Below are 60,948 nucleotides of genomic sequence, written 5' to 3'. Positions count from 1 at the left end.
CAGGGATTGAACCTGTGTTCCCTGCACCGGCAGGCGGATTCCTATCCACTGCACCATCAGGAATCCCTTGTGGATTCTTAATCCTTAATATGTCTCAGTTTTTCTTCTTCCCCATTCCCAATCTGCAACCTTAGTCCAAGACATTATATTTCTGCTAAAGTCTAATACAAGTCTCTGCTCCCCAAATCAAAACATGCACTACTGTGGATATCTTAAGTAATTACTCTAATAAGAATATCTAATATGTCACTCCTTTGCTCTAATTCCTTTAAAGGCTCCCCCAACACTTTCATAAAACATTTTTTAGCGTGCAATATTGTGCGTTATTTCTTCTTTACCTATCCATGCAATCACATCTGTAGCCATCCTCTCTCATGTAATCTACTACTACTACTACTAAGTCGCTTCAGTCGTGTCCGACTCTGCGTGACCCCATAGACGGCAGCCCAACAGGCTCCCCCGTCCCTGGGACTCTCCAGGCAAGAACACTGGAGTGGGTTGCCATTTCCTTCTCCAATGCATGAAAGTGAAAAGTGAAAGTGAAGTCGCTCAGTCGTCTCCGACTCCTAGCGACCCCATGGACTGCAGCCCACCAGGCTCCTCCATCCATGGGGTTTTCCAGGAAAGAGTACTGGAGTGGGGTGCCATTGCCTTCTCCGCATGTAATCTAAGCTCCAGGTAAAGTAAATGACTTTTAGTTTTCAGATCTTTGGAATGTGATGACCCAGGCTGCCAGTCCCACATATCTCTTTGGTCAAAAATTTTTATACACCCTTTAAGTACCAAGTTAATTGTTACCTCCTGTGAGAAATTTTTCAGTATTTCCTTTTACACATTAATGGCCATAACTTCCCATTGCTCTACTGCTGATCTATCATTTATCTCTCTCAAACTCTGTCCTCATTATACCCTCAAAACTTCTCTCAAAAATTGGACATCACATTAATGCGGCTTGAATAGAGTGCCTGAAGAACAATGGAGAGAGATTTTGTAACATTGTACAGGAGGCAGTGACCAAAACCACCTCAAAGAAAAAGAAAGGCAGAAAGGCAAAATGGTTATCAGAGGAGGTCTTACAAATAGCTGAGAAAAGAAGAGAAGTGAAAAGCAAAGGAGAGAGAGAAAGATATACCCAACTGAATGCAGGCTTCCAGAGATTAGAAAGGAGAGATAAGAAGCCCTTCTTAAAAAACAGTGCAAAGAAATAGGGGTAAACAACAGAGTGGGAAAGACCACAGATTCCTTCAAGAAAATTGGAGATATCAAGGAAACGGAGATATCAAGGAAACATTTCCTACAAAGATGAGCACGATAAAGGAGAGAAATGGCAAGGATCTAACAGAAGCAGAAGAGATTAAGAAGAGCTAGCAAGAATATACAGAAGAACTGTACAAAAAAGATCTTCATGACCCAGATAATCACGATGGTGTGACACTCACCTAGAGCCAGACATCCTGGAGTGTGAAGTCAAGTGGGCCTTAGGAAGCATTACTACAAACAAGACTAGTGGAGGTGATGAAATTCCAGCTGAGCTATTTCAAATCCTAAAAGATGATGCTGTGAAAGTGCTGCACTCAAAATGCCACCAAATTTGGAAAATTCAGCAATGGCACAGGACTGGAAAAGGTCCATTTTCATTCCAATCACAAAGAAAGGAAATGCCAAAGAGTGTTCAAGCTACAATTCCACTCATTTCACATGCTGACAAGGTAATGCTCAAAATCCTTCAAGCTTGGCTTCATCAGTACGTGAACCAAGAACTTCCAGATGTACAAGCTGGATTTAGAAAAGGCAGAAGAACCAGAAATCAAATTGCCAACATCTGTTGGATCATACAAAAAGCAAGAGAATTCCAGAAAAACACCTACTACCGCTTCATTGGCTATGCTAAAGTCTTTGTGTGGATCACAACAAACTGTGGAAAATTCTTAAGAGATGGGAATACCAGACCACCTGACCTGCCTCCTGAGAAACCTGTATGCAGGTCAAGAACCAACAGTTAAAACCAGACATGGAACAATGAACTGGTTCAATATTGGGAATGGAGTACATCACAGCTGTATAGTATTACCCTGCTTATTTAACTTATATGCAGGGTACATCATGCAAAACGCCAGTCTGGATGACTCACAAGCTTGAATCAAGATTGCCAGGAGCGATATCAACAACCTCAGATATGCAGATGACACCACCCTTATGGCAGAAAGTGAAGAGAAACTAAAGATCCTCTTGACGAAGATGAAAGAGGAAAGTGAAAAAGCTGGATTAAAATCCAACATTCAAAAAACAAAGATCATGGTATCTGGTTCCATCACTTCATGGCAAATAGATGAGGAAAAAGTGGAAGCAGATTTTATTTTCTTCAGTTCAGTTCAGTTCATTTCAGTTGCTCAGTCGTGTCTGACTCTTTGTGACCCCATGAACTGCAGCACGCCAGACTTCCCTGTCCATCACCAACTCCCAGAGCTTGCTCAAACTCATGTCCATCGAGTCGGTGATGCCATTCAACCATCTCATCCTCTGTCATCCCCTTCTCCTGCTGCCTTCAATCTTTCCATCAGGGTCTTTTCTAATGAGTCAGTTCTTCGCATCAGGTGGCCAAAGTATTGGAGTTTTCTTGGGCTCCAAAATTACTGTAGACAGTGACTGCAGCCACAAAATAAAAAGACACTTGCTCCTTGGAAGAAAAGCTATGACAAACCTAGACAGTATATTAAAAAGCAGAGACATCACTTTGCTGACAAAGGTCTATATAGTCAAAGCTATGGTTTTTCCAGAAGTCATGTACGGACTTGAGAGTTGGACCATAAAGAAGGCTGAGACCAAAGAATTGATGCTTTTGAACTGTGGTGCTGCAGAACTCTTGAGCGTCCCTTGGACAGCAAGATCAAACCAGTCAAGCCTAAAAGAAGTCAACCCTAAATATTCACTGGAAGGACTGATGCTGAAGCTCCAATACCTAGCCACCTGATGGGAAGAGCAGACTCATTGGAAAAGACCCTGATGCTGAGAAAGACTGAAGGCACAAAGTGAAAGGGGTGGCAGAGAATGAGATAGTTAGACACATCATGGACTCAATGCACATGAATCTGAGCAAACTCTGGGAGATAGTGAAGAACAGGGGAGCCTGGCCATGCTGCAATTCATGGGGTTTTAAAGAGTTGGGCATGACTTAGCAACTGAACAAGTTTATCAGCAGAGAGGACCTTGTGAAAACAGCACTGGACTAGAATTCAGAAGATTTAGGTGTTCTTCTAATTGTGCTCTTCCTTATGGATGGCATCACCAACTCGATGGACATGGGTTTGGGTGGACTTAGGGAGTTAGTCATGGACAGGGAGGCCTGGCATGCTGCGGTTCATGGGGTCGCAAAGAGTCGGACACAACTGAGCGACTGAACTGAACTGAACTTACCTTTTCAGGCTGCAATTGCCTCACTCACTGAGGAATGTGGTAGACAAAAGCCCTAATGTTTGAGTGAAAATTTATAGCTTTTTTTTTTTTTTAAGTATCCAATCCAGCCCTTCATTTCACAGGTGAGAAAAGTAAGTCGTAGGGACCATGTACAATTTAAATCAAGATTTCGCGGGAGAATGGCTACATGTATGTGTATGGTTGAGTCCCTCTGTTGTTCGCCTGAAACTACCACAACACTGTTAACTGGCTATACCGCAATATAAAATTAAAACGTTAAAAAAAGAAGAGAGGGAGATACAATTAATGACTAAAGGAAACGGAATCTAGGGATATTCCAGGGCTGACCTGTAAAAATACCCCCAATTCTCAAAATTTTTACCCCGCCCAGTTAACAAAAGTAAAGAACATAAAGAAAAGCCAGAAGGCAGAAGACATGACGGAAACAAATGAAAAAAGTAAGACGCCGGAGTTTTCCACAAATTACAAATGAACTTCCCGTCCTGGGTAAACTTCCGGAATCAACAAGAGGGAGAGCCAATCAGAACCTTTCTCCGGGAGCCAATGGAAGAGCAGATTACAAAGAGCCAATCACAGCGGCGCTGTCACTGTTATGGTCCTGTCAGGGCGCCCGTGTCGTGGTTCCTGGGCGGTCGCCACCGAGGGCACTTCGGTGGGGACCTTTGGGGATAGCTTCGTGGCTAGCTGCGTTCGTCTCCGGCCTTGCTCCCAGCCTGCATCTCCCGGTTCTCGGGTCCCACCGTAGGGCGCAGGTGCGGGTCGGCGCCGCGGCCACCTTGGGGCCTGGGCCCAGCCGCAGCCTCCTCCTCCGCCGCGGGCTCGGAGGGGCCGCGAGATGCAGCCGCCGGGCCCGCCCCCGGCGTATACCCCCACTAACGGGGACTTCACCTTTGTCTCCTCAGCAGACGCGGAAGGTGAGACTGGGCCCCCGAAGGGCCCGTCACCCCGGGGGACGCCGCTCGGACCCGGCAGGGTCTTTCTGATGCTGAGGTGATTTTGGCCTGGTGGGTACGGACAGGAAGCTGACCTACGGGTGACTCGAGCCTCTGCGTTCGCCGGGCCTTCCGAGAGGGCCGAGTGGCCGAGGGTGGGGCGTGGGGAGCTTTCCAAGTGACTCGGTCAGCTTCTGGCTTTCCCCACACCATGTGGTGTCAAGTTTATCTGACGGACTCACCCACCTCGAGTGCACCCACGGGACCCAAGATTTTATTTCTAAAATGACTTGCTATAGCTCAGAAACGGATGGTTAGATTGGCCGGGATCGGTGTCAAAGAATGAGAATGAGGAAGGAGGGCTGTGTTACTCTGTTGTTTATCAGTACATAACTTTTGCGTAGATTCGTCGCTACAAATACTAACCTCCCTCGAGGAGTTCGTGGTTTTTATGGAATCTGGTATTTTGCCTACGTCCCTAGTTTTCCTCCTAGTTCATGGTATTTGACAGTGTTCAGAGAAGTAAACCCAGATGTGTTTGAAACTTCTTGTAATCCAGCCTAGTGTTCCCAGTAGGTTCTCCAGATTTTCTCCAGATACTGTTTTGAGGAAGCTAGAGAGATTTTTCTACAGTAGGTGAGAATTTGTTTTCCTCCTTTTTTGTGTACTTTACCAAACTCTTTGTAACAGAAATCTTTCTCTGCTCCTTTCGTTAGACTTGGTTAACCAGTAATTTTCCAGTGACGAGACTTAACCTGCTCAATATGAAAAAAATAAAATTTTCTAATTGTAGAAATTTCATCCTCGAGAAGGACATAGTGTGTTTCCTGAGAAGACTAGTTTTGTAATATTTAGTTAATACAACTTGCTTTCCCTTTTTCTGTTTTGCTTTCCTAGTTTTTGTTTTTTGAGTCGCATTATTTTTTTTAAGAAATACTGTAACTTTGGCTATAATTTAAAATGTAAAACAAAAATTTTATCATAGAGAACATAGCTGATACATTTAAATGTAATATGGAAATTTGGTGAAATATGGCCACCCAAAATATTTCAATTTGTTACATCTACATTTGGTAGCCTAGTGCTTGGGGAGGAATAAGCGCCCTTGATTTCCCAGACTTTAAGAAAAAATTATGTCATTTAGTGTCACAGCCTGTTTGTTCAAACTCATGTATCTGTGTTTATAGTTTGCATATCCTCCCTTCCCCCAGGAATTACCTTTCTTAAATACACTGAAGAAATCTGATAATAATATAGCCAACTAATCCATTGACTCCATACATAAAACCAAGAAACCTGGGATAAGTAAAATCTATAAGGTTTATTCAAACTTGTCCACATACCCTCCAAGATTGTATAGACTCCCTATATATCCAGGGAAATATAGACAAAGATAGATGTGTGTATAATAATATTCTCAACTGTATAACCTTATACAGTTGGAATATGCAGACTATTTTAAGCAAACGACTTGTTTGATCTTTTTAAGAATCTTGCTGGGCTTCCTGGTGGCTTAGTGGTGAAGAATCCGCTTGCCAAAGCAGGACACATAGGTTCAATCCCTGGTCCAGGAAGATCCCACATGCCGTGGAGCAACTAAGCCCATGCACCACAACTACTGATCCCATGCTCTAGAGCCTGGAAGCCACAACTACTGAGCGCATTTGCTACAACTACTGAAGCCCGCGCTCCACAACAAGAGAAGCCACTGCAGTGAGAAGCCTACGCATTGCAACTAGAGACTAGCTTCCACTCACTGCAGCTAGAGAAAAAGCCAGTGCAGGAATGAAGACCCAGCATAGCCAAAAATAAATAAATAAATAAATAAAATTATTTAAAAAAAAAAAAAAAAGAATCTTGCTGAGCTTTATTCCTGAGTTTTAGTGAACCTGAGGCTTAGAAAAGTTCAATAACCTCCACATAAAGGATCTGGAATTAAGAGCTAGTGTCTGTCTCCTCAGATTTCTTTACACTAAATCATGATGCAGCTTTCATATATTTTTGTAAACTGGATAGTGTATATAAAGTATAAAATCCTGAATTTCCATTGTGTCTTTACCAGTTACTATCTATGTGATATTGGGCAAATTACTCAATCTCTCTTAACCTCAGCTTTCGTATACTTAAAATGAGAATGATAGTACCCAAGAGCTCAAACATTTTGCAGATGCAAAGCACTTAGTACATCTGGCAGGGTTAAATGCTCAGTACTTGTTAGCAGTGTTGTTGCTGCTTGGAGTTTCATTATCAACTGGCCCCACAATTATTTTTTATTGTTCTCTAACATAAACATTCACTCTGTGACACCAGGTCTCTTCTCTGGTTCCTAAGCATGCCATGTAAATTCTTGCTTTTCTGTTTTTATGTTTTTTCTCTAAACGTGAATGTTTTCAGCTTATAGATGGTTTCATGTATACTGTCCTAGATTCTGCTCAGGTCTCTTAACACTTATCGTTACTAATTATACATGTTCTTTGTTGTAAAATGTGTCTTGGTGTTTGTATCCATATATGTGTGTATCCTAGTCCTCACGCTTGGAATGCAGTTTCTCTTCCTTACACCAGGATGAAATCAAATACTCCTTCCTTGCTGAAACTTTGCCTAACTGTTAACTCAGAAACTTCCCTAATCTTTTCTGTATCCGGTACTTAGCACAGAACCCAGAATATAAGCATTACAACATGATTGTTTGTTGAAGGAATAAATGATTTCTGCTTTCTTTTATCTCATATGACATTGACATTTTTGACTACAAAACTTAGCACATCTGGATGGTATAACTAAAAAATTACTGGATTTAGAACCGGAAGACTTCAGTTAAAGTTCTGACTCTGACAGTAGCCGTGTGATATTGGCCAAATTACATAGCTCCTATAAACTTACATTAAATAAGTAAAATGAAAGAATATTGTGAAAACTACTTAAGATAATGTGTATAAAAGCAGGGTCTGTAAGTACAAGTTAAAAGAACATAGGCTATGTATGACCAGTAAATGGATAAATAAGTGAATAATGAAATCCAGACTGAATATTCAAGTCTGTGGTGTAAACCTACATCCAAAAGCAGTAATGAAATGCATGTGTATAAATGCAAGAATGTAGAGGAGCCTGGCAGGGTCCACGGGGTCACAAAATGGTCAGAAACGACTTAGCAAGTGAACAACAACAATGATACTGTTATGCATATGTAAAATATTATATAGAAGTCTTTAAAGCAACCCTTTGACTTTATTTTTTATCACACAAATAAATGATTTTTTGCATGTTTCATTTCCACAGACCAGCAGCATTGGCATTGCTGGGCGCTACTAATGCAGAATAATCTGCTTAATTGTAATATACAGTTTGACAAGATTATCCTTCAGTGATTCTTGTAGCACATTAAAGCTTGAGAAGCTCTGATTTAGAATATTATGAAAGATCATCAGGAGAGGAGGACATTTTTTATAGCTGAAAGATCAGGGACAATTTAATAGAGGTAATATTTTGCTAAATTTTGAAAGATAAGTGATGTTTTTTTTATGTAGAATGAAGGGAGTATGTCCATATGTGAGGGACTGCATATGAGGAAGTCCCTAACACCAAAAAATGGCTTAATAAGAAAGGGATTTTTAAAAACTCTTCATACATAATAAACACTATAAAAAGGAGGTTGAAAGGTAGAAATGGTTAAGTGCAGGAAGGGGTCAAGGAGGTCTTCAGAGAAAGATGAGGTACAGTTTAAAGGAAAAGTTCTTCATGTTGAAAAGAGGGAAGAACATTCTTTAAAAACTATGTTGTTCAGTCACTAAGTTGTGTCCGACTCTCTGAGGCCTCCCTGCAGCACACCAGGCTTCTCTGTCTTTCACTATCCCCTGGAGTTTTCTCAGATTCATGTCCATTGAGTCGGTGATGCCATCCAACCATCTTACCCTCTGTTGCCGTCTTCTCCTCTTGCCCTCAATCTTTCCCAGCATCAGGGTCTTTTTCAGTGAGTAGGATCTTTGTATTAGGTGGCCAAAGTATTGAAGCTTCAGCTTCGGCATCAATCCTTCAAGTGAAAATTCAGAGTTGATTTCCTTCAGGCTTGACTGGTGTTGATCTCCTTGCTGTCTAAGGGGCTTTCAAGAGGCTTCTCCAGCACCACGGTTTAAAAGCATCAATTCTTTGGCATTCAGCCTTCTTTATGATCCATCTCTTACGTCCGTACATGACTTCTGGAAAAACCATAGCTTTGATTATATAGACCTTTGTCAGTAAAGTGATGTCTCTGCTTTTTAATATGCTAAGTTTGTCATAGCTTTTCTCCACGGAGCAAGTGTCTTTTAATTTCACGGCTACATTCACCATCCACAGTGATTGTGGAGCCCAAGAAAATAAAGTCTTTCACTGTTTCCATTTTTTTCTCCACCTATTTGCCATGAAGTGATGGGACCAGATGCCATGATCTTCGTTTTTTGAATGTTGAATTTTAATCCAGCCTTTTCACTCTCCTCTTTCACTTTGATCGAGGCTCTTTAATTCCTCTTCCCTTTCTGCCAGTAGGATGGTGTCATCTGCATATCTGAAGTTATTGATATTTCTCCCAGCAGTCTTGATCCAGGCTTGTGATTCATCCACCCTGGTGTTTCAAATTATGCACTCTGCATATAAGTTAAATAAGCAAGGTGACAATATATAGCCTTGACATACTGCTTTCCCAATTTTGAACCAGTTTGTTGTTCCATGTCCAATTCTAACTGTTGCTTCTTGACTTGCATACAGGTTTCTCAGGAGGCAGATAAGGTGGTCTGGTATTCCCACCTCTAAGAATTTTCCAGTTTGTTGTGATCCACACAAAGACTTTATTATAGTTAATGAAGCAGAAGTAGATGTTTTTCTGGAATTCCCTTGCTTTTTTAATGATCCAAGGGATGTTGGCAATTTGATCTCTGGTTCCTTTGCCTTTTCTAAATCCAGTTTGTACATCTGGAAGTTCTCAGTTCATGTACTGCTGAAGCCTAGCTTGAATGATTTGGAGTATAACCTTACTAGCATGTGAAATGAGCGCAATTATCTGGTAGTTTGTACATTATTTGACACTGCCCTTCTTTGGGATTGGAATGAAAACTGACCTTTTCTAGTCCTGTGCCATTGCTGAATTTTCCAAATTTACTAGCATATCGAATGCAGCACTTAAACAGTGTCATCTTTTAGGATTTTTAAATAGCTTAGCTGGAATTCCGTCACTTCCACTAGCTTTGTTTGTAGTAATGGTACCTAAGGGCTACTTGACTTCTGACTCCTAGATATCAGGGTCTAAGTACATGATCACACCATCGTGTTATCTGGGTCATTAAGACCTTTTTGTATAGTTTTTCTGTGTATTCTTGTCACTTCTTTTCAATGTCTTCTGCTTCTGTTAGGTTGTTACCATTTCTGTCCTTTATCATGCCCACCCCTGTATGAAATGTTTCCTTGGTATCTCCAGTTTTCTTGAAGAGATCTGTAGTCTTTCCCATTCTGTTGTTTTCTCTATTTCTTTGCATTGTTCATTTAAGAAGGCCTTCTTATCTCTCCTTGCTATTCTCTGGAACTCTGCATTCAGTTGGGTATATCTTTCCATCTGTCCCTTGCTTTTTGCTCCTCTTCTTTCCTCAGCTATGTGTAAAGCCTCCTCAGACAACCACTTTGCCTTCTTGGATTTATTTTTGTTTGGGATGGTTTTGGTCACTGCCTCCTGTACAGTGTAACGAACCTCTGTCCATAGTTCTTCAGGCACTCTGTCTCTCAAATCTCATCCCTTGAATCTGTTAATCACTTCCACTTTATAATCATAAGGGATTTGATTTAGGTCATATCTGATTGGCCTAGTGGTCTTCCCTACTTTCTTCAGTTTAAGCCTGGGCTTTTTTTTCAATTTTAACCTCTTCATTGATCACAGCTTTGTGATTATTGCAAAGGCAATAATTGGCTGAGGCAGTCCGTGTATATTGCTTCCCAGGTGGCTCAGTGGTAAAGAATCTGCCTGCCAGTGAAGGAGATGCGAGAGTTTGATCCCTGGGTTGAGAACATCCCCTGGAGTAGGAAATGGCAACCCACTCCAGTATTCTAGCCTGGAAAATTCCATGGACAGAGAAGTCTGACAGGCTACAAGTCCATTAGGCCACAAAGAGTCAGACATGACTGAGCACAAGAGTCCCTGTATTTTATACTTCCCAATCTTCACAGACCTAAAACAATGCTGATTTATAGCTTGAGCTCCTTGGAGTTAGAAGCTGTGTTTTACCAGTATCATACCCACTGCCTAGCACAGCGCCTGGTTCATAGCAGGAACTTAATAAATGTTTGATGACTACTTGATACTTTTTGATTAAGATAAGGCTGTTGTGCTACTAGAACTGAAGCCAACACAAACTGAACAGAAGTCCAACAGGTGGTTGGAAAGGGGATGAACAGAGATAGCTTAGCAAGAAAGATGGTCTAAACCACCAGTAACCGTTTTCCTGCCCTCATATTTTTATACCCCTAAATATCTTTGTATCTATATCAAAACATCCATCTTTCTTCCAAATCTTAAAGGAAAAGTTTCTTCCTTTCCTAGGATAAGCCTCTATATGCTTTTATTCCCATATCTTGTTGCCTATTTTGGAGCTTTTCTTGCTCTTTGTTTTTCTCTCTAGCATTTTTTTTATTAATATTTCTCCTCTTGTTTCTTCCATCTCTGTCATCACTCACAGGTCCCCTCCTAATTGACAGAATTTTTAATTAACTCTACTACTCCTGCCTTTCATTACTTTCACAGCTAAATTGTCTCTGTTACTTCCTATTTCCTCAGCATCCAGTAGTCCTTACCACTTTGCTGGACCTGTACTTGTTTCCTGTCATCTACAGGTAGATCCTCAGCAGTGTTTCCCAAAGGGGAAAGATATTTCCCAGAGTCTTTAATATGACAGTATTAGTTCTGAAAATCTGAGTGGAGTTGTATGTAGGGTTTTACAAACTTAGTAAATGTCAAAAGCTTTTTGTAGAGGGCATGTTATAGGATCCAGATTTCACAGAGCATGCATAAAGAAACACCCATAAAATAAAGACAAGTTTTTCAAAATTGTTTTTTTGGTTTTTTTACCTGATACTTATTTTCTTAACACTTTGTCTCCAGTTTACCTTCCACAGTTTTAAAACTCTGTGCCTTTCATTAGCCTTGGGTGTCCATGCCTTTGTCTCTGCCCTTTCTTTTCCTTGGAATGATTTCTTTTTTTAATTTTATTTTTTTTATGGAAGTATAGTTTGTTCTACAGTGTTCTGCCAATCTCTCTTGTACAGCACAGTGACTCAGTTATACACATACAGACATTCTTTTTTAAATATTCTTTTCCATTATGGTTTATCACAGAATATTGAATATAGTTCCCTATGCTATACATGGGACCTTGTTGCTGATCCATCCTATATATAATAGGTTATATTTGCTGATCCCAAACTCCCAGTCCTTCCCTCTCTTACTACTGCCTTCTTGGCAACTGAGTCTGTTCTCTATGTCTGTGAGTCAGTTTCTGTTCTGCAAATAGGTTCATTTGTGCCATATTTTAGATCACATGTAAGTGATAATGTATGGTATTTGTCTTTCTGACTTACTTCATTTAGTATTATAATCTCTAGTTGCATCCATGTTGCTGCAAATGGCGTTATTGCATTCTTTTTTATGGTTATGTGGTATTCCATTTTATATATATACCACTTCTTTATCCATTCTTCTGTTGGTGGATGTTTCGGTCGTTACCATGTTTTGGCTATTGTGAATAGTGCTGCTATGACATAGGGGTGCATGAATCTTCTTGAATTATAGTTTTGTCCGCTACGTGCCCAGGAATGAGATTGCTGGATCATATAGTAATTCTATTTTTAGTTTTCTGAGGAAGCTTCACGTAGTAGCTGCACCAGGTTACATTCCTACAAACAGTATAGGAGGGTAACCTTTTCTCCACACCCTCCCCAACATTTGTTATTTGTGGACTTTTTAATGATGGCCATTCTGACCAGTGTGAAGTGGTACGTCATTGTAGTTTTGATTTGTATTTCTCTAATAATTGAGCATCTTTTCATGTGCCTGCTGGCCATCTGTATGTCTTCTTTGGAGAAATGTCTGTTAAGGTCTTCTGCCCATTTTTCAGTTGGGTTGTTTGTTTTTTTGTTGTTGAGTTGTGTGAGATGTTTGTATGTTTTGGAGATTAAGCCACTGTCAGTCACATCACCTGGAAATATTTTCTCCCATCTTTGGAATGATTTCTTATTCCTTCTCTGCTCATCCACTTACCTCTCATGCCAGATTCAGGGTCTGCTTCCACATAGCCCTCCTGACCCCCTCTTTGATAACTTAGGCCTCTTTACTCCTCTGGCACCTATGATCTGTTGGCAATAGGCATTGTCTTTTACCTAGGGAAGAGTGTGTTTCACAGTGCTAGTAGGATTTTCTATCATATTCAGCACTCTAAAAAGAAACCCTGTACTCATTTTCAGTTACTGTCCTTTCCCTCCCTGCGTTCCAGTCCCTGGCAACCACTAATCTACTTTCCTTTTTTTTTTTTGCTCCTAATCTACTTTCTGACTCTAGAGATTTGCCTATTGTTATTTCATGTAAATAGAATAATACAATATGTGACCTTTTGTGTCTTTTTTTTTTTCATTCAGCATAATGCTTTCAAGGTTTGTTCATGTTACAGTATGTATCAGTAACTCATTCCTTTTCTGGCTGAATAGTAGTCCATTGTTTGGGTATAGGATCAATTGGATTTTAAACTCTTTGAAGTGTCTTCTTTATATCACTCTCAGGGCTAATAGAAATAAGTAAGCCATAAATAGTTATTGGTGGATTACTTAACCAGTGTTGAAAATGAAGCAAGTACTAAAGAGAAAATGACTTAATGTTTGTGATATAGTTCCTCTTGCCAAAGTCCAGAAACTTGTCTCTAGTCTCTCTTTCACCTTCTCATGGTCAGTTGATCATCCAGTTTTTTCAGAATAGCTCCATTGCCTTAGTTCAAGTCCTTTCCGTTCCTCTTCTCTATTCTTCACTGACAATACTTCCTCCTCAACCTCTCCCCACTTAAATCAGTCCTCCATAGTGCAGCTAAGATTAGTTTACTATTGTTTAGTCGCTAAGTCATGTCCGACTCTGTGTGACCCCATGGACTGTAGCCTGCCAGGCTCCTCTGTTCATGGAACTTCCCAGACAAGAATACTGGAGTAAGTTGCCATTTCCTTCTCCAAGGACTGTTTACAGAGTGCAAATATAATTTTGATTATCTGCTTTATTAAAAGCCTCTAATGTCTCTTCCTTTTGTAAAAAAAATTTTATTTTTTTTGCCTGTGCTGGGTCTTTGTTGCTACAGGGGCTTTAGTTGCAGTGAGCGGAGGCTACTCTCTGGTTATGGTGCATGGGCTTCTCGTTGCAGTGGCTTCTCTTGGTGGGGCATGGGCTCAAGGGCACACGAGCTTCAGTAGTTGCTGCAAGTGGGCTCAGTAGTTGTGGCACATGGGCTTAGTTGCTCCACAGCATGTGGGATCTTCTTGGACCAGGGATCAAACCCATTTCCTGCTTTGGCAGGCGGATTCTTTACCACTGAGCCACCAGGAAAGCCCTAATGTCTTTTCTTGATATAGCTTCTTTTTTTTTTTTATTTAATACATTCCAGTTCATTAGATACATATTTTATTTTTCATGTTATTGCAGGTTACAGTGTTACCAAAATACACCGCAGAATTACAAAGGTCTTTCCTCCAGCTTTCAGTTTACATTCTTATTACTTTCTTTCAAGCTCTGTGCAGCTGTTTGCCCTTCCATTAATTAATTCATCCAACCTGCACACATTTGTTGGCTGCCTACTATGGACCAGGCACTGTAACAGGTATTGGAGTTAACGTGTTCAAAACAAAAGGACAACAAACACACTTAGCTTCTCCCATCAGAGAACTTAGAGACATTAACCAAATAATCACACAAATATATTATTGTAAACAATAAGTGCTGTGAAGGAAAAGCCAAGGGGACTATGAAAGGAATGTTATCTAGTCAGGGAAATCATGGAAAATTTCTTAAATAAGTATGCCTAAGAACTGAAGAATGGGTGGCATTTAATTATCTGAAGTTGGAGGAAACAACCAGGTACAAAGTCCCTAAGGTTAAAGGGATCTTGGTTCATTCACAAAACTGAGTGGCTTAATATGACTGGAGCATAGGGTCACGGTGGGGAGGGAGATAGGAAATTGTTCTGAAGAAGTAAATAGGGTGTGTGGAGATTATTAGATTTAGCTGAAAAAGCAATGGGAGGCCACTGAAGGATTTTAGACAGACAGTGAAAGATTTGCATTTAAGAAAGATTGTTCTGGCTATAGGTAATAATGGATTGAACGAAGAATAGGGAGACCAGTTAGCAGACCATTATAGTCACGTTGGCAGGAGATGATAGTTTGTACTAAATTGGTGCTGGTGGTAGAAATGGAGAAAAGTGGGCAGGTTCAAAAAATATTTAGAGATAAAAGTGATAGAATTTAGTGGTGGTTGAGTGGTATGGGAAGCATGTGAATGAAGGAAACTGTCAAGGATAAGCAGACTTCTTTCTGGTTTGCAATGCTGGATAGGATAGTGGTACTATTCACTGAAGTAAGAAGCTAGAGGAAGACTTTTTGGAATATTGAGTTTTAGATGCTTTTGAAATAGCTACAGTGTTAAGCTGACAATTGATTAAAGTCTACAGAAGAGAACTGGGCTCAGTATATTGCCTTTTGAGCTCAACTTCCTCAGTGTTTCTACCCCGTTATGGTCTGAATAGTTGTGTCCCCCAAAATTCATATGTTTAAATTCTAATGCCCAGTGATGATGTTAGGAAGTGCAGCCTTTGGGAGGTACTGAGATAATGAGGATGGAGCTCTCCTGAATGAGATTTGTGCTCTTGTAAAAAAGATTCTAGAGCTCCCTACCCGCTTCTGCCATGTGGATGCACAAGGAGAAGTCAGCCAGCTAAAAGAGAGCCCTTATCTGAACATGCTGACACCTTGACTTTAGACTTCCAACCTGCAGGATTGTGAGAAACAAATTTCTATTGTTTACAAACCACAGTCTATGGTATTTTGTTATAGCAGCCTAAACAGACTAAGACAGTCCTATATAAAAACAATACAACTCTTAGGACATGATTGTGATCAGTAATTTGCAGACATAATGATGCAGTAATTTTTGTATTAATATGCTCTTTTTGAGTAAACAGTAATTTTCTGTTAATCTATTAAGGTAACTATTTAGCCTACTTTGTGTGATATTCTCCCTCTCCAGAAAAGATATCACCTCTAATACAATTTAGTAGTGTTGATAGAGGAATCTTTAGTTTTTCTTTTTTGAAAATTTCTTACTTGATTTTTAAAAACATTATATCTATGTAGGTATTATCACAAACATCATTTATACAATATGCTCATGAAACACAGTATATGATATATAATGGGTGCAAGAATTAGCTTTTTTTTCTTGTTTGAAAATTGAAAATGACTTTTTAGTCAACCTTTCTTGGAGAGGAAAAAAAGGTAGTTATGCAAGATTTACCTTTTTAAAAAATTGACATTTACTTTCTTAAATTTTAAATTTGTAAGGTATCAGACAAATCTAAAATGTGGTAAAATTACATAGAACTGTATGCACATATAGGGCTTCCCTGGTGCCTCAGTGGTAAAGGATCTGCCTGCCAGTGCTGATGATGTGGGTTTGATCCCTGGGTCAGGAAGATCCCCTGGAGAAGAAAATGGCAACCCACTCTAGTATTCTTTCCTGGGAAATCCCATGGACAGAGGAGCCTAGTGGCAAAAGTCCGACTTGCAAAAAAGTTGGCCATGACTTATCAACTAAACAGCAACAATAAATAAACACATATACAAACACAAATAAGTGTGCTTTAAACTGGTAAAATCTGAATAAGTTCTATTGACTGTATCAATGTCAGTGTCCTGGTTTTGATAGTATATGTAATGGTACCATTGGGGGAAAACAGGGTGAAGGGTACATAAGACCTTTCTGCAACTTCCTGTGAATCTATAATTATTTCAAAGTAAGATTAAAAGACTCATAAAGCAAATAAAATAAATTTCTTTTAAATAACTGATTTATCTAAACAGAAACGTGGTACACTGGAGAAGGGAATGAATGGCAAACCACTTCAGCATTTTTGCCTTGAGAACCCCATGAACAATATGAAAAGGCTGATATACACTGAAAGATGAACTCCCCAGGTTGGTAGGTGCCCAGTACGCTACTGGAGAAGAGTGGAGAAATAGCTCTAGAGGGAATAAAGAGTCTGAGCCAAAGCAGAAACAGTACCCAGTTGTGGATGTGTTTGGTGGTGAAAGTAAAGTCTGATGCTATAGAGAGCAGTATTGCATAGGAACCCGGAATGTTAGGTTCATGAATGAATTGGTCAAACAGAAGATGGTAAGCATGAACATTGACATTTTAGAAATCAGTGAACTAAAATGGGCCGGAATGGGTGAATTTAATTCAGATGACCATTATATCTACTACTATGGTCAAGAATCCCTTAGAAGAAATGGAGTAGCCCTCATAGTCAACAAAAAGAGTCCGAAATGCAGTACTTGGGTGCAGTCTTTTTTTCTGGGGTCACAAAGAGTCGGATACAACTGAGTGACGGAACAACAACAACTGGTTTGTGCCAAGATGAGATTTAATTTTTCTAAAGGTAGGTTCAGGAGATTTAATTTCTTTTAATTAACATTATGTGCAATATGAAAATTAACTAGTAGTATCAAATAGTAAGAGCTTCCCTGGTGGCTGAAACGGTAAAGCGTCTGCCTGCAATGCGGGAGACCTGGGTTCAATCCCTGGGTCGGGAAGGTCCCCTGGAGAAGGGAATGGCAACCCACTCCAGTACTCTTGCCTCAAATAGTAAATCAAATAGTAAAGCTATTAAAATCATAAACCAAAATGATATGAATAAAAATATTACCTAAGACATAATTTTATACAAGGCTTTAAAATTTTTTTCTTATGGAGTAACATAATCAAGCTCCAATATAGGTCTGTTGTTGTGTCCCTAAGTTGTGCCCAACTGTTTGCCACCCCATGGCCTGTAGCCCGCTAGCCTTTCTGTCTGTGGGATTTCCAAGGCAAGAGTAATGGAGTGGTTCCCATTTCCTTCTCCAGGGCATCTTCCTAATCCAGGGATCGAACCTTTCTCCTGCATTACAGGCGGATTCTTTAGCACTGAGCTACTTGGGAAGTCTAGCTATTATAAAACCATTATGTACTTGCTTGGTTTCTTGAGCTCTTTCATTGGACTATATATGCATTAAAATGTTTTTATAACTAAAATGGAACAGTGGAATTTATCCCTTAAGTGTGAAACATGTGCTTGTTTTATTTTGCTGCACAGATAGTCCATTCTGGTTTAGATTTAAGCTCATATGGATTTCATTTCATTTTCATTCAAATAAAATGAAGTAATTTTTTGTCCTTGCTCTTGTTGCTTGTTAAGCAAGAAAATGCTTTTCACGTATATAAGAAGTTGGCAAGTACCAATAAAATGTTCATGTTCATTGCAGTTTACTCTTCTTTCATAAAATTAGAACTTTTGTAGGGGTAGATCAGCAGTAAATTTCATCTTGAGTATACCATCATACTACACTGACCAAATTCTTCAAAGTAAAGTTCTCAGGCTGAGTAGAAGATTCAGAGATGAGATTCCTCAACCCAGCTTGGATTGAATTGAAAAGGAGGGAGAATTACCATTAAGTTTTGTTCTGCCATTTTTCTAGGTGGCTTTCAATAAAATTTGAAATGTATTGATACTCTTCACTCTGAGCCCAGACAAGTAAAGGAAACATTTTTGAGATTTCTTTCAAAGATTATTTCCTCTTAAATCCACTTATGTTTATCATTATCCTTGTTGTTTTTTTACTTAGAAAATGACAAGAATGTTATAGTGTAGTAAGAGAGAATTTGGGCTTCCCAGGTGGCTCAATGGTAAGGAATCTGCCTTCCAAGCAGGAGACACAGGTTCGATCCCTGGGCTGGGAAGATCCTTTGGAGAAGGAAATGGCACCCACTCCTGTATTCTTGGCTGGGAAATCCCATGGACAGAGGAGCCTGATGGGCTACAGTCCATGGGGTTGCAAAGAGTCGGGCATGACTTAGCGACTAAGTAACAACAACAAAGAAAGAATTTAAAATGAGTGTATTATAATTCTGGTAGATGTGCTCAGTCACTCAGTTGAGTCCAACTCTTTGCAGCCCCATGGGCTGTAGTCCGCCACGCTCCTATGCCCATGGAATTTTCCAGACAAGAATACTGGAATGGGGTGCCATTTCCTACTTCAGGGGGTCTTCCAGAACCCATGTCCCTGTGTATCCTGCATTGGCAGGCATATTCTTTACCACTAGTGCCACCTGGGAAGCCCTATAATTCTGGATACCTATGCTGGAGTTGATGATCAAGCTAGCTTGTTTCTATTCTGGTTTAATGCAGGACAACTGTGCTCCTGGAGTGATTTGGAATATTTCTCATTGTATTCCGATGTTGTTTTTTATGTGCTAGCTTGCTCACGTTTTAGGATAACTACTGAGTTTTGGTTTTTTTTTAACTTTTCTATTACTTTTTTTGTACTCACATTTACTTGTATTTTTGGGAGAACTAAATGATGTGTCAAACTGCTGTTTCTAGCGTTGTCCTGTATGTGTTCATGATGTTTTTCTTCATTGCCTAGAATGGAAAACACTACCAAATTGTAAGCTAAAGGTGCCTTTTTGAGGCTCTGCATCCATGCTATGAAAAACTACTAAACAATACAATTCTTTCTCACAGTACTCCTTAGGTCTAGGATTTATATATCTTTTTTTTCGTTTATATTAAGGACTTGAAGTGCAGTCTTTCCAAGAGGCCAGGAAACAGTTGTTAAGGTCCTTTCCTGTCTCATATTCCAAAACCTTTCATGTCACTGTTGTACTAATGACTTCCTGATCTAGATCTTCCTCTTGTTAAAGCAAAAAAAAAAAAAAAGCACTCTTTGTACCTGTTGGAAGTAGAATTTTAGTTAAGTTTCAACTCTTTCATCTTTATCTCAGAGTAAGATGAAGCAGAAATAATTTGAGAGAGTATTTTAATCATAAGAGTCTATGGCAGCATCCACAGAGACTATTTTTTAAGCCTAAGCAGGGAAGGACAGTGCATTCAAAAGTACTTGGATTTTATCTCTAGCTGAATAAACTCCCATTTAAAAGCTTCTTAGAGTCATATAATGTTAAACATGGAAAGAACTTTGAATAGGAAACTGGAGACCAGAAGCATTAATAATTTGCTATATTAATTAGTAGCTAAGTTAGAACTTAGCTTCAGAATACGAACTTTATTATAATTAATTGCAGGAGTTGTCAGAACCAGACAATTGCAGGAATTGTCAGAACCAGAAATATCATGAATGCATGAAATATATGTAGATGTACAGAATATGTGTTCATCAACTTTTTATGTAATTGTTAAGTCTTCTGGTCAACAGTAGGCTATTAGTTAAGTTTTGGGGGAGTCAGAATTATACATGTATCTTTGATGGAAGGTGGCACCCATAATCCCCACAGTGTTCCCATAATTGAGCCCCTCAGTGATTAAAGTTTAAGTCAGATTTTTTTAATAGCATTTTTCAAAAGCTAACCTAGAAAATTTAGGGTAATGTGCAAAATTAAGCTCTTCTTTTTACTGTATATGATCTCCAGGGAAGGAGAGTCTGTGTTGAGTGTTCTGGCTTGCTGTTGCCAAAATTGTTTTCTGATGGACCACTCCAGTCTTGTGACTAGGTAGCAGCATTGATGGTTGTTTACTAGTGCATATTGTTTGGTCCTACAAATGTGTTTTTCAGTTAATTTATGACCTCAAGCAAGTCCTTCACTATTCCCATTTTTTTTCACCAGAACACGTGATATATGTACTGCTGTGACTATCTGTAACCTCTGAGGTACTGGTACAGACTGTGAATGGATTTATTTTGTAATGGGGATAAACAGGATCTCTTCACTGCTTTTTAGAATTTACCCGAGTTGCCAAACTAAAGATAAATGATGTAATTATATAAAGAAAAAAAGTTAGCTGAAATATCAGGGAACTCTTACTACTTAGATTTATCCAGAACTAAGCATTAATATATAAAGCACTTAGCATAGATAGTTGATGATTTTTAAAAAAGAATATTAACAAATACATGAAAAAGTAGGAGAAATTATCTGTGGTTTTCCTTTAGCAAATAATAATATCTGTTGGTTTGCATATATAAATATGTAGTGCCTTTAAAAAGAATTTATGCAGTCACTTTGTTCTGAAGCACATAATGTACATAATAATGAAGGAAATTCAAAATGACATCCTGTTGGGAATTCCCTAGTAGTCCAGTGATTAGGACTTGATGTTTTTTCTTCCAGGGCCAGGGTTCATTCTCTGGTAGGGGAACTAAGATTCTACAAGCCTTGAAGTGTGGCCAAAACCAAACTAACCAATGTACCAAACAAAACGAAAAAAAAATTATATCCTGTAATATATTTTTTATATATCTTCCACTTAAAATTTAAAGTTAGACAGTTAACAAGTGTAGATTCTGGTACAAGGTTAGCTAATTAGATGTGAAATCTTTCATGTGTCTTCACTACTCTGATTTTCGTTTTCCTGTAACAATAAAAGTGGTTTTTAGGTATCTGTTGGTGAAAAAACAAATTCAACTGAGTAACTTTTAAAGATTTTATTGCTTTATTCAATGATTCATGAATTGGGCAGCATCCCATTTAGCAGATAGAAAGGAGCTTTGAGGGGCTGTACAAAATGAAAGACTTTAAGCAGAAGGAAGCAGGGAAAGGAAGTTGTACTAGCTGGAAGTGGGTTAGTTATGGCAAAGTCACTTTCCTTTAGGAGATTGCAGGGTCTTTCAGGCAGATTACCTCACTCATGATGACCAGGTGATTTCTGACTCACTAGTTTTAAGATTCTGTTTCTGGGAGAAGCCAAAACTGTAATTAATTTTTGGTTGGGGACACGGGATTTAGCATAAGTGACCTCCATTTTGTGTTTGTTGTCTTGTTTTTAATACTGTCAACTATAAAATATGAATATTGTATGCACTAGCAGGTGTTCATACTTAGAGATCTTCAAGTGATAATTTTTTAGTTGAATATTTGCTTATGTTGGTTAGGATTCACACATTTTACCTTGATTTATAGTTTTGTCCTCTTTTCTCCTAAGATCTCAGTGGTTCAATAGCACCTCCAGATGTCAAGTTAAACCTTGGTGGAGATTTTATCAAAGAATCTACAGCCAGTACATTTCTGAGACAAAGAGGATATGGCTGGCTTTTGGAAGTTGAAGATGATGACCCTGAAGATAACAAGCCACTCCTGTATGTAAAAATAATATATATTTTTTGGATTTTAGAGCTGGTCTGTGAAATGATTATATTCTTTCATATTATTTAAGACAGGTATGGAAAACCTTAACCTTTTTGGTCAAAAGTTTTAGCTATTTTCAATTTTGCTAGTACATTTGACCCTTGAACAACTGAGGTTTGAACTGTGTAGGTCTACTTATACATGGATTATTTTCAGCACTTGTATTGGAACAATTTTTTGAGATTTGCAATAGTGCAGAAAACATGCAGAGGAACTGTGCAGCCTAGAAATATCATGAATGCATAAAATACAGATGTGCAGAATATGTGTTAATCAACTTTTTATGTAATTGCTAAGTCTTCTGGTCAACAATAGGCTATTAGTAGTTAAGTTTTGGGGGAGTCAAAATTATACATGTATCTTTGATGGAGGGTGGCACCCATAATCCCCACATTATTCAAGGTCACCTATAATTAGTAAAACTGGAATAATGAAATAATATTTTTAACTCATTGAAAGTTCAGTTTAAGACAAATTAAGAATTCCAAAAAGATTACCTCTCCAAACTCTCTCCCATATAGCAATTCTGGAGCTAACCTTGGGAGGACTACAGGGATACTTTCACCTTCTTCATACTTGAAGATTTTTAAGCAATTATGTATCCCTTGAGCTTCCCAGGTGGTGCTAGTAGTAAAGAACTCGCTTGCCAATTGCAGGAGACAGAAGAGGACACCCATTTGATCCTTAGGTTGGGAAGATACCCTGGAGGAGGGCATGGCAACTCACTCCAGTTTTCTTGCCTGGAGAATCCCATGGACAGAGGAGCCTGGCGGGCTACAGTCTATAGGGTCGCAGAGTCAGACATGACTGAAGCAACTTAGCACATGTAAAGAATCAATAGCATGCACATGTATCACTTAGGGGGAAAAAGTGAAGAATTTAACAGTTTGGAAAGAAGAACCTGCTGCTGCTGCTAAGTCGCTTCAGTCGTGTCCGAATCTGTGTGACCCCACAGATGGCAGCCTACCAGGCTCATCCATCCCTAGGGTTCTCCAGGCAAGAATACTGGAGTGGTTGCCATTTCCCTCTCCAGTGTATGCATGCATGCTAAGTTGCTTCAGTTGTGTCAGACTCTATGCAATCCTATGGACAGCAGCCTACCAGGCTTCTCTGTCCACGAGATTCTCTTGACAAGAATACTGGAGTGGGTTGCCATTTCCTTCTTCCCTAAGAAGAACCTATAGCATTGTAAAATCAAAGCATTACCAGGTTATTCTCTGTAGTAATTATTGATAGATCAAGTACTAAAAACATTCTGTTTCTTAATGTTAATATACTGAATTTCATCAAATCTAAGATGTTATAGATGATGAGATGCAGTTATTTTACATTTATTAATAAAAGAGAAAAAGAGGCTAAGACAGCATAAAACTAGAATATTAAAGGGCTATCTTGTCTCCTTAGTGTAAGGATAAATGAGAAATGATCAACCATGCAAAAAGAGAAACCAAGGAAGTTTGCTTGTCTGTCTGGCACTGGGTGAAGTGTTGGAAGAAACCTATGACAAGATAGAATTGCAGTCTGTGGTCCCAAAAAGTCTCAAGAGAAGAATTTTATTTAAAGTCTCAAATTGGTAGTGCCTCCAGGAGACTGGCAAAAGCAGATCTCGCAAGCTCTTAGCCTCACACCAGATTGACAACAGTTATTAAGACACCGGCTATTGTGAGATGTATCCCAACTTTAGAGATGTTGAAAATGTACATCTTGGAAATGTACATCAAATGCAAATGTTTTGTTGACCTGTGGAGACTGTACTGTTATATTTAAACTTTTCTTAAATTCTTCTACAACTGTCTCAATATTCAAAAGTATGTGCCTTCTAAGAATTCTTATTTTAAAATTATAGGGAAGAATTGGATATTGATCTAAAGGATATTTACTACAAAATTCGATGTGTTTTGATGCCGATGCCATCACTTGGTTTTAATAGACAAGTGGTGAGAGACAATCCTGACTTCTGGGGTCCTCTGGCTGTTGTTCTTTTCTTTTCCATGATATCATTATATGGACAGTTTAGGGTAAGTACATCTTTCTTTACACAAATTCTAAATAGTTCAAGAGTTTTAAAATTTGAAATAACAAATATTAATTGTAGTACTTCATTATGTTTGAAAAATGCTTTAGCTTTACCCATTATTTCTCACTTGTTCGTCCCTACAACTGTTCTTAAATAAGTGGGAGGTTCCTGGATTAATGGCTTCCAAACTATTCTATATCGTCATTCACATGAAAAGTATTAGTATTTGTATGACAAGTGGATAAGTGGTTGGGAGTGTTCCCAGCTGCCCATGCCCTTTCTGGTTTTCCATAAGAATAAAGAATTGAAAACAACAATACTCAACGTTTTTACCTTTTATTCATTTTTAGTTCTGTTTTTTAAAATAAACTTTTTAATGATGACAGGAATTCCATCAGTATTTGTTTTTACATAATACTATGTCCCATTTTCAGAGGCTTTTATCTGTATCATCAAAACACAGCATAGACACATCACTCCCTCATCTTTAGTTTAAGGCTTTAGGGGAGTAAAAAATAATTCTATATCACAGAGTGATTTGGAAATAAATTAGTTTCCTTTTGTTCTATAACACATTTCTGTAAGTTTAGTGACTTAAAACAATGCAGATTTATTCTTTGACAGTTCTTAAAGTCAGAAATCCAAGTTGAGTGTTAAAGGGCTAGAATCAAAATGTCAGCAGGGCTGGTTCCTCTGGAGGCTCCAGGACAGTCTGTTGCTTGCCTCTTTCCCAGTCAGAGGCTGCAACATTCTTTGACTTTTGGTTGCATCACTGTAATCTCCATTGTCACATTGTCTTCTCTACTGTAGTCAGATATCCTTCTGCCTCCTTTCCTAAAGGACATTTGTGATTAAATTTGCGCTTACTTGATAATTCAGAGTATTCTCTCCATAGCAAGATCCTCAATGTTATGTAACACTAGTCCTATTAATATTTACCTTGGATCAGTTTATACCAAGTATTCTGTTGCAGACAAGGACCATTGAAGAAGTTGAATGGGGGTTCTGGTCTCCTGCCTACCACTAACCCTTCATGTAGAGCATCTCTAAGTGAATTTTATCTATATAATCTTTCATTTGAATGCAGGGTTCTAAGGCTAAAAACAGAAAATTCTTACCTCCATTGAATGTTGCTTAATTTGAATTTGTTTAATATTTTCTCATGCTGGATTAAGGTAATACATTTTTGGCAAGAATATCACAGAAGTGACATCGTGCGCTTCTCTACATACTATCAGGCATTACATGATACTGATATGTCTTATTACTAGTGCTATTATTGTTGATCACTTGGTAAGGCAAGGGGATGGTATCTGCCCAATTCCTCCACTGTAAAGTTGCTATTTTTCCCTTTTTAATATAATAAATGTCTTGTGGAGATACTTTGTGACTATGCAAGTACTCTGTTTCTCATCAAATTTTAGCCCACTAATTTTAGCATCTATTGATGGATCTTTCTTGCAATAATTATTACTATATTGTTTACCGAATATGATTTTCCTTCTTTCTTCCATATGTATTAATTAGTGTTCTCTTTGGAACAGCTATTCTTTCTTTGTTATTACTTATTTATTTATCTTTGTCAGTATGGACAGATATTTATTTTACTTTGTGGACTATAATCCAGTATAATCATGTATTTGATTGCTTAGATTGTTGCAGTTTTAGCTATCGGAAGCTCCTTCAGGTTAGCTTTGGTATCCTTTTGACATAGTCCCATCTTTTTTTGAGTGCTTCCTTTCTTCTTGACTCCACAGTGCATTCTGGGCTCATCTTTCATTTTCCCTGTCCCAGCCTTGAAATCAGTCATTTCTCTAGGGAGTCCTACTTCCTTTTATAGGGGAATATTTAGAAACCAGTAAATATCTGGGCTTCCCAGATTGCATTAGTGGTAAAGACTCCACCTGCCAGTGCAGGGGATGTAAGAGACATGGGTTCAATCCCTGTGTCAGGAAGATCCCCTGGAAAAGGAAATGGCAACTCATTCCAGTATTCTTGTCTGGAAAATCCAATGGACAGTAGAACCTGGTGGGCTACAAGTCCATGGGGTTGCAAAAAATCTGACATGACTAAGGACACACATCATGTACCATAACTGGGCAGTTAGTCTTCTTACCTTGCTACTGGGTATCTTTATTTCTAGACCCTCTCAAGCAGACAGAACTTGGAAATACATGCATGTATCATTATTATGTCAAGTCTCAGGAGTTAAAATTGTATGAAGTGTTGTCTACATTCTATTACTTGGATAAATGTGTAATTAATATAAATTTTAGAGACCTCCTGAGATTAGTAACTTGTTTCATGGATAAATTTACCATGTGGAATGCTATAAAGCAGGAGTTGAGAGTCAACACTTTGCTCTCTTTTTGCAGTCATCTTTTATCATAGATCCTAAAATACTGAGGTTTCCTTAAGTGACTGATCATTGCTAAATTTTCAGTTTGGATGTAAAATTATATTACATATTATATTCTTATTAGGTTTTGGGAAGATGCCTGGGAACCCAAACTTCCTATGACCTAAAGTCAGTGATACCAAAATATCTTATATGGTAGAGAATTGAGCTCATGGGAAATTTTCAGCTTATTTGGTAACACAGATATTAATTGCATGAATTTTTTTCTCTTAAGGTGGTCTCATGGATTATAACCATTTGGATATTTGGTTCACTAACGATTTTCTTACTGGCTAGAGTTCTTGGTGGAGAAGTAAGTAGTTAATTTTGAAAATAGTCTTTGTTTTTTATGGTAAGCTTTATTTTTGATATTGCAGATACTATTAGTAACTATGTTTGTTGTAATTGTTTGTTGCCCCAGAACTGCTTTTAATTTATGCTGCTTCTTTCAAGGTGACCTACATATTAGTATTATGCATACTCTGTAAATATTATGAGAAAGAAGAAAGAAAAAATCCTATTTCATTTATAAATAACTTAGAGCTTTATAGGGAAGCATACAATTTATTCTCTGTTTAGTCCTCAAACTTTTGATCTCAGGTCCATAGAGCTTATTGCCAAATTCAGTCTTAAACTGAAGAAAGTAGAGAAAACCACTGGACCATTCAGGTATGCCCTAAATCAAATCCCTTACGATTATATGGTGGAAGCGAGAAATAGATTTAAGGGACTAGATCTGATTGATAGAGTGCCTGATGAACTATGGACGGAGGTTCGTGACATTGTTCAGGAGACAGGGATCAAGACCATCCCCAAGAAAAAGAAATGCAGAAAAGCAAAATGGCTGTCTGAGAAGGGCCTACAAATAGCTGTGAAAAGAAGAGAAGCAAAAAGGAACGATATACCCATTTGAATGGAGAGTTCCAAAGAACAGCAAGGAGAGATAAGAAAGCCTTCCTCAGTGATCAATGCAAGAGATAGAGGAAAATAATAGAATGGGAAAGACTAAAATCTCGTTAAGAAAATTAGAGATACCAAGGGAACATTTCATACAAAGATGGGCTCAATAAATGACAGAAATGGTATGGACCTAACAGAAGAGGAAGATATTAAGAAGAGATGGCAAGAATACACAGAACTGTACAAAAAAGATCTTCACAACCCAGATAATCACAATGGTGTGATCTCTCACCTAGAGCCAGACATCCTGGAATGTGAAGTCAAGTGGGCCTTAGGAAGCATCACTAGGAGCAAAGCTAGTGGAGGTGATGGAATTCCAGTTGAGCTATTTCAAATCCTCAAAGGTGATGCTGTGAAAGTGCTGCACTCAATATGCCAGCAAATTTGGAAAACTCAGCAGTGGCCACAGGACTGGAAAAGGTCAGTTTTCACTCCAATCCCAAAGAAAGGCAATGCCAAATTATGCTCAAACTACCACACAATTGCACTCATCTCACACGCTAGTAAAGTAATGCTCAAAGTTCTCCAAGCCAGGCTTCAGCAATACGTGAACCATGAACTTCCAGATGTTCAAGCTGGTTTTAGAAAATGCAGAGGAACCAGAGATCAAATTGCCAACATCCGCTGGATCATCGAAAAAGCAAGAGTGTTCCAGAAGAACATCTACTTCTGCTTTATTGACTATGCCAAAGTCTTTGACTTTGTGGATCACAATAAACTGTGGAAAATTCTGAAAGAGATGGGAATACCACACCACCTGACCTGCCTCTTGAGAAACCTGTATGCATGTCAGGAAGCAACAGAACTGGACATGGAACAGCATACTGGTTCCAAATAGGAAAAGGAGTACATCAAGGCTATATGTTGTCACCCTGCTTATTTCGCTTATATGCAGAGTATATCATGAGAAACACAGGGCTGGATGAAGCACAAGCTGGAGTCAAGATTGCCGGGAGAAATATCAATAACCTCAGATATGCAGATGACACCACCATTATGGCAGAAAGCGAAGAAGTAGTAAGAGCCTCTTGATGAAAGTGAAAGAGGAGAGTGAAAAAGTTGGTTTAAAGCTCAACATTCAGAAAACTAAGATCATGGCATCCGGTCCCATCACTTCATGGGAAATAGATGGGGAAACAGTGGCTAACTTTCTCTTTTTGGGCTCCAAAATCACTGTGGATGGTGACTGCAGCCATGAAATTAAAAGACGCTTGCTCCTTGGAAGGAAAGTTTTGAGCAACCTAGACAGCATGTTAAAAAGCAGAGCCATTACTGGCATCACTAGCCATTACTGCCAGCAAAGGTCTGTCTAGTCAAGGCTATGGTTTTTCCAGTGGTCATGTATGGATGTGAGAGTTGGACTATAAAGAAAGCTGAGTGCCGAAAAATTGATGCTTTTGAACTGTGGTGTTGGAGAAGACTCTTGAGAGTCCCTTGGACTATAAGGAGATCCAACCAGTCCATCCTAAAGGAGATCAGTCCTGAATATTCATTGGAAGGACTGATGTTGAAGCTGAAACTCCGGTACTTTGGCCACCCGATACAAAGAGCTGACTCATTTGAAAAGATCCTGATGCTGCGAAAGATTGAAGGCAGGAGGAGAAGGGGAAGACAGAGGATGAGATGGTTAGATGGCCTCAATGATTCAATGGACATATGCTGTGCTTAGTCGTTCAGTCGTGTCTGACTCTTTGCGACCCCATGGACAGGCTCTTCTGTTCATGAGGATTCTCCAGGCAAGAATACTGGAGTGGGTTGCCATTTCCTGCTCCAGGGGATCTTCCCGAGCCAAGGATCGAACCCATGTCTCTGGAGTCTCCTACAGTGGCAGGCAGATTCTTTACCACTGCACCACCTGGACATGAATTTGGGTAAACTGTGGGAGTTGGTGATGGACAGGTAGGCCTGGAGTACTGCAGTCCATGGAGTCTCAAAGAGTCGGACACGACTGAGCGACTGAATTGAACTGAACCATAGAGCTTAATGTAGGTTGTATTTACCAATGTTTATCATGGGGACTTCCCTGGTGGTCCAGTGGTTTAGATGCCACACTTCCACTGCAGGGGATGTGAGTTCAGTCCCTGGTCAGGGAATAAACATGCCTCATTTTGTGACCAAAAAAGTTAAAGCAAACAAAATTACCATGTTAGAAATAAAAATTTTAAATGTGTGTTTATTCATTTAAAACTAAAAGCAAATCAAATATATTTTAACATAAAAATGTATTTTAAAGAAAACCTTTTTAAAATAAATTGAGGAAAAGGCATTGTTAGCCATTCTTGCAAGTAGCTTTAATATCTGGGTTAGTGGAATCCAATTCTGATATCTGCTTTCTGCATTCAACTGGTACATGATATATCAGTTTGGTTCAAGTATATATAAAAAATAAGGCCTCATACAGGTATATAATTTGAAAATGAGGGGTATTTTAACACATTTTTTGGATGATTGTGGTTATTCTATTCTGATACTACATTAACACTGAAGAGATAATAGTTTTTTGTTTTGATTTTTTTGGTCTCTTGTTAATATTTATAATTTGCCAAAAATCAGACATGTTGTCTGACCTATACCATCACTTTTTTTCAATTAATTAATTTATTTTAATTGGAGGATAATTACTTTACAATATTGTGATAGTTTTGCCATACGTCAACACGAATCGGCCACAGTTCTACATGTGTCCCTCCCATCCTAAACACCCCCTCCACATCCCTCCCTGCCCTGTCCTTCTGGGTATTCCCAGAGCACCAGCTTTGGGTGCCCTCAACAGGAAATAGTTTCTTAAAGGTTTTTTGTGAGGAATCTCAAACCATATTAGTGAACTTTTTATATTCTTTTTCATTGAAATTCATTTTGAATGGATCTTTTTACCTATGCATGGTCATCTAGAGAACACTAGTTCACTGAGGTTTGCAGAACTTCCAAATGTTGACACGTTTTATTCTATAATATCAGAAAACCACATTCATTAAGATCACTACCTATCTCAGCAGAAAATGTCAAGATTACAGTGTTGGATGTAAGTTTACCAAAATTCTACTTTTTGCTTGAGAGGTAGCATTTAGTAATTTGGAAGAAATACTGTGAGTTGTTTTTCTTGAAGCAGCAGGCTCGTTTCATTCATTTTCAGTCATGTGGCCTGTCAGTACCTAACTGTGAGTAATTACAGTTGTATTCATTTGTTCTTTCACGTGAGAGTGGCGTTCCACGGATAAAGCGTCCAATTTAGCTCTTAAGCGATTGTGCAAGTGCTTTCCTTGGGATAACCATTGAATCAAGGTACTTCGCATTTTGTTACACAGAATATTAAAAAGACATATTCAAAGGTTGAGGCTTAATAAAATCAGTCATTTTAACTGCTTCATTAAGGACGTTTTTAAGTGAAACAGGAGGGTTTTTTCTTTCTTTTCTGTGTATGGTAGTAAAGAACATAGTTACTATTAGTACAGTTCATACCACCTTGGCATAATAAAGCAGCATGTTTTATCCATTGCTTTTGTTCTATTAGTATCAATATCAACCTAATTTAAAAAGGCAGATAATGTTTTATCACTATTATAAAAAATAGTTTTGATGTCCAGTCTTTTAGAAGAGTCTCCTGGACCCCTAGAATACCATGGGCCACACCTGGAGAATCATTGCCCCATTAAATTAGGCTTTATGAATTACTGTAAACCTAGGAATTGTAACACTCTGGGATTCAGCTGTTTGTGGAGAGAGTAAAGCAGAAGGGATGCCAGGCAAAATTATCATATGGGTGCTGACTCATATTAGGCTTCCTCTATGAACATTGAATGCTAAATGTCTAACTCTTGAGCCTTTTTCTCACACTTGGGAGAAAAGTCTCCAAGTCGGATTCTTAAGCTCTTGTTCTGCTACTTTCCAGTTTCCAAAATTAAGTTGCTGTTGTTCCATCTTCTCGCCTCCTGTTTATGCCTCTTACTTACAAAAAGGAGTTTCTTTTTTCTCTTCCCTTTTAGTGGAGTTTCGAGAGGGAATGGTATCAGATATGTGTTCAGTTCACCATCTTAAACCTACAACTCTTGTATAAGTTTAGAGTAACATTTATCTGTGTAACTTTTTTACTCTGCTTATGGAAATTTAAAATAATTTTAACTGGGACTTAAAATGACATTCGTTTGTGTATTATGAAGACAGGTATCACTAATTGTTTTGGTAATTTAAGACTTGTTGACTCACACAGGGGCTCTGTATTAACCTAGAGGGGTGGGATGGGAAGGGAGATGGTAGGGAAGTTCGGGATGGAGGGGACATATGTACACCTGTGGCTGATTCATGTTGTTTGAGGTTTGACAGAAAACAACAAAATTCTGTAAAGCAATTATCCTTCAACTAAAAGCTAAATAAATTAAAAAAAAAAAGACTGTTGTTGAGGAAATTAAAAGACCTAGATCTTACTTTGAATTGTAACCAGCTAGCTGTGTCTTTCCTGAACCAAGACCTTTGTCTCTCTGAGACTCAGTTTCTTCGTAATGGGGATAGTATTACTACTACTACATGATACTTTTATGATTTTCTTAATTCTCATGTTTATGTAAGTACAACAAAGTATATATTATGTTTAATAGTGGTTAAAATAATTAACTTGATTTTTATGATATTTATTTAAAATTTTGAAAATTCACAGGTTGCGTATGGCCAAGTTCTTGGAGTTATAGGATATTCATTACTTCCTCTCATTGTAATAGCCCCTATACTTTTGGTGATTGGATCATTTGAAGTCGTGTCTACACTTATAAAAGTAAGTAGTGTGTGTTATAAAAAGTAGTTTACTGTTTTCCAGTCAGGAAAGTCTACAATTGCCCCTGCATATCCATGGGAGATTGGTTCCAGAATCGCCGCCCCCACCACCACCATAGACAAGAAAATCTTCAGATGTTCAAGTCCCCGGTATAAAATTATGTAGTCTTTACATATAACCTATGCAAATCCTTCCATCTACTTTAAATCATCTCCAGATTACTTATGATACCTAATACAATATAAATTGTTGTCTGTAGTCCAGCATACTCAGGTTTGGCTTTTTGAAACTTTCTGAAATTTTTTTTTTCCCCCAAATATTTTCAGTCCACAGTTGGTTGAATCTGTGGATGCAGAACCCACAGGTAATAAGAATTGACTGCACTAGTTTTCTGGCTAAAGAATCTTGTAATCTATAACTGTTTGTATCAAGCAGTTAGTAGTATTTTGGAACAGTGACCTTACTCACTGATTTTACCAATTGTATATATTTTGCCCTTTTAATTGCCAGAAATGATAATGTATATCTAGGGTGGAATAAAGAACAAAGAGCAAATCTGGCCTCAGGATATTACACTCAGAAGATTTTTTTATTTAATGTTAAAAGTTTCTTTTCTATGCTTATAAGATGAATTCATTATATTTATTTGAAATTCCACTGGATGTTTATTTAATAATTGTTACTCCTATTTGAATAGTAAATTACTGATCGAGTAAGATACATGTAGTTCTAATAAACTGACTTTTCTTTGTTGCAGAAATCAGGACTTCTTTATGCTGTGTTAAACTTATTAACAATGTACCCACTTTAAACATTTACTGATAATATTAAACACTATTAATGAATAGTGATATAGCAGATTTTGGTATTAATTTTGAACCACTTTGGAAAAAATAAATAACTACTTTCACACATGTATGTATATTACACAGTGAATGTAATTTTTTTCTTTATGGAAAATAGAACTTCTTAAGACCACCACTTTCAATACTAGAACTACCATTATGTAGTCTCCATATTAGAGTATTTAAGTGCTCGAGTATTTAAGTAGACTCAGTCAAGTAGAGTTACTTTTATGACTTGTGGTTTCACTTAAAGTTTATTACTAATTCCAGTGTAAGAGAAATTATTCCTTTTAGAATTGAGTAACTCCAGGCTAACACTGACATATAAGCCTTGGATATTGAGAAGAGTTGGATTTTAGAACCAGTCAGTTCTGAATTCAAATCCTGGTTTTGCCTCTTACTGTCCACCTGGGGGAGATATCTTTTCTTACTCTCCTCTGCAAAATGGAAACTTAGCAACTACTTTTTCAGATTTGTTATGAAGATTTTGAAGAATAAATAATGACTAGTATACTGCTTGACACACAGTAGGCACTCATGCAGTAGCTGTTATTATTATAAATATGAAACAAATAGTTTGAGAACATCTTTGTATGTTTCAACTGTTGGAACACTCTAAAAACCAAGAAGAAGCACTTTCATTCCTCTAATACTAATTTTTTTTTAAATTATCATTATTAGTGCTTAGGTTGAAAGTCTTGCAGTGCAGAAGCTAGCCCCACCCACGCTGGCATTTAATTATTTAGTCTTAGTGAACATACCACTTTACTGAGTCATTCAGGATCACTGCCTATGTGTTGTTTTACTTGGGTTAAAGATTGTTTGAATGCTTCTGAGACTATTCCCAAAATTGCTAAAACTGTGTCCTCTGGTTATTTTTAGTCATCGAGTTCAGCTGAAAATTGGTCTTTAAATATTCTTCATACAATAGAAGAGTTTTTTTATATCATTAAAATTTTAGGATAAAAATTTTGTGAACTTTAGATTTTTGTTTGCCACATTTCTTTCCCTAATCACTTAAATCTTCTTTGTGTAGCGATCTGTTTTGCATGTTTCTTGTTTTAGTCCAAAGTCTGTTGAGAAATAATGAAATAATAATGAAAGAATGAAATGAACAAATAATGAGAACTCTCACCCTTTAACCTCTAGCATTGGAATGCAGTTTACAAGCACTAATTTTTTTTTTTAACATTAAATCTCTGTAATTTTACCAATCTTAACCATTTATTCACAGCAAACATTTAATCATCATGTACAAATGGAATTTGATTATAATTTTATTTATTTCTCTATACTTTTTTGTAAGATTAAAATATCTTGTATTTTCTGTTGCATTTAGTTTTAAAAGTGCAGTAGAAAATTGGATCATCTCAAATAATTTTCAGTCAATCTGCCAGTATTTATTTTTTACCTCTGTACTAGTGATTCTCAGTTGATGGCAGTTTTGCCCCCCAGGGATGTTTGGCAATGTCTGGAGACATTTTTGCGTGTCACAGATGGGGAGGGATGGGGTGGCACTAGTATATAGTGGCTAGAAGCCAGGGATACTGCTAAACATCCTACAGTGCACAGCACAACTTCCCACAACAATTATCCAGCCCAGAAATTTGATTAGTGCAAGGTTGAGAAACCCTGCTCTGCCAAGTGTTTCTATCATAATTTCCCTGATTTCTATCCTTGAAGTTATTCTCTCATTTTATTCTATAAAATGCCTTCAGTGACTACATTAAGAAGTATTACATAAATTTCTAGTGGATATAATTTAAAATTAAGTAGGTGCATAGTCAGAATACTCTAAAGCAAAATGTTACATTTTTCCTCCTTCCCTTGTAACACTATGTTTCTACCTAGTCCTGGGAAAATGACTTGATACTTACAAGTATTGTGTGAAATTTTCACTTAATCTGTTTTTCTACTTCCTGGAAGAAAATAATATTTTCTACAGAATCAGTTAGTTTTCTTAGGAAACAAATATCATTCAGCATCTCATCCCAGTAATAGTTTTTCCAAAAGTTGCCTTGTCTTAAATCATCCAAGACACTTGTTAAAATGACTGATAATTAGATCCTTCTCCCGTTAGCGATTCTGATTAAGGAGAACCAGAATGAATCCCAGGAAGCTAATAGTCACCCCAGGTGATTCTTATAATTAGACAAGTTTGATAACGTAAAACCTAAGTCATTTCCAGATGTTAAGGAACAGAGCAAGGAAGAATATTCTTAATAAGTTTTCAACATTCTCAATAAGTTTTGCTGTTTCTCTAATTGGTTGCCAGGGTTGTTTTAAAAAAAATACTGCAAATGTTATTTTTACTCTATGATACTCAAAATGTTAATTGACTTGCTAATATGCTGCCTTTTGTCTTTTTTTTTTTTTTTTAAGCTCTTTGGTGTGTTTTGGGCTGCCTACAGTGCTGCTTCATTGTTAGTGGGTGAAGAATTCAAGACCAAAAAGCCTCTCCTGATTTATCCAATCTTTTTATTATACATTTATTTTTTGTCCTTATATACTGGGGTGTGATCTAAGTCATATATAAGTAGAAAAAGACAATGTTACATTTCTGTATAGGCTGGAAATTCTTGCTTGAGGATATTAAAAAAACCCTGTTGATGGTAAAATTTTACATGTTCAGATGTAAAGGCAGTTTCAGGTCTTTTTAAAACATTTTTTTTTTTGTATTTAATTAAGCAATTGCAGTTATCTGAATATTTTTGGTCAGAATTCTGAATTCTGTTTGATTCTTCATATTCCAGTGAATAAAATATAAAAGCATTGTGTTTTTAAGATTGTGTCAATATTCACCTAAAAGTCTGTGCCAAAAGCACCTGGAATGGTAATTATATTTCACTTGAAGGGTAAATATAATAACGTTCTGATGATCTAAAAGTGCAATTTTTTCCTTTAAAGAGTTTTCTCCTGCATTGCAGATCCTGTAGATATATATTTATATTTATACATATATATTTATGAAGTAATTCTTATTCACAAAATATATTTCTGAATAGCCTAAAAATTAAGATATTTTAAATCCAGTGCTTACACTTTCTTTAATTTGGCCTTTATTCTTTTAATTTATGAAATTAAATTTGCTCTTAAATTATATATAATTTTTAAAGTCTCGTACATGCTTCTGGTAGTATGTCCTTAGTAAGAATTCCTTTTTTTTGAAATTTTTTATTGCAAGATATTTGCTTTACAATATTGTGCTGGTTTCTGCCATACATCAGAATTCTTAATAATAACAACTAAAACTAATTATAACAGTTGCTGATGTAGATTTGGTTTGTTTGGGTGTGCTTTTTTTTTTACAAACCACTTTGAATGTCTAAACATCTGACTTAAAGTTTCTGCTTATGGAATTTGATGGATATGGCATTTATTAAAACTGTCAGTATGTAGAAAAACAATAATATTTATAGCATCAGTAAATATTTTTAAGTGGCACTTCTAAGACATAAAAGTTGCCGAAAAGAGACCTTTAGAGTCTTGTGGTCCCGAGCAATGTTATATGAAGTAGAAAAAAAATAAAATGATTCCCAGCTGTGTGTTTTGTTTTATAACACCTTGTCTTGTATTACTTGATATTTTAACAAGTATCAGATACTCTTTAACAAATATACAATATTTGCCAAGCGAGATACTAAGAAATTCCAACTAGTGAAATTTTATGCAAATAATTTCATAGACTCTAGATGTACCTTTAATTAATATTAGTTTGTAAAGTAGGTGAAATATTTGATATCCATAAAATACCAAATGCCTAATAACTATTAGCAAATTATTATATTATCTTTTCTGGTCTCAGCTGGAAGAATTAACTGCTGTCTTCAATATGATAACGTGGCCACTTCTTGGGATATGTTCCTTGAGCAACCTAATGTGTCAGGAAATATCCAGCAACTCTGAAATAAGCCTACAAATTAGCAAGATATCAAGCCCATCTCTCATTCTTTTCTCTTCTCCCCCACCTAAAATAGAAAAAAAAAAACCCAAAAACTTGAAGCTGCAGAAGTGAGAAGTATAGAGCTACCTTTAGGCCAGAATAATGTGGAAAAATTACATGATGCTGATTATTTAAACAAGCTTAGGAAAACAGACTATAAACAACAGAGGGATAAAACTTCTAAAACCTAAAATCATATGGAATAGTAAGGAAGGATCTATAGCTACGGAAGTAGCAACTACAAAGCAAACGTTTGTCATACTTTAGGGGTTTCTGAGATCAATACTTTGTTTTGGTAGATTATTATATTTGATCATAGTGCTGACCCTGGAATCTTCTCCAAAAAGCTTGGGGGTCCATACCAAGCAGTAGAATTTTACTAAGCAATAAGTCAAATGATTTTAGGACCAACTCCATCCAAAGGTGGTTTAAATTTTTTTTTAAGCTAGCATTTCTTTAAGATGTGAATGAAAAGTTCACTTGTATTGAATCTTGTTTATTATTGATGTAAGATAAAATGAAGTACTTGTGTTCCAAAAAGGTATTTAAAAATAATAACATTTAATCTTGGGACTAGTCCAGTTTAAGGTATATATAAAAACAATTTATAATGTTTTATAATGTTTCAAGCTCAGCCACTGTCTTCATGAGCTAATGAGCAAAGCACTTAAAACAGATTGTCAGTTTGCAACATGACTTGTAAATGTCTACAAGATACAGTACTGTTACAGCTAATAATGGTAAGTTGACCATAATGTCCTCTGCTTGAATTTATATATAAAAATATTTTATGTCATATTGATTTAAAATAATGATTTCCAACTTAATTATTAGTTCATTAGTATTTTTAAAACAGAATTACCCAGATAATCACTTCTAGTTGTATGTGTGTATACATGTTTAAAGTGTTTCCAGTCGTAGTAATCCTGATGAATGTTAATCCTCAAAAAAAAAAAAAGAATGAGACATTTACTTCTGTTTTAAATTGATTATAAAATAATTGAAATTTTGATTATAAATCAAAATCTCTATGTAATTTTGTTTATATTAAAATACAGTCTAGGAAGATTTATAAAGTTTTATGAACCATTACTAAACTTGCTAATTTCTAAGATCTGTAAGGCAATTTTATATATAATATCTATTTCCAAAAATTCCCTAAATATATTAATATTTCTAAATTAGTGAAAATTTACATTGACTTAAAATGTGAGGTAGATATTTTTATTTGCATATTGTTTAAAATTTAGTTCATTTAAAAAATTCTGATGTAATAAAACATTGAATAAAATAATACTTCTACAAACTAATAAAAGCAATATTTTTCATATTCAACAAAACTGAATATTTTAAGATGATTGTTATTTATCTTTTACTTTTTCAGTAATACGTATTTTAGCTAGTGTTAAGTTTTAGGAAATTGTGACACATTTGATTATTTTTGTTAAGATGTTTTATTTCCATACAGTTTTGTTTTGTATATATAATTTACAAGTTGGGTTTCTTCTTTTGTTCCTTGCTGCAAAGGAGAACAACACACATCATGGGGAACTGTAGAGTGTCTCAGAGTGTTTAAAAGGTCCTATTACAGGATTTAGACTTGAGTTAATCCAATTCATGGCAGTCTGAAATAAGTCTTTTTTTTTGAAATAAGTCTTAATAGAGCTAAAAATCATCCTCAGATACTCTCTTCTCTGATATTTTAGTCACATAAAATAAGTATCTTATTATCCTCTTTCATAAAAAGTTTCTTTAATTGAACCCTTGATTACATCTTGGGCTTCACCTAGTACCACATGGTAATTTCCCTTTAGAAACAGAATTACAAGTGTTCTGTTCCTGCTTTGTATAATCTGACAGTAGTTTGTATGTTTGAGAATCTGCTGTCACTTTTTAAGTAAATTCCAAAATATGATTTTTGACATCAGTCAATACTAGACATTCTTACATCTTTTCACTAGAAATCATTATAGTTTCTGAAGAAAGTTCTGTTTGTGAAATACATTTTCTTTACAACAGACTTTCTATATACTTTATGACAGTTTTAGGTTCTGCTGTGTCTTAGTGGGTATAGTTGTCTAAAGAGAAATGGTTAAGAGACTATTCCCTGTGCAAGTTGTATATTATTAAACATAAAGCTTAGGGTTAGGTTGGAGCTTCCCTGTTGGTAAAGAATCTGTCTGTAGTGCAGGAGACTCCTGTCCAATCCCTGGGTTGGGAAGATCCTCTGGAGGAGGGAATGGCTACCCATCCATTATTCTTGCCTGGAGAATTCGTGGACCATGGAGCCTGGCAGGCTACTGTCCATGGACTTGCAAAGAGTCAGACACTTTACAGGGTTAGGTTGCTCATTTGAATTCTTTAGATATGCTGAAGTTGCACTTTGGAGGTTAATTTAGGGAAAGAATGTCAGAATGATTAAGATGGCATTAGTAAAATAACTCCCTATTTTGTGTTCTGTATTGGTGATTACCCTGGTTTCAACTTTTCTAATTTTCAGCAAGATATCTATAAGTTTTTACTTTGAAGGTGTTTAGTTTACAATTTGAAAATACTTGGAAAAAATTCTTTAAACATCCTTTTTTGAACAGTTCAGCGATATACTAATACTGTCACTGAGACTTAAGTTAGATATCAATATGAAAAACATTTTAATGAAATATTTTGAATTTAACTTGTAATTAGAGTATATAAAGGTTATCAATGCTTATGGAGCAGGGAAAGTACGCTCTCCTACCTGTAATAAGTTTGTTAAATTAATACTTGGAATATAAGTAAATATGATGTATCAAGTATGGAGACACTAGTTTCTCTATAATAGTTGCCACTGAGCAATTTTTATTAAAAACCAAACAAGCAAAAACAGCTTACCAAAGTATTTAGACAGGATCAAATGAAATTACAAGGAATGACTGATCATGGGAGAAATTTGTCATCTGGTAATAAAGAGGAAAAGCTGGTATAAAAGATTGCTGCTATTCATAAATGCTCAGTGATAAATGATTGAAATTCTACATTTTTCTTGATTTTAGAGTGATTCTTTTTACTTTTGTGGAAATTAATCAGTTGCTGTGTAAATATCAGTTAAATTGTGTGCAGCATTTGATAATGAAACAACCCATATGTTTTGTAATCCTTATGCTAAATTACACTCTGATAACTGTAGTGTTGCCATAGAAAACAGTGAAAATATTTTTGTTGATAATGGGCCTACATGCTAAGTGCTTCATACTCAATTTTTTTTGCTAACTGAGACCTAGGAAACTTGCCTAATTAGATTTATTTTCAAAGAATGGTACTGGTTGTAGCTTTAAGAATGAAACATTCAGAAGAAATGGCATTTGAATTGGGTACCCTGAATGTGAAGAGAGAAGAGATATCCATCAAGTGTTTATTGACCCCTTCCTATGTGCCAGGTTCTACACTAGGTTTAGGAATAAATGATGCACAACAGAGACCACACATGCACCCTCACGAGCCAGTATTTTTGAGAGATAAAATTATTAGTTTAACAAATTGTAAAACAGTTGCAACAAATAAAGAGGGGCCTGTGGTGACAAGACAGTATATGACAGAGGAATTAGACAAGAAAAGCCTTCTGGAGGCAATGATGTTTAAGCTGAAATCCTTGGGTAAGTAAAAGTTAACTAAGCAAAGAAGGAAGGGAAGACTATTACAGACGGAATAGCAGGTGAATAGAAGGAAATGAAAACTCGTTTGGCTGAAGTTAGTAGTTGTCAGAGCTTTTGATTAGATATAATGGTGCTTTTAATACCAAGGCCAAGGTCTGTAGTCCTACTCTTGATATATCCCCAACAGAAATGCATGTACATATGCCACAAAAAAACAAGAACATAGTAACATGATTCGTAATAGCAAAAAATTGGACATAGCATGTACATCAACATAAAATAGGTGCAATTATACAGTGGGATTTTATGCAATTAAAATAATTAGAGCCATGTGCAAGAAAGTGACCACCAAAATGTTTTACTGCTTTACCCTTATTGAGGAGAGAGAAGAGTTGTATTTGGAAAGAATCTTGAGGAGGACTTACGTGCTTTTCTGTATGTGTGTTACAGGGCATCCTTAATTTTTGTAATTGTTTTAACATAGTTAAATTGCCACTTCACATTTTACTCTTTTTCATGTATTATGCCATAACTATCTTCATGTTGTATAAACTTCATAACCATACTTCAGAGGAATCTTCCCTGAATTTTGTAACTCTCCAGCCGTATGCCTCAGTTAAATCTTTATTACATCATTGCTTATTTCATTTGTAGTACTACTACTTGGTAAGTGTCTAGATTTCTTTTTTTAATTCTTCCACTATAATGTAAGCTCCACTGGGGCAGGGACATTTTCTGACATGTTTGTTAATGTATTCCCAGTACTTTTGTTGAATGAATACAGGAGCCTGGTCATTGAATCCCAAATTCAAATTGGATCCAGTGAATTTCAAAGCCAATAGCTTAATTATTAGTCTTTCATAGATTATTAAAGTTAGGCAAAGCTTTAGAGATCACCTACTGAGTGTAATCATACCTCATTGTACAGATGAGGAAACTAAAGTCTAAGGAAGGGTTGTCAAACACTGTTGACCGACAGAATTGGAATAAGAGCTTATGTCTTCAAACCAACAGTCTACTGCTCTTTCCGTTACAGTGTGGAACACCAGTGTGGCCAGAAGAGGGCAACATAGATGATTGCCTTCTGCTGCAGTCCATCATATAGATAATTGAAACATCTTTCTCTTTCCTTTTTGATCTTTTTCCATTTCATTTTTAAAAATCTACTATTAGCTTTAGGCTTACAAGTGTTACACATTACTATTAAATAGTGAAGGTTCAAAGGGCTGTTGTGAGGCTTAAGTGAGCTAGTTAATATAAAGCATATAAAATTGTCCCATATTCAACAAAAGCTATTAAACTGAATTTATTTAGATCAATGAAACGAGGGTTTCCAGAAATATACTCAATTATATATAGAAAGTATGGGATAAAAGTCACATGCCAAATTGATGTACATGAGATAATGCATCAGATAGACATGTATTTGTTTGCAAGAAACAATCCTATGGTCAGTACGGTCATACTGTATGATTGTACCCTATGATCCTTCAGTAAACAAAGTTTATTTTTCTCACATAAGCAATCCAAGGGTGTATAATCTAGGACTAACAGCAACTTAATGTCGACAGGGACTCAGGTTCCTTTTCCCTTTGTATTCTGCTATTTTTTTGGTTGGTGGCTTTCATCCTTGTTGTCTCAAGATAGTTGTTTCACCTCTAGGTAGTACATCTAGATTCCAATCAGGAAGAAAGTGAAGGTTAAGAGGCCAAATGGAGCATGTCAGTTAAAGTTGCCTTTAAAAATCTCTGTAAGCCACATTCAGTGACTTCCTCTTGTATCTCAGCAGAGAACAGAAACACTTGGCCACCCACTTGCTGTAAGAGAGTCTGAGAAAGTATTTTAAGCTGGGCACGTTTACTGCCCTAAACAAAGTCACATTCTGTTAGTAAGGAAGAATGGGTGCCAGGTAGGTAACTAGCATTGTCTAACAAAAACATTATAGGCCACTTAAAGAAATACAAGGATGGCCCTACTTCTTATGCTGGAGTATGTAAATTACAGATATATCCGGTATTTTTTTAAATAGGCAGGAAAAAATAGACTTTTCATATGCTATTTGAGAAGATAAGGCTTTCAAACATGACATAAAACACAAAAGCTAAAAAAGGTTAAGAAACTTGACTACATAGAATTTAAAACAATTTTATAGGAAAAAGATAAACTACTACTTGGAGGAAAATATTTTTAAGACTTATGTGTACAGAGGGCTAATTTCCTTAATATAAAAATAACATTTGGAAATTAGTAATTTTCAGTGGGCGAAGGATGTACATGGGCAATCAGTATATAATGTATAATAGTAAAAGAATTTATAAATTGATAATTTAAAATGGACAACAAATGTAAATGAGCAACTCAAGAGGGGAGAAATGATAAAGACCAACATATATATGTACAGGTGCACAAATTCATTTGTGGTTAAATATAGTTTAAACAACATTGGCCTCCGTTTGCCAAAACTTGAGATGATTGATAATATCTGGTGTTAATTGGTTGGGATTATGAGGAGATCTGATGTTTAGCTGATAGACACCAGCATGGCTGTCTCAGTTGAAATACTGAAATTTGTACCAGTGGTAGATCATTTTACTGTAACTGTAGTAGCACTAAAATTAATAGATATAAGTCCATTAGTTCTTTTTTGACAGCCATTGATAATGGACCTTTTGTTGTAATGACATCTGAGAAACGTTTGCAACATCTGTTAACTTGAACTGTGTTATGGTAAATAATGTTCCTGCCTTGTTCATTATCTGTGAATCATTTCATGTTCTAACAGTGGCTGTTGCTTTTAAATAGTTTAATTTTTTATTTGGTTTTCCTGTTTAGTGTATTATGATTATTAGGTGAAAAGTAAATACAGTGTTTTAATATTTTAAAATAGAAGAACTTATAACAAAATAGTAATGGACACTCTAAAACCATTTGATGCTATCTTCTGTTAATGTGGAACATATGCATAGCTTTTGACCCAGCAATTTCATATGTTCGCCAACTTGTAGATTCAGCACTATGCAATGGAACTTGCTGCAGTGGTGCAAGTGCTCTATTCTGTGCTATCCATCCAGTAGCTGCTAGCCATGTAACTACTGACCGCTTGAAATGTGGTTAGTGCAACTGAGGAGCTGATTTAGAGGGCTACATTTGGCTAGTACCTACCATACTGGTCTGAGCAGTGAGTGTCCACAGCAGTGCCATTACTAATATCCAAACTTGGAAACAACCCAGATAGACAAATTATGGTGTTGTCACACAATAGAATACAATAATATTGAAAGATGTATAACCATGTGTAAGATTATGCATTATCTCAAAGAGCTAATGTTGAACAAAAGAAATGAGACACAAAAGAATACATACTTCAGGATTCTATGTATGTGAAGTACAAAAACAGGATGTTGGTTACTCTTAAGTGGGAAGGAAATAACTGAAAGAAGATATGGGAATTGAGACTTTTGGGATTCTGGTATGTTCTATGATCTATTTCTTTATTTGAGTGCTAATCATGTGTGTGTGTTCAGTTTATGAAAATTTATCAAACTATACATATCTAACATTTATACCTTTCTATGAAGTTATCGTGTTTGAGTTTACAGTTGTGAATTGGAGGGAGAAAAAACACCCAGAATGAATGTTAGCAAAATGTTGATAAGCTTCTTAACATTCCTTTTAAATGCTGTAAATGTTCATATTCTAAAACTGTGGAAGAACATGATAATGAACTATAGCTTGAAATGTTTCTTAAAAATGTCCTGAAACATCTTTTGATATTGCCTAAGAATTAATATAAAATAAATGATTTTCATTTCTGAAATGAAAACATGATTTATTGCAAGTGATATTCTAAAAATTTTATCTAAGAGTTTCAATTGCTCAAATAAATATTTTTAAATACCATTACTGCACAGCTTCAATTGTTACACATGAAAGTGTCTTCATAATTTACTTAAGAGGCAAAATATCATAACTTAGATGCTGTGGACCTAAAGGTATTATCTGAGGGAAGATACCAAAATTTATTACAGATGTTCAAGGAAAATAATTTCAATAAGAACTATATAGAAACTTTACTGGGTTTTGAACAGCCAGTACTATGGAAAGCTTGGGGAAAAAAATCTGGAAATTTAGCCAAAGTTTTAGATTTCCAGATGTTTTAATTTGGCCCAAAGACACTAAATTAAAATATCTCCTAATGATATTATAAACATGTAAATAAATGAATCACTTTTAAGTATTTCCCCAGTAAACTGTAATTTTGTGATAAATTTGTGATAGCAAATAAAGGTAAATTTTTTCTGAGGAAGTTAATACCTGAAGAGCTTAGAATTTGTGATAAATTGTGATAATGAGAATTGGAATTATATTGTGGTTTCAATAGCAACCTGTAGTGCTAGAACTACAAAAGTAATTTGAAAATTTTATCAAGCCTTGTATATTTTCTTCATTAGAGATTTTGATACCAGAACAAACATTTAGAATATGAAAATATTTTTAGAAAGTTGTCCTTACTAGAAGTATTTAGTGAAGATATCATTTCTTTATTTAAGTTCTCCAGAGAGCAGTGTTTTATTAATTGAGGTTTATAAATTAATTTGACAGGAACTAAACGTGATTGAAACTAAAAACATGAAAAAGAAGCAGAAATTATTTGAAACATGGAAATATATATGATACTGATTGTTAATTGTTTTTTAATATTTATTTATTATTGGCTGCATTGAGTCTTAGTTGTGGCACGTGGAATCATTTTTGTGGCATGTGGGCTTCTCTCTAGTTGTGGCACTTGGCTGAGTAGTAGTGTGTGTGGACTTAGTTGCCCTGTAGCATCGTAGTTCCTTGACAGGGATTGAACCCACATCTCCTGCATTAGAAGGCAGATTCTTAGCCCTGGACCACCAGAGAAGTTTCCTTGATTGTTAATTATAACTCAGTAAAATTTTTAAAAATAATTAAAATACAGAAATATGCCATTTGAAATAACAAAATAGAAGGCCAGTGCAAGTGAAAATATTACCACCCAATTAATTGATAACATATTGATGTATTCTCTTCTGTGATGGTTAACTTTATATGTTAACTTGTCTGGGCTATGTGGAGCCCAGATATTAGGGTGTTTCTGTGAGAATGTTTTTTGGATGAGATTAACATTTAAATACAGACTGAGTAAAATAGATTGCTTTTCCTAAGGTAGGTGGGGGGCTTCCCTGGTGGCCCAGTGGTAAAGAATCCACCTGCAAGTGAAGAAGACTCACGGTCAATCCCTGGGTCGGGAAGGTCCCCTGGAGGAGGGCATGGCAACCCACTGAGTATTCTCGCCTGGAGAATCCCATGGACAGAGGAGCCTGGCGGTCTACAGTCCATAGTGTCACAAAGAGATGGGCATGACTGTAGCGACTTGACACAGCAAGGTGGGTGGACTTAAATGCCTGAAGAGGACAAAAAGGCTGCCCCTCCTCTCCCTGGCCCCAGTAAGAATTCCTCCTGCCCGACTGCCTCTGGCTAGGGCATCTGTTTTTTTCCTGACCTTTGATTCAGAACTCCTTGGTTGAACCTGCTGGCCTTTGGACTGGAGGTGCACCTTTGTCTCCCATGGGTCTCCAACTTGCCTGCTTACCCTCCATATCTTGGGACTTGTCAGCCTTTATAAGCTTGTGAGCTAATTCCTTTTAATCTACTTGCATACATATATATGTATATATGTCTAACTGTATGTGTCAATGAGCATTTAGGCCTCACATTTTAAAAGAAAAATATTTGTAGAGGAATTTTATTATCACTACTGTTAAGTAGAATTTAGAATATAACTTAGCCCTTTCTCAGAGATCGTTAAGATGTATTCGGTTTTTTGCTGTCATAGTAAGTATCCCTAGACTTCTGGGTTTCCTAGGACCATAGGTATACTTTTAAAAGTGTTTGTCCCTAAGAGCTATTGTTTCTTGGTGTTCAGACTTCACATTGTACCTTCACATGGCGAAAGGGACTAGAGAACACTCTGGCATCTTTTTTTTATTAAGAGCAAAATATTATATACAAACACACACTTCCTATTGGTTCTGTTTCTCTGGAGAATCCTAATACACTTTATTTTTTTTGTTCCTTATACATAGTCTTAAAACATGGGCATGTTATGTAAGTAAATTTTGTGTAATCTAATTCTAAGTATACTTTAGTGCTCATTGAATTTCAGAAACCTATATAAGAGAAAATAGTTTTATAATACTTACCTTTTAAAGCATAAGGAATGAGAGATTTTCTGTAGGTGAGTTGTCATATATATAAACAACTTGTTACAGAATATGGTTACCTGGGACTTCCCTTGCTGTCCAGTGGTTAATACTCCATACTTCTAATATAGAGGGTACAGTTTCGATCCATGGTTGGGGAACTGAGATCCCATGTGCTGCACAGCAAAAAAAAAAAAATATATATATATATATGGTTACCTGAAAGCTAATTTCACTCACTTACGGGTGGTTTCAGGCTGTTTGTCAAATCTGGCTGTGGTGTAACTGGCACTCGGTGGGATTTTTCTCCCTCTGATGATCTGACCCTCCAAGCTGTCAGTGCAGTCTGCTATGGGGTTTGCTTTCTTGGAAGCTGAATCACACTGAAGACCCAACTTGGTTCATCTAATGCTTCTGTTACTCACTTATTTGGGAACCTGAATTTCCTTGTTTTACCACTGTTCTGGCCCATTAGTTTGGAGGTTATTTTTTCCCCTTGAGAAGACGGGAAAAAGAGACTCCTAGCTGTTTGCTTCCAATTATCTACTGACAGCGAACTCTCTTCTTTGGATTTGGACCTGTTACTAATAGTCTCTAGCCTTTGCTTATTTTGTGTGGTAGCTTTCTGACATTAATGTGTAATCTTTCAGTTATAAGAAACATCACATTCCTCTGTTTTTCTAAAGTAAGTTAAATCTAACCTGAGCTTCCTCAGGGATAGCTAAAGAACTTCCAGTGTGGGTGGGAAACTGGGTTCCCTAACCCTTTCATTGAATCCTAAAAGAACCGTTGGCCTTATCTCATGCCAAGGTTGAGTGTGCTTCATTGTTTCCACACCTTTTAGAGGATGCTCTTGCTGGCTAGGGATGGCACACCTCTCTCTAGTAGGCCCTGTTGCTCGATGAGGGCCACCAAGATGCCCTCACTGCCATTTCTGCTCTAATCATAGGCTGACACAACACAGAGACTTATGCTTTGCTCTCAAGGTCCCTGCAGTTACACCAGCCTTGACCATCATGGATATGACCACCCAAGAGAGATTCATCTAAATGTCTTAACAAAATCCCCCAAACCTAGTCCCCAGGATGCCTCCATTTTCTCTAATCAGACTGCTTCTTTTCTATCCCAGTACCAGTATTTCCCACATCCTTCTTCCATTCTTAGAACCAGATTAATTACTTTGCAGCAAAACCCTGGAAGAAATTTCCATGAGAGCCACTGAAGGAGCCACAACAGACCCTCCCCACTTCCTACACACACCCCAGTGGAGAAGAGTCCAAATTCTAGAACATAAAGGCTTGATTGGAATACCTCAACATAATAAAAGCCATATATGATAAATGCAAACAAATACACTCAATGGTGAAAAATTGAAAGCATTTCCCCTAAAGTCAGGAACAAGACAAGGATGCCAACTCTCACCACTACTATTCAACATAGTTTGGGAAGTTTTAGCTACAGCAATCAGAGAAGAAAAAGAAAAGGAATCAGATTGGAAAAGAAGTAGATGGCGTGATCATGTTTGCAGATGACATGATCCTATACATAGAAAACCCTAAAGACGACACGAGAAAATTACTGGAGCTAATCAGTGAATATAATAAGGTTGCAGGATATAAAATTAATATACAGAAATCCTTAACCTACACACTAACAATGAGAAAACAGAAATTAAGAAAACAATCCCATTCACCATTGCAATGAATAAAATACTTAGAAATAAATCGACCTAAAGAAACAAAAGAACTACATATAGAAAACTATAAAACACTGATGAAAGAAATCAAAGAGGAGACAAATAGATGGAGAAATATACCATGTTCATGGATTGGAAGAATCAATATAGTTAAAATGAGTATACTACCCAAAGCAATCTTTAGATTCAATACAATCCCTATCAAGCTACCAACAGGATTTTTCACAGACCTAGAACAAATAATTTCACAATTTGTATGGAAATACAAAAAACCTTGAATAGCCAAAGCAATCTTGAGAAAGAAGAACAAAACTGGAGGAATCAACCTGCCTGACTTCAGACTATGCTACAAAGCTACAGTCCTCAAGACAGTATGGTACTGGTACAAAGACAGAATTACAGGTCAATGTAACAAAATAGCCCAGAGATAAATCCATGCACCTATGGACACCTTATCTTTGACAAAGGAGGCGAAAATATACAATGGAGAAAAGACCATTTCTTTAACAAGTGGTGCTGGGAAAACTGGTCAACCACCTGTAAAAGAATGAAACTAGAACACTTTCTAACACCATACACAAAAATAAACTCAAAATGAATTAAAGATCTAAAGACCAGAAACTATAAAACTCCTAGAGGAAAACATAACCAAAACACTGACATAAATCACAGCAAGATCCTCTATGACTCACCTCCCAGAGTAATGGAAATAAGAGCAAAAATTAGCAAATGGGACCTAATTAAACTTAAAAGCTTTTGGACAACGAAGGAAACTATAAGCAAGGTGAAAAGACAACCTTCAGAATGGGAGAAAATAATAGAAAATGAAGCAACTGATAATTAATCTCAAAAATATACAAGCAGCTCATGCAGCTCAATACCAGAAAAATAAACGAGCCAATCAAAAGATGGGCCAAAGAACTAAACAGACATTTCTCCAAAGAAGACATACATATGGCTAACAAACACATGAAAAGATGCTCAACATCACTGGTCACCAGGGAAATGCAAATCAAAACCACAATGAGGTACCATCTCATGCTGGTCAGAATGGCTACTATCAAAAAGTCTACAAACAAATGTTGGAGAGGATGTGGAGAAAAGGGAACCCTCTTACACTGTTGTGGGAATGCAAACTAGTACAGCCACTTTGGAGAACAGTGTGGAGATTCCTTAAAAAACTGGAAATAGAACTGCCATATGACCCAGCAATCCCACTGCTGGGCATACACACCAAGGAAACCAGAATTGAAAGAGACACGTGTACCCCAGTGTTCATTGCAGCACTGATTATAATAGCTGGGACATGGAAGCAACCTAGATGTCCATCAGCAGATGAATGGATAAGAAAGCTGTGGTACATATACATAATAGAATATTACTCAGCTATAAAAAGGAATGCATTTGAGTCAGTTCTAATAAAATAGATGAAACTGGAGCCTATTATACAGAGTGAAGTAAGTCAGAAAGAAAAACACCAATACAGTATATTAACGCATATATATGAAATTTAGAAAGATGTAAACGATGACCCTATATTGAGCCAGCAAAAGAGACACAGATGTAAAGAACAGACTTTTGGACTCGGTGGGAGAAGGTGAGGGTGGGATGATTTGAGAGAATAGCCTTGAAAAATACATATTATCATGTGAAATAGATTGCCAGTCCAGATTTGATGCAAGAGTCAGGGTGCTCAGGGCTGGTGCACTGGGATGACCCTTAGGGGTGGGATGGGGAGGGGGGTTCAGGATGAACACATGTACACCCATGGCTGATTCATGTCAGTGTCTGGCAAAAACCACTACAATATTGTAAAGTAATTAGCTTCCAATTAAATAATTTTTTTAAAAGCTTGATTGGAAAAGGGGTAATACATTTCTATCATGATGAACTACATTTGTATCATGGTGAGCCTACAGTCAAGAAAATAAGACCAAGGTGATTCATCTTTAAATATACTATGAAATATTTCAAACTCATAAAAAGTATGCAGATTAATAAAATCACCTGTGTTTAAAAAAATAAAGAACTTAAATAAAATTTACTAATAATTTATTTCATCCCCCCAACAAAATGCCAACTCCTAAATTTGGTGGTTTTCATTTCTGTGTCTTTTGTTATAATTTAACTACATGTGTATGTGTGTGTGTTCTAAAGCAGTATATGTAGGATTTCATTGTATGTTTAAAAATTTTATGTCAATGGAGTATTTATATATTCTTTTTGCATCCTCTATCTGTGGGGATGCAGATAGCTGTAAATTGTATTCATTTCCACAGCTTTAGAGAATTTGCTCAACTGAATATACCATATAGTATTTATTTCCCATTGTCCAGTGGATGGGGCATTTAGGTTGTTGCCAAATATTTGCTATTACATACAATGTGCTATGCACATTCTTTCTCCCAGTGAATTGTGCATAAAATTTCTAAAGGAAATTTTACCTAGGAGTAGAATTAGGTCCCAGGGCACAGTGGGAAGGACTAGAGATCGCTTCAAGAAAATTAGAGATACCAAGGGAACATTTCATGCAAAGATGAGCACAATGAAGGACAGAAATGTTATGGACCTAACAGAAGCAGAAGATATTAAGAAGAGGTGGCAAGAATACACAGAAGAACTGTACAAAAAGATCTTCATGACCCAGATAATCATGATGGTGTGATCACTCACCTAGAGCCAGACATCCTGGAATGTGAAGTCAAGTGGGCCTTAGGAAGCATCACTACGAACAAAGCTAGTGGAGGTAATGGAATTCCAGTTGAGCTATTTCAAATCCTCAAAGATGATGCTGTGAAAGTGCTGCACTCGATATGCCAGCAAATTTGGAAAACTCAGCAGTGGCCACAGGACTGGAAAAGGTCAATTTTTGTTCCAATCCCAAAGAAAGGCAATGCCAAAGAATGCTCAAGCTATTGCACTCATCTCACATGCTAGTAAAGTAATGCTCAAAATTCTCCAAGCCAGGCTTCAACAGTACATGAACCGTGAACTTCCAGATGTTCAAGCTGGATTCAGAAAAGGCAGAGGAACCAGAGATCAAATTGCCAGCATCACTTGAATCATTGGAAAAGCAAGAGCATTCCAGAAAAACATCTGCTGCTGCTGCTGCTGCTAAGTCGCTTCAGTCGTGTCCAACTCTGTGCGACCCCATAGACAGCAGCCCACCAGGCTCCGCCGTCCCTGGGATTCTCCAGGCAAGAATACTGGAGTGGGTTGCCATTTCCTTCTCCAGTGCATGAAAGGGAAAAGCGAAAGTGAAGTCGCTCAGTCGTGTCTGACTCTTAGCGACCCCATGGACTGTAGCCTACCAGCCTCCTCCGTCCATGGGATTTTCCAGGCAAGAGTACTGGAGTGGGGTGCCATTGCCTTCTCCGAGAAAAACATCTACTTTTGCTTTATTGGCTACACCAAAGCTTTTGAATCTGTGGATCACAACAAACTTTGGAAAATTCTTAAAGAGATGGGAATACCAGACCACCTGACTGGCCTCCTGAGAAATTTGTATGTAGGTCAAGAAGTGACAGTTAGAGCTGGACATGGAACAACAGAGACTGGTTCCAAATCAGGGAAGGAGTACATCAAGGCTGTATATTGTCACCCTGCTGATTTAACTTACATGCAGAGTACATCATGCGAAATGCTGGGCTGGATGAAGCACAAGCTGGAATCAAGATTGCCAGGAGAAATATCAATAACCTCAGATATGCAGATGACACCACCCTTATGGCAGAGAGCAAAGAAGAACTAAAGAGCCTCTTGATGAAAGTGAAAGAGGAGAGAGAAAAAGTTGGCTTAAAACTTAACATTCAGAAATCTAAGATCATGGCATCTGGTCCCATCAGTTCAGTTCAGTTCAGTTGCTCAGTCGTGTCTGACTCTGCGACCCCATGAATTGCAGCACGCCAGGCCTCCCTGTCCATCACCAACTCCTGGAGTTTACCCAAACCCATGTCCATCGAGTCAGTGATGCCATCCAACCATCTCATCCTCTGTCGTCCCCTTCTCCTCTTCCCCCCAATCCTACCCAGCATTAGGGTCTTTTCCAATGAGTCCACTCTTCACATGAGGTGGCCAAAGTACTGGAGTTTCAGCTTCAACATCAGTCCTTCCAATGAACACCCAGGATTGATCTCCTTTAGGATGGATTGATTGGATCTCCTTGCAGTCCAAGGGACTCTCAAGAGTCTTCTCCAACACCACAGTTCAAAAACATCAATTCTGTGGCGCTCAGCTTTCTTCACCGTCCAACTCTCACATCCATACATGACTACTGGAAAAACCATAGCCTTGACTAGATGGACCTTTGTTGGCAAAGTAATGTCTCTGCTTTTAAATAGGCTGTCTAGGTTGGTCATAACCTTCCTTCCAAGGAGTAAGCGTCTTTTAATTTCATGGCTGCAATCACCATCTGCAGTGATTTTGCAGCCCAAAAAAATGAAGTCTGACACTGTTTCCACATATGGTTAATACCATATGTCATTATTATCCTTGATATTACTATTTTACAATATTGGTTTGTCTTTCTTGTATTAATTTGTACAAGTTCTTTATGTATTCAAGAAACTAATTCCTTGTCATTCATTTGCATTTGCAAATACAGTCTTCCAATCTTCAGCTTGTTTTTTTTTACTTTGGGGATGTTTTAGATGTACAGAGTTTCTAAACTTTAACATGATCAAATGTCATTTTCTTGCATGTATGCTTTAATTTGTTTAAAGAAAAATCCAACAACAAACAACTCGTCTGTCCTAAAGTCAGAAGGATATTCTCCCTAACCTCAGCATTCCTGTGTGTAAAATTTCTGCTTTTCATTTTGAGGACCTTAATTCTCCTGGTAATTATTTTTGCTTATGGTGTGAAGTAGGAACAAATATTATTATTTTCTGTATAGATAACTAATTGTCCAAGCAATATTTAGTAAATAATTCAACATATCCCCACTAACCTGCAATGTGTCATGTTTCAAGGTATGTATACATCTATACAGAGATCATTTGTGGTGTGCCCTACTACAGTATCCTTAGGGTTTGTCTTGTATTTTTTATTCATCCTTGATTTTTGAGTTTGTCTGAGTTCATGTGAGAGCTCCATTCATGGCACTTTGGTTGCTTATGGAATCACTGGCACTTACTTTGTTAGAAGATCTTTATAAAATCTTCCCTATCCCTTTGTATTTCCTTTAAGAATCTTTGGCCTTGGTATCACATGAATTTTTAAAATTTTCATGATACCACTCCCAAAATTAGACATAAGGTTTATGTCAAATTTATATTCAACCTTCTTCTTTTTGCTTTTATAAAATCTTCCAAGGATAAATTCATACTGGTATCATCACAGTCATAAATTTGGCTTTTTAAGTCATTCTTAGGATTTTTGCTTCCTTTGGAGCAACATAATCTTGAGCAAAGCAGGTATTCTCTGGATAGGTTTTTAATACTTTCCAGTATCCCATCATGAGGTCTTTCTTGATTACATTTAAAGTAATAAATTTCCTTTGGCCATATAAAAGGAAAAACCCCACAGTCGTCTTCATCCTCTGTTTAAAAAACATACTAATTTCCTTGCTTTGCATGAATACTTTAAAGCGTGAATAAGTAGCAGGAGGTGGAACCTCAGTTTAGCCTGAAAGGAAGTCTGATCATATCCACTGTATAGCTGGGCAGGCTCACCACAAGCCTATTTCCATGTAGGTCTAAAAATTCTTGAAGGGCTAGACTCAGCTTTAGGGAAGAGAACCAGGCATAGGAAGTTTGCACTTGCAAACCTTTAGTTTTCTGAGTGAAAAAGCAATTGTCTGTCAAGTCTGTTGCTCGAGTTTTATTCCCAGATGAGCAGGACATCCTTTACTTTTCCCCAAGTGAAAAATAGGACATGATATTAAAGTCAAAGAACTCAATAAAAATTTTAGATCATGTTGGATAAACTTCCTTCTCAACCCTGGAAAAACATTTGTCTTTGAACAGTTATGCTTAGAGGGTAGGCCTGCAACCAGACTGCCTAAGTTCCAATCTCAGCCTTCTAACTTGACTGGAAGATCCTTAGCAAGTTATTTAATGTTTTCTGTGCCTCAGTTTCTTTAGCTGTAACATGAAAATAATAAAAGTTGTAGATGCTTCATAGGATTGTAACGATGAGTAAATATTAATGCAGACATACCTTGGGAATACTGCAAGTTTGATTCTAGACCACTACAATAAAGCGATCCACACAAATTTTTTTGTTTCCCAGTGCATATAAAAGTTATGTTTACCCTATAATGCAGCCTATTGTGTGCAGTAGTATTATGTCTCAAAACAATATACATACTTTAATTTAAAAATACTTTCTTGGGAGAAATGCTAACAATCATGCAAGTCTTCAGCAAGTAGTAATATTTTTACAATAGTAACATCAAAGATCACTGATCAAATATCACCATAACAAATACAATAGTAATGAGCATACTTGAAATGTTATGAGAATTACCAAAATGTGGCACAGAGACATGAAGTAAACAAATGCTGTTGGAAAAATGGTGGTGATAGATTTGTTTGCTGCAGTGTTGCCACAAACTTTCAATTTGATGTATTGATTGATTCAAGTTTCAATTTGATGTTTTATCTATGAAGCACAATAAAGTGAAGTGCAATAAGATGAGGTATTCCTGTATATGTATACATGTATATGCACACAGATATGTATGTATAAATGTCTATAAATACACCCAATTCTCATTTGTCTGCTCACAGAGCCCAATAGCAATAAGCACACAGCATGCAGATGCTGGCTTTTAAATACCATTCAAAACAATCAAGACTTGATTCCAGGGCTGGGACATCTATTTGAGCTGTCAATCACAGAAACCTGTTTGAAGGGACTCTCATTTGACCGACTCTAACAGTCTGACATCAAAATAAAAATGAAAGAAAGCAAAGGAATATAATCTATTGAGTAAAGAGTAGGACCACAATGATAGAATTAGACAGACATATAGATAAGTGTTAGTCGCTCAGTCGTGCCCAACTCTTTGCGACCCCATGGACTGCAGCCCACCAGGCTCCTCTGTCCATGAGATTTTCCAGGCAAGGACACTGGAGTGGGTTGCCATTTCCTTCTGCAGGGGATCTTCCCAACCCAGGGATCGAATCAGGTTTCCTGCACTGCAGGCAGATTCTTTACTGACTGAGCTACAAGGGAATAGATAGGTAGATACATAGGTAGATAGGTAAAGAAAGTTCATTTTTTAAGTAGAAAGCCATGTAGAAGAGATGATAAAATTAGAAAATCATTATTTGGCAACCATCATAGTAATAATTATGGGTGCTAAAACTGGCAGGTGAAAGTTTGAGGATAACAAAGTATTTATATAATCTCAAAATATCTCTCTTCAAGATACCTATTAACTACAAAAGACAGTGGGGAAATCTGGCTGATCACGCCTTAACCAATGTCAAAGATAGTATCACTCATATTGGGAAAAACCAGTATCATATGTCTTTTGAAGCACTAACAAGAACTCACTATCACTTCTGTAGTGTTCTTGCCTAACAAGAACTCACCATCACTTCTGTGGTGTTCTTGCCACATTGCATAGCTTGAATCTCTTTCACGAGGAATTATCACAGAAATTCAAACAGGAATAGTCCACACCACCAGTGGCCTGTACTTGTCAAAAATGTCAATGTCATTCTCTGCAGAGAAAGACTGAGACTGTGCCAGACTAAAGGATGAAAAAGAGGCATGGCAATTGAATGCACATATTCATCTTGGATTTTCTTCTGATTTAAAGGACAGTTTTAGAACAAATGGTGAGATCTGAATTTAAGTTAGATAATGTCATAATAATGTCAATTTTCTTGGTTTTAGGAAAAACACTACACTTTGGTATTTAGAGGTAAAATGGCATAATGTAACATTCTGAAGTGGTTGAGGAAAAAATTACATACTATAGACACACACACATATAGAGAGGGGGAAGAGAGAAGCAAATGTAGTAAAGTGGGAACAACCGCTGAATCTTGATGAAAGGTACCCAGTAGCTCTTTGTACTATTCTTGTAATTTTTCTGTCTGAAATTAAGTCAAAATAAAACATTTTACTTCGATAGATATGTTTATTTTTATTGTGGTGATGGTTTCCTGGTTGTACACATGTGCAAACTTACCCAATCGTATACTTTAAATATGTGCAGTTTTGTATATCAGTTATGCCTCAGTAAAGTGAAAAAAAATTTAAATAAATGTGAAGGAGCTTGTAATGATGCCTGGCAAAGAAGGAATATATGTGCATTTACTGTTACTGTAAGGATAGATTAGAAGCTAAGGTTATATGAAGATATAACAAGGTGAGGGTAAGAAACATGGAGATAGGTGACATTTTCCTTAGATTTATAAGTCCCAGGAATCTCAGGACTTGTGATAATTTACTTTAGTGTCTAATGTAGCCTGGACTTTTTTTCTCACTTGGAAAGAATCTAAAAGCATATGATCTTAAAGTGGAAAGTGAAAAATAGCTTATTTGAAAAGAAAGGAAAGATTTTGTAGGCAGACCATAAGCATGCCATCTGGTTAACTTAGGAGAAATCATAAAAGCTTAGTTTCACAGTTGTACCAGCATGTATGGTTTAAGATAGACTCCCTAAGCTAAAAATAGCAAGTCATATTTGTTTTGCTATTCATAAGTTAGTTGAAAATACCGCTCAACTGCAGTGTTAAAGATTACATTTATCTCATCTAAGAATCAGAGTACATTGTGGCTATATTTCTCAAGTCAAAGGTAATGAGACAATATTTAAGACAAATTCATTACAAAAGAAATAAGGTTGACATAGTAGTAGTATCTCTAAAATTAAATTTTAGTTCTTTAAAAATATGATCACACCCAGTGATTCTCGACCAGGTACAAAATCTGGAGACAGTTTTGGTTGTCACTATTGGAAGAAGGGAAGAGGGGAGGACATATTATTGACCTCCTATGGTAGAAACCAGGGATGCTGCTGAATTCTACAAAGCACAGGACAGACACTCAACAACAAATTATGTGGTCCAACATGTCAATAGTGCCAAAGTTGAGAAATCCTGCACTAAATGAACACATTTTCTAAAATTTCAGATAAAGTGATAATAAGAATAATGCTTCTCAGCTAGCCTTGTGCCTGGGAGGTAATATGTACTCAATATATATTTGTTTATGCAATCTATTCTATGAGTCTTTTTATGGTTTTCCCTTTGATTTTGTAGGCACAAAAACTGGACCAGCACTTTGTTACTATCTGCTTCATAAATATCCCACCCTTGTCTCATAATATAACAAAAGAAAGATTTTTTATACAAGATTATAGATACACTAGATTACAGGAAAGTGGACAAGTCAGTATTCAGTAGAGATTGCATATGAAAGAGAACCAATTTGTGTAGCTTCTACACAAATTATGAAAGGATTTTAAATGTAATAAAGACATTTATTAGGAAATCTCATCAAAACCAAAAAATTCAAATAATATTAAAAACATGGTTAAGAATTCAGCCTGTTAATGGTTCACATTCTGTGCAAATCTCTTATGCTATTTAGTTAAATTAGCCAGTTGAGAGGACTTATAATGACATGTCACAGACCTCTCTGTCATTCTTTCACCACTCATCCCAGTATTACTTTTCTGGGGGAATTAGTTTTGTTTTGTTTTCCATGTAGTCTTCTTTATAACTCTGAATAATATTCCTATGTCAATATTTCTCACTGTATCAGTTGTAGACATATATACTCCTACCTTTGAAAGATAAGGACTTAAGCTACTCTTCCTTCTCTCCCTTTTTAGTAGTTATATTATCTTTAGTTATTCTATTGGAAGTCTATAATTTGAGATAAACTCCCATGTCTTGTTTATCAGCTTTAAAAAAAAATAGCTCTTGTCTCCCCTGTCTGTAAGATGAAACCATTGTCACACCCACCTTTTGTTTTCTCCTCTTCTACCCAGCCTCTGTCAGCTTTACTTTTTAGTTTTATGACATTGAGGTTAACGACAACTACACTCTGTTCTGTAGCTGTAAATAAATATGCAATGTTTTGTCTATAACTGATTCTAAACTTTGAACGACAGTAAGCAACATTTGCTTTGTTATCACTGTGTAAATATTACTCAGTGCAGCAGGTGCTGTGTTAGGACATTTCCTCCTTCCTGAGTCCACTTTTTGACCTCGCTGCAACCTAAGAGAATGCCCCTTTCCTTGAATCCCATCAGCTGTTCAAGATCAAGCCACATTTTAGTTTGCTTCATATCTAATCTGTGGCTTTCTTGTGAAGTTTTCCTGTCTTTCCTACAAATTCAAATTGCCTTTCTTTTTCCTTACTGAAAAGAGGAACTGTGTACCTTGTTTATCCACCTACAGCATGAAAGGCATTCTGTTCTCAGCCTTGAATACATGTTCCTCAGGCCTGGTGACAGACTCAGCTCCTGTGGAGACATATCTTCCAGCTCTGCTGCATCTTGGCCTTTTTCTTCACTGGACATTTAGTTGGCTGCTGTCTTGTATTCCATGTCTTCATCGTTCTTGACTTTTGCCTTTGTTTTGCTGGCATACCTTGATACATCTTCACAAAGATTTCTTGTTTTCTAATTTAGGACATTTCCTTGGCTTTCCTTTTTGAAAAACATAAGTGATATGCACCCATTTGAATTTCTTCTACTTTAATTGTACCTCTCTTGTGAACTTACCTTCCAGCTTCTTTCTTAGGTTCCTTACAAGAGAAGCATGAATATCCTTGTTTAAAAGGTAGGTGTATTATGAATTCTATAACTTGAAGCAATCATTGTTTCTCTGTTGGTGAAATAATTAAGTAATATGGAAAAACCTAATATGTATTTTGCAGCGTAAAAGTTGCCAAATCAAGTGTGAGTCTGACTAATTTTGTCAAACTGTCTTGATTTTAACAGTATTTTCCAATAACATAGGTTAACTCAAGTGTGTGGACACAGTCATTGTCACTATTTATAGAGAAGACCTAAGCTATAACAAAAGATTTTATTTTTTAAATAATGTTCATGAGTCAACTTTTGTTTGGCCTTAAGAGTTCAAGCATATTTTAATGTTTTAAAAATACTGTTTCTTAGAATGTTAATTTTTTCTTATAAATACAGTTTAGCATAGGATTGATTCGGGAGCTTGGGACTAGGTAGATTGAGGCTTTTAAAAGTGATCTCTAATCCTAAGAGTTTTCTGCAATAAGAGGTGAGCTAGTTGAGGTTGAGCAAGCTTAAGATGCAAAGGGTAATATAAAAATCTTGGATATCAGTGGAAACTAGAGTCTAAAACCAAGGTATGGATAATAACAGTCTCTAGAGCTGAACAGTGAGGATTTATGGAATAAATAGAAGGCAAGTTTCCCAAATGCAAATAAATAATAGAGGTAAAGCGATCATGCAATCCACGAAGACACTACAGGCTTGCATACAGACATGCTCTTCAAAGTATTTGACCACCAGTATGGAACTGCTGCTGCTGCGTCGCTTCAGTCGTGTCCGTCCGACTCTGTGTGACCCCATAGACGGAAGCCCACCAGGCTCCGCTGTCCCTGGGATTCTCCAGGCAAGAACACTGGAGTGGGTTGCCATTTCCTTCTCCAGTGCATGAAAGTGAAAAGTGAAAGTGAAGTCGCTCAGTTGTGTCTGACTCTTCGCGACCCCATGGACTGCAGCCTACCAGGCTCTTCTGTCCATGGGATTTTCCAGGCAAGAGTACTGGAGTGGGGTGCCATTGCCTTCTCCCAATATGGAACAATCAAGTACTAATCAGAATTGAGCCCGACCATGGCTCTGAAACTCATGCCTTGAGGACTATGCTGGATAAAGCATTAATCTTTAGTGGATGCATTGTAGGGAGCATCCAGGTGGCTCCCAGGTGAGAGGGGAAGTGTAAGGAAGCACTGTGCCATTCAGGATAGTGGCTGTTTCAGTATTTTAACCACCTTTACAGCCGTGCTGGTGAGTACTGTCTGTCTAAGTAGCTCTTCAGCCTGAAGTGCTTACAGGGACCAGAGATCCAGTGTTCTAACCCTCTGTTTAAGAACTCAGCTTCCAAGGTGTTAGGCAAAAATCAGAAACTGAGTTTCAAGTGTCGAAACTCAGCTCCAGGGGGCGAGGTTATGCCAGATGGTGAGAAACTTGGAATAAAGGTCAGATCAACGGGGCTTCCCTCCTAGCTCACTTGGTAAAGAATCCGCTTGCAATGCTGGAGACCCCAGTTCCATTCCCGGGTCAGGAAGATCTGCTGGAGAAGGGATAGGCTACCTACTCCAGTAATCTCAGGCTTCCCTTGTGGCTAAGCTGGTAAAGACTCTGTCTGCAATGTGGGAGACCTGGGTTTGATCCCTGGGTTGGGAAGATCCCCTGGAGAAGGGAACCCACTCCAGTATTCTGATTTCGAGAATTCCACGGACTATACAGTCAGACATTGCAAAGAGTCAGACATGACTAAGCGACCTTCACTTTCTGTGCTTCCCTTGTGGCTCAGCTGGTAAATAGTCCACCTGCAATGCGGGAGACCTGGATTCTATCCCTGGGTTGGGAAGATCCCCTAGAGAAGGGAATGGCTACCCACTCTAGTATTCTGGAAGCTGTAGAAGGAACACCGAAGGTGCTTCTGTAAAAAATAAAACCCTACATTCATTAAAAAAAAAATAA

General features: G+C 37.1%; 1 protein-coding gene across 1 annotated transcript; it reads left to right on the top strand.

Moving 5' to 3' along the window:
• The first annotated feature begins 4,038 nt into the window (after positions 1–4,038).
• On the top strand, positions 4,039–36,352 carry YIPF4 (Yip1 domain family member 4). The gene is made up of 6 exons (XM_081590298.1): positions 4,039–4,349; positions 21,605–21,758; positions 23,654–23,825; positions 26,458–26,535; positions 31,834–31,947; positions 35,175–36,352. The coding sequence occupies exons 1-6, from the start codon at positions 4,271–4,273 to the stop codon at positions 35,310–35,312; spliced, it is 735 nt and encodes a 244-aa protein (XP_081446424.1). The 5' UTR covers positions 4,039–4,270; the 3' UTR covers positions 35,313–36,352.
• The last annotated feature ends 24,596 nt before the right edge of the window (positions 36,353–60,948 follow it).

The sequence above is a fragment of the Giraffa tippelskirchi genome, chromosome 4, assembly GCF_054371585.1.
Source record: "Giraffa tippelskirchi isolate mGirTip1 chromosome 4, T2T-mGirTip1v1.2.pri, whole genome shotgun sequence".
NCBI lineage: Eukaryota > Metazoa > Chordata > Mammalia > Artiodactyla > Giraffidae > Giraffa > Giraffa tippelskirchi.
Note: the sequence above shows the minus strand (reverse complement) of the source record. Positions and strands in the feature narration are given on the sequence as shown.

What these genes read in the sequence shown, in the direction of transcription:
- YIPF4 (XM_081590298.1), top strand. Translation starts at nt 4,271, where the DNA reads ATGCAGCCGCCGGGCCCGCCCCCGGCGTATACCCCCACTAACGGGGAC. An exon ending in CTCCTCAGCAGACGCGGAAG is followed by an intron (nt 4,350 to 21,604) that starts GTGAGACTGGGC and finishes TTTTCTCCTAAG; the next exon opens with ATCTCAGTGGTTCAATAGCA. An exon ending in TCGTGTCTACACTTATAAAA is followed by an intron (nt 31,948 to 35,174) that starts GTAAGTAGTGTG and finishes TTTTTTTTTAAG; the next exon opens with CTCTTTGGTGTGTTTTGGGC.